This window comes from Perognathus longimembris, chromosome 13 (assembly GCF_023159225.1).
Source record: "Perognathus longimembris pacificus isolate PPM17 chromosome 13, ASM2315922v1, whole genome shotgun sequence".
NCBI lineage: Eukaryota > Metazoa > Chordata > Mammalia > Rodentia > Heteromyidae > Perognathus > Perognathus longimembris.
Window position 1 is genome coordinate 44,252,888 of NC_063173.1, and position 72,089 is coordinate 44,324,976.

The following is a 72,089-nucleotide window of genomic DNA, read 5'->3' on the forward strand; positions in this document are numbered from 1 at the left end:
AGTGGGAAATATGGACAATAGGAAATTCCATCAGTGATGGACAAAAGCTACAATGGGCAACATTAGTTCAGTGTTCAGAATGCTGAGAGGAAATATGTATTCCACTAAGTGAGGTGACCTGAACTAAGAACTACAAGGAATTAAACAAGTAAAATGTGTAAGCACACAAGTGCAAAGGCAGTAGACGGATAGAAGCCTGTGAACAGATCCAGCCATAAATCAACATTAAGGAAAGTAAACACATCTCAACAATTTAGTGTAATGACAGAGTAAGTCTGAAATTTTAGTCTCTGAAGATCTACTCCAAATAATGTGGGAAGCAAAGTCATGCAATGTTAAGATTAGAGGTCACTAAAATGAACATTCAGAAACATTCTTCCTTCTTTGTCCCCCTTGGATGCAGTAAGAATAGACATCTTAAGTTGAAACTTCTTGAAACCATTTCATTATCAATGTGCAACATTCCTATATACCCTAATGGTTCTTCTGTGTTACTAACTTTTATTATTTTTTAAATTACCCTTAAGTAGTTATACCAGGACGTTTTATTTTAAATAAAATCTTTGAGTTTGTGACTACAAAGCATTTTGATCAATGTCACTCCTTTCATCCTTCTCCCCCATCTCTCCCAATCCCATACATCCATCCCCTTAATTTACCTGATTCCATTTTCACAGACATAGCTTGAATGTTACATCTGTATTTGCCATCCTTCCTCTCTCCATTCATCTACTTCCCCCTTGTCACCACCACCCAAATAACAAGCGTTACAGCTTTCTGGTTATTCCCATTCTTGAACTGTTAAGTTAGCTGTTCAAAGACACTACACCACCGGACTCCTCCCATGCATAAACCAGATCTTAGTTAACATGTTTGTGTATATATACATATGACCCTGTATATTTTTGCATGTGTAGTTAGAATATGACTCTAACTTTCATCCATGACAGGAAACATGCCCTTTGTCTCTCTGGGCATGACTTTCTTCACTTGACAAATTTTTTTCCAGGTCTATCTATTTTCCTGGAAATGACATAACTAACTTTTAAGATAGATTTCCCTCTCATTCTCCAGTTTTCTCTAAAGCATCTCAGTAGAACAGTGATTAAGTACACACATGGACATCATGTAGAATGCTCTGCACATTCAGGTATATAGATTAGTTTCATCATTTAAGAGTTCTGAGTTTGCTTGCATCCCAGCTTCTTCATTTATAAACAGGCGATAATAATGTTTGCAAAGAAATCACTTGTGAGAATATGGGATTTTTCTTTGATTGCATGAGCTCTATACCCCAGAGCCATCATAACAACCCACTCCACAGTTGGAAAGAGATAGTAAGTCTCCTCAGAGAGAAAAACCTTCTGATCCAAACTTGGCTTAACAAGGAAGACTCCTTGGGTCTGAACAGTGCCAGTTTTCCCATTGTTGATTCCTTTTGTGTCAGTGCCTGAGAAACTTAGTGACTTGTGTTTATATTTATGTTGGCACTTGGAGTCTCCAGAGGTGTGACTGAGATATGAAAAAAGACAAGAGAAAACAGAACTTTTAAAAGCCAGAGAAAATGCTGGAGTTTGTCTCTTCACTTTGGGTTGACTTCTAATAAGTTTTTGAGCCCTTTTTTCTGTACCATATCACTAAGGCTGAGGGTCATGTAAAAAAAAAAAAAAACAACACACTTTGGGGGAGGTGAGAGGAAATAGAAAGGGCCTAAAGTTGATAGCAATTAAATTTTAACTAACAAACATTTGCCAAATATCTATTTGCAAAAGGTTACTATCTTAAAATAGTATTTAATTCCTTATTTTCCCTAAACATAACAGTACAGAAATAGAATCTGTCATAGAAAAGATTAGTGGGTAGAAAATTTAGACTTATGATAAAAGTTTACTTCGGTGACAACCTAACCTAATTCCCTGCACAATGCATATTCTCAGAGATGGGCTAAGAACCTGAGGGTAGCTCAGAAAGATTTACAGGATTAGACAAATAAATGCATCACTCTCAGTCTTCACTCAAGACACTAAACATAGCCACCAGTAAAGCCTTTGTATGCTCGAACTCAATCACAAGTACGCACATGCTTGCTGACACAATCTCTGTCTTCTTTCAAGGAAAGGAATTTAGCCAATAAATCAGCATAGTGGGCATGTCCAGGGACTCTTCTGTTTTTGACCAATTTGCTGGAGAGGGTGCTTGTGGCTCAGTCAAAGATTTACCTTGTAAAGAAAGCTCTAGCTACAAGAACTATGCTTCCATTAGCTTAGAACAAGCAAAAGAGATGTTACTTCTTTTGTTGGAGTTCTCTTTGTTCCATAAGCTACTTCTTGTTATTATATACTGTAATTATATACCCTACACTGACTTGCAAATTTTTTCTCTCTGCATATCAATGATGAACATGTTCTAATAACCAGTGCTACCTGTGCCCAGAAGTAATAAAAGCACATTTAAAAAAATATTTATTTTTTATTGTCAAAGTAATGTACAGAGGGGTTACAATTTCATATATAAGGCCTTGAGTACATTAAATATCAAACTTGTTGCTTCCTCCCTCATTTTTATCCCACCTTCCCCCCTCCCTAATTCACCCCACCTCGAGTTGTACACTTTCTTTACAGCATATTGCCTTATAAGTATTGCTGTTGCATTGGTTTGACTTTTACCCCATATCTTTCCATTTTGATGTTCCCTTTCACTTCCCTAGTTTCAATAAATGTACATACAATACCAAGGGTACCAGAATCAGTTACAATGACATCAAGGGTAGAACTATGGGGAAGAAAGACAAAAGAAAAAGGCATAATTTCACATGGTACACTGAAAATATCAACACCAAAGATAAATACCTTGTTTCCAAAACTTGGAGTTCATTTCACTTAGCATCATCTTATGTGTTCATATATACATAGCGCTATTGTGGTCTTCTGCTAGGACTATCCTAGACATGTACGTATTACCAATGAAGGAAACCATATAGCCTATGTTTCTTTGGGTCTGGCTCACTTTACTTAGTATGAATTTTTCCAAGTCTTTCCATTTCCTTACAAATAGGGCAATATCATTCTTCCTGATAGAAGCATAGAATTATATTGTGTATATGTACCACATTTTCTTGATCAACTACTTATTAAGGGGCACTTGAGTTGGTTCCATATTTTAGTAATGGATTTTGATTGGTCCTGACTTATAAAGTTGCAAAATGTGCCAACCTTGACCATGACTCTATTTTGGCAAGATATTTATCTGTCTCTCTGTCTATCTCTCTGTCTCTCTTTCCTCCCCACTTAGTGTCTAGATGCTTCCTTAAGTAGATCTTGAAGGAACTCTAATCGAACCTGAACCTCAATACCCCATCTGAAGTTCCATGTTCTTCTCAAAGTTTTCAGTGCCTTCCCCTATGTTTATTTTTCATCCATTGCATTTATAACTGTGGCTTACTGAACATATCAATCAAGATCCTGGACCATAGCAGATGGCAGGCAGAATGTGGTGATTAAGAAAATTTAATGGGGAGATGTGTGCAAGACATTCTCCCGGACATATCTGATTGTCCTCCGGTGAGGGGGGAGCTGGGTGTGGGCAGTCCATCGACCCTTCTACTTTCTTGGCCAGTCCTGGTCAGGGCATGCTTCCCCATCTCTCCTGCAGGTCAGGAGAGCACTGGGGGCTAAAGACCCCAATGTGGGGCAGGAGGAAGCATAGATTTAGAGCTATTGGAGAGCCAAGTCAAGCGAGTTCCGAGAGGTAAGGGTATCCCCAGAAAAGAAGGGGCAATCTCAAACGCAGTATGATGATCTGGTGCTTAGGGTACTGAGGTTCATGCTTCAAAGCATAGGTTTAGACATCTCTGACTCCCAGGCCAAAAGGATCTGGGAGACCTTGACACGCACCGTGCCTTGGCTGGTGGCCACCAATCTTTTCAACTGGGCCACTTGGGACAGTGTAGAACAAATGGTGAGGAAGAGGGAAATTAACTCGGGAGAGGACCCCCCTCTAGGGGTTTACCCAACCCTATTCCCCCTCAAGGCCTGTTTCTCCCCAGGCCCCCCAATGCCTGGGGACAGTAAAGACCCTTTTAAGACTCTCACTCCTCCTGCTTCTGAGGTGACCTTAAAGAGCGACTTGGCCTGGGACGCATTTGCTAAGGAATGTCTTGGATGGCTCCTTCACTGCCCAGGAGGAGAAGGGTTTATTTGCTTAACATCTGCTTTGAAAGATAAAAAAAAAAAAAAAATGGTTTTCTGTTCTTGTTATTGATGTTTGCTAAGTTTGGAGGTTTGGTTGGTTGAATTCTGATTGTTGTTGGCTAAACCCTAAGTTTTCTCTAGCATTGACCATGTGGTGGGCAATAAAATGGGTTTTAGCAAGCGCCTCCCACCCACACCCCAGGTAATGGGCTTGCCAAATTCCTGGAGGCTGGGCAGGGATGTGGAGACTCCAGCTCCCAGTAACCCTACCCCCCCCCCACCCTAAAGCCTGCAACTGTGACCTTACAATTCAATGTATCCTGCAATTCAAATGTGACTTGCAATTCAAATGCTGGAAGGCGAAGGTGTCTTGCTCTGAGCCTGCTGAGGCTCTGACCAGCTCCGCTGCCATTATGTCTGTGTTCTGTTCGTGTCTTGTCTTCCATCTCCTGGACCTTCTCTGGTCATAGCATCCCACTTCAGCCCCCCATTGGAGCTGAACTGGTTTCTCAAAATGTGGCTTCTTTATTTGCCAGATAATCTGTGAAAATTTTTGTTTCCTAGGAAAAGTTTTTGTTTTCTAACTGACCACGTGGTTCTAAAATATGGGCAAAATAATATCATTTTGCCACTGGAATTCCAGAAAAGTTACATGGCCAATTAAAAAAAAATTCTAAGGGCACCCCAAAGCTGTGCACAACTGTCTGTATGTATGTATGCATGTCTGTTTGTCTGTCTGTTGGTAAAACATGTAAAAACTGGCATCATGGTTTAAAAATTACTTGCCTTTTTAACTACTATTTTAACTTACTTTAAATCTTATGTTAAACTGATCTTTGCAGCCTGTGGGTAGAGTCACAGTGAACATCCTGGAGACAATCCTGACTCTTATCACCAGACTCCAAGCCAAAAAACCAAAAACAACAAAAAACCAATTCTTAAAATTATACTAAGTGAAGTGAACCAGACCCAAAGAAACATGGACTCTATGGTCTCCCTTATTGGGAATAATTACTACAGGTTTAGGCAGTCATAGCAGAGCATCACAAGGCCCAATAGCTATACCCTTATGAACACTTAAGATGATACTAAGTGAAATGAACTCCATGTTATGGAGACAATTGTTATATCACAGTTGTAACTACTTTCAATGTCCCATGTGTATCTGTAGCTTCTATTATTGATAATGTTCTTGTATCACCTTCCTGTGGTTGTACCTACACTATCTCTGTAATCTTATCTGAGTATATTAGAAACCATGTATACTAGTATTGGAACTAGGAAATTGAAAGGGAATACCAAAATTGAGAGACAAAGGGTAAAAAAAGAAAAACAACTACAAAAGCAATACTTGCAAAACTGTTTGGTGTAAGTGAACTGAACATCTCAGGGGGGGAAAGGGTAAGGGGGAGGGGGGAGGGGTATGAGGGACAAGGTAACAAACAGTACAAAAAATGTATCCAATGCCTAACGTATGAAACTGTAACCTCTCTGTACATCAGTTTGATAATAAAATTTTGAAAAATAAAAACAAAAAACAATTCTTTGGTATAGACTAAGATTTTACTTCTCCATTTTTTTTCTTTTCCTGTGCTCTCATAAACTCTTTAAGATCAAGGGACCAGAATCATTTTGAAACAAGTGTGCAAATGTGGCTGCTAACCTAGATTTTTCTGACGCAGCATTAATATTTTGCTTTATAGGATTCCAGTCGACATGTGTGTTAGCTGTGTGGACTGTGGCGTTCCATGGCTACAGGAAGCTGCCTCCACAGTCTGCTCCCAAACTAATATCTTTAACCAGTCTGTATAGAAATTTGCAGGCAACCCAGCAGAAGGTGTCCAACCCATCTCTCCTGCCTGCCTCCATCACACATGACTAACAAGGCCTGCTGATTTGGGATGGAAGAATCTGAACATTGTCCTGACCCTTTGCCCTCTTTATTGATATTCATTTGTGCTCTCTTCCACCTGCCAGTAAGGTTCAATGATATAATATAATTTGATTTGATGGCACCTATACTTTGGTGGAGCTACAAAACTGTTAGGTGAGATTAACTGGTTAAGGCCTTGGCTTCACCTGCCTACAGAAGATCTGCTTCCACTTTATGACTCTTTAAAGGATAAAGCCCCCACTGATGTTATTACAATAACTCCATCACATCAAGTAATATTTCAAAAAATTCAGACAGCCCTAAATATGTTACAATTGGCTCGTTATAGGCCCAAATGTCCCCTTTGTCTTTGGATCCTTCCCAGCTCAGAGTTCTCCTCAGCCGCCATTACTCAGGTGGGCGAGCCTTTCCAATGGGTACATGCATCAGTAGGAGGGGCTCCCGAGGTTTACTCCCAGCTAGACCAGCTAGCTGACCTGGTAATTAAGAGCAGAGATATTTCCCTGAGACATTATGGGTGGGATCCTGATGTACTAGTTATTCCCTACCAGCTGTCAGATTTGAGTGGGTTAAAATAAATCATAATCAGGTGACTAGTGCCTTAGAGGGTTTCATGGGGAAGTTGGACTGCCATTATGGCACTTCAAAATGGGTAACCTCATTTTCGAGATCACAGTGGACTCCCCCCATACTTTTCTCTACCAAACCTCTTATTAAAGCAGTAAATGGTTTTACTGATGGAGGAAAAGTGGGATCTGCTGCGGTGATATACTCCACTACTCCACTACTTTGAGCCAGTTACAGGGTCTGCACAGTTTAAGGAACTGTACGCAGTTGCCCTGGCACTAACCCATGTCCAGCAGCTGATGAACCTGTTTTCTGATTGTTTGTATGTAGTTAATTTGTTACCAACCATAGTGTCCTCATACATTAAACTAGATAAAAATCCAATTACTCCCTTAATGATCCAGGTCCAGTCCTTACTAAAGGAATGGGCTGAGCCCATCTTTTTACAGCATCTCAGATGACACCAGGAGCTGCCTGGAAATTTGGCATGAGGAAACCAAATGGCTGATCAACTGGCTACTAATGGGACTATTATAGCCATAGCCACTGCGCAGCCTCAAAATTTTCAAATGGCTCAAGGACTTCACAAGCTTACGCATTTAAATTGGAGAGGGTTACATCAAAGATTCCTATAAAGGACTTAGAAAAGATCATAAGGACATGCAAATCATGTATGCCATTCCTGCAGGTCCCGCCTCTACAATGTCCTAGAGTTAACCCCAGAGGCCTTAAGCCTAATGTTTTCTGACAAACTGATGTGACCCATTATGCTCCCTTTAAAAAATTAAAATATATATTTATAGACACCCACTCACATTCTTGTTGGGCAACTGCCCATTCAGGTGAAAGGGCCCAGAATGTTGAAAGCCATTTCCTACAATGTTTTGCCATCCTGGGGCTACCCCTACAGGTAAAGACAGACAATGGGTCTTGCTTTATAAGCAAACCATTGCAAAGATTTTTTCAAATATGGAATATTAAACACACCACTGGAATACCGTACAATCCAAGGGGTCAAGCCATAATCGAGAGGCATAATAAGACCCTAAAGGATCAATTAATAAAACAAAAAGGGGGAAGCAACCCCTATGACCAGTTAAGGACAGCCATGCTTACATTAAATATTTTAAATTTTTCCAAAGATCAACCTTTAACGGCCTTTCAGAGGCATTGGTCAAATCAAACACCTTATTTAAAGGTGGAAGTCCAATGGAAGGACCCCCTCACTGGATCATGGCGAGGTCCTGACCCCCTTATTAGTGTGGGAAGGGGCTTTGGATGTGTTTTCCCGATTGGGGAACCAAGCCCAATTTGGATACCTGCTAGAGACCTAAAATACTGTTCACCAGAATAACTACCCAAGAGCACCCCCTCTTGAGGTATGCTTCCTTGCTTTTTCTCTCTAGGAATGAAAAAGACCATGGTGTATTTCTTCCTGCTCCTTCCTGGAAATATGGGAAACCTGCCTGCGTGTATCAGAAATTGTGGACAACAATGGAGGTAGCCAGCCTCCCTTCCTTCCAGTTGCCTGGCCCTACTTCCCTTGTTGGACTCTACCTCGACATCTTTTATGGTGCAATGTTTCTCTGTGGCGATACCGCCTACAGCTTATTGCCAAAGAACTAGAATGGAGTTTGCACTGTTGTTTCCCTTTTTGCCTTTCCCCCATTGCTGAGCTTAGGGTTTCCCATTGGGGGGAAATAGGCATTGAGGGTCTTGGCTCCTTGCTTCATGTTTACTATAAACTGTCTTCTAATGATATGCATTAAGTTGCTAGCACCTTGGCTGCCATGGACTTCCAGAATAGCCAGGGCCTGGACCTGTTTACCGCCAGAGAAGGGGAACTCTGCCTGCTTTGACCTCACCGCCAGAGAAGGGGGACTTTACCTACTTTTTATCCTGAGCGGCACTGAAACAGAATGAACTCCAATTTTCCCTAGACTGAGCTAAATGGATAGCTCCCTTACCTTCTCCCCCCTGTGGGAGAGATCCCCCATGATCCTTGTGTTTACATTTGCCTTGTGTTTACATTTGCCTCTGTGTTTACATTTGCCTCTGTGTTTACATTTGACCCTTGCGTGGTTAATAGGCTTCCCCTATTTCTTAAGCAATGAGCCAGAGCTGTCCAGTTAATGGTGGTCCGACAGCAATATGCTGCCTTTAGCCAATTGGGAACCCTATGAGGTTGGCCATGACCCCTACCAGGGTATACAGGCATGAGGCAAAAATAACAGGGCCTATTCTTAAATGTCAATTCCTCCCCCCGAGTTTTTCTACTGGGCTGGCAGGTAGGATTGCCTGAAGAGCTAGAGTGGTAGTCAGTGATGGTTAAGATCCTCAGAAGGGGGCAACCTAAGACAGGCACACTCTTGAGTAGGGAAGCCACCTGCTGATAAAACAAAAAGGGGGAGATGTGGGACATGCCTGGGCATATCACATCAGAAAGAGGCAATTAGCTGGCCCCGCCTGTTTCCCAGCCCTGGGACGGCATGGCTGTCTTCTGGCCCCAGGGTCATGTGTAGATATTGCATGGAACCTGGAAAGGCAGTTCTAGCTGGCCCTGCCTCCCAGCCTTGGGACCACGTGTGACCAAGATGGCGCCTGGTGGTGAACCCGGAGGTGGTCCTGTGGGCTGTGACGTAGAATTAGGCCACCTCTTAGGATTGGTCCCTCGCCCCTCCACCCTTGACGGACAGCTCAGGCCTCCCTTCACAGTCCCTAGATAGGTGCACGTACACCCCTCCCCTTCCTGCCACTCTCTGACCTATTTAAGAGCAGAATTTATTTCAATAAAGCGAGACGTGCACAAAAAAAAAGAAAAAGAAAATTTAATGGAAGGGCCATATACAAAGGTGTGAGTAGCAGTAGTACAGCAAACTAAACAAAACCTAAACCTCATCTCAGTGTGAGTAACAGTGCCAAAACCAATATTACACCTGGGATAAAGGTATAATAGAAGAAAGCTGATAACAGAAGCAGAAAAGAAAAGCTGTAACTATAGATGCTGAACAACAGCTGAGCCCTAAATCAGCCCATAGACCAACAGGTATAAATACCCTTATCTCTCTTTCCCTGCACATTTCACCATGCCTCATATTCTTTAAACCCAATCAGAAGTGGGAGGATAACCAGGATTGGTGGCTCATGCCTGTAATCTCAGCTACTTGGGAGGCATAACAGGAGGATCATGGTTTCAAGTCATTTCAGGCAGAAATGTTAGTAAAGATTCTACCTCAGAAGAGCAAATGGGCATGGTAATTTCCATAACCTCTTAGGTATAAAAAGGAGGATTGTAGTCTGAGGTCCAAGAAAAAAAAAAGTGTAAGGTTCTATGTGAAAAATAACAAAAGCAATAAATGCCAGGGGCATGGATCAAATGACAGAGCCCTTGCCCCACTAATACAGGTCCCAACTTCAAGCCCCAGTACCACAACAAAAGGAAACACAGGAGAAAGAAGTACATCCATGAAAAAATATCCAAGTGGCTAGTATCCAACAACTTCAAACTTTACTTGTTTGTTTATTGACTCACTGCCCCTAAACTTAATCTCCAAAATAATAGAGATGTTTTTTTCTGTTTGGACCACTAATGCATTTCCATCATCTGGGGAAATTCTTGTGTACTGTAGGTAATCAGTAAATATTTGATAAATGAATGAATATTGAATGATGGTTACAAAATGTTTGCACTGGGGTAATGAGTTTATGGACAACTTTAATTTCTTTCTGTGATTTGCATTTTCCTCACATATACATAATATATTCTATGTGTAATCCTATGCATAATCTTTATATAAAATACATGCAATATATATGTAGCCTGAACTCCAACTCCAAGTTATCAGAAAAAGGTGTCATTTTCTTTCTTGGAATTCACCAAGTATGTAATAAAACTTTGGGACAATGTAGATGCAGTCATGTCTAGGAAGGTCTGATCAATATTACCTTTCCAGTCTTAGCAAATAACCCATACCAATTGCCAATATATTATTTATGCTGTCAAGATAATATTTAGGCAATACATAATTAAACAACAGCTAACTCTGGAAACACAAGTAGAACATTGTTCATGAAGGATTCCAGCCTTATTCTGACAGAGGGAAAGACAAATGTCCTTCAGGGTTTGACAACTACTTTTTAATAAAAGCAGACAAGAACCTTGGAGCTTGCTTTTCCTGTCAGAGGCCCCTCACCTTTTTAAGGTACACCCTCAAGTGGATAATAGTACTTACCCCTTTATCTAGTTTCCTATAACTTATGGTCCACCTGTATGACTTGCTAATTCAATCATTAATCCCTAAATGCAATGGCAGCAGTGATTTCTAGCAATGTGTTTCCCAAGGCAGAGGTTAGACTGTCAGCAGCAGAAGTGATGATTAGTTGATATGAAATTGTATTTTATGACTTGACTCAGAAATATATACAGTAAAAATTCTGTTGAGAGTGCTTTACTGCACACTTAGATATTAGGTACTTGGTAATACAGCTGTAATAATAATATCAAAATCTCATAGCAAAAGGTGTTACCTGCAACATTCAGGCTAACCTGCCAAAAGAGACTGCCAGCACTTTGAATGGAGAGGTATAGGTACTGATTTGCACACCCAGGTGTGAATGTTGTACTTTCCTTTGACCATCTTCCAGCTTGGAAACAAATGAGCTTCTATTTCTGTTCACTGTTGCTCTTTTCCTCACTCCAGAAGTTGTGCTCTGCTTTCAGTGTGGTAATTGCATATCTAAAATCTGAATACTCCTTGAATGCTCAGAAAAAAATATACACCCATGAGGATAAAATTCTGTCAATCAGCAGAAAAAAATATTTTACACACAATTCATAAATGCCATTAAATCGGTAAAGGTTTTAGTTAACTTTTCATCTGTTGTGTATTTGTTCAAACATATGCTGTGTACTTGTAAACTACATGCATAGCTGACAGGGCTTTCTTTTCCTGCCATCAATAAGAAATTTCATGAAGAAGAACATATTCTGTTCTAAGAACAATTCCAACTCAGGTGAACAGCAATGAAAACAAAGTATTACAGGGTCAAGGTGTATTAGCGTCATAAATTGAGAGGGTGAATTGAAATCTTTTTGTATGATGACTTAAGATAATTTAAAAATAAAAGCATTATATGAATAGGGGAGATAATATGTAATGGAGACTTTCTTTTGAGTGTTTCCTGGGACTCTACCACTGAAGATCTCTGGAGAATAGTTTTGTTCACAAATGTTCCATAACTCCATGGACTTCTTGCTAGAATGTTTCTGATTTATCAGGAGTGATAGCAAGGGTGATGGGATTAGCACTTTTGATTGGAGTAATGAATTACTAACTAATGATACCAAGTTCTTACAGTGTGATGATGAACAGTTTCATATCCCTTCATCCTCAAGGAAAGGGAAGGGTTGGTATAAGAAGGAAATAAAGCAGCTAAAATGACAGCATAGGGAAAAGAAGAAAGGTAAAATTGGTCAGTTCCTCGCTTCATGATTCAACATCTCAACATCACTAGATAATAAATTCTATCCATTTTTCAGTTATATGTTTATCAGATTCCCTTTATGCAACTTGAAAAAATCATTAAATGATCAAGATAGCCACAAAATTACAAAAAAAATATATTACTCATGTAGATAACATATATGTATAGATTGTAGATGTTACTGCCAATAATAGTGTTAATGCCACAAATAGTGAAGACAGTCCATATGAAATGATGAATTTGGCTATGTGTTGCTAATACATGTGCCAGGAATTGTGCTATACATGCTTTGGAAATTTAGCAAAAAAGATGGAGCCTATCAAGTCTTCCCTCTTTGTGGAGCTCAGAATGTCAGTGGGAACCCAAAAGAAATCTGTACCATTAGAGTGTAGTGTAGAAATATGTAGGAGCCAATAGAATGTAAAACCTAAATCATGGGCAAGGGAAAGGAATATAAGGAGAGGTGATGTTTGGATGACAGTTTGATAGCTGATAAAAGTCACTTCTTACAAGTCAGAAGGCAAGCAGAGAAAGAAGAACATGAGATACAAAGAAGTATATTAGCAGACCAAGATCATTGCCATGGCTGGGAGCAAAGGCGGAGAAAGTAACTTTCATTGTTCAATGCTCAAAAGAGTCTAGAAAACAGGATTGAAGGTAGATATTGGCCCAAATTCTCAATTGATCACCTCAATTGTAGCCCAAATGTAGCTCAAAGGCAGCCCAAATATAGTTCAAACAGCCTAACATGCAGAAGCTTAGTGTTCTGTTTTGTTTTGCTCTTAATATGGAGGAAGCAGATCAGAGTAGCCCCCTTCTTATACTATGTTGGCATATAGTGGAATTAAATTTGAATATTAAGTGCTACTCAACATACTTACTATTATCAGGGCTCGTTGATGCATGGTTCTTGGTTCATCCTAAGAAAGCTTTCTCTTAATCTATTCTCTCTGCTCATGTCTAGACTGAAAAAATGCCACCACCTCTTAAGGGACAGTTATGCTTCCTACAGACTTGGGCAGAGACAGTAGAATGAACATTTGTGTCACATAGTCCTGAGAAAAAAGATGGTCAAGGAATTATAGTTGCCTACTGCCTCCAGGTAAGCCCTGGACCTGAAGTATCTAAGGGTCCAATTATCCTAGGACTTTCACAATGTCAATGCTCTGATTCAGCAGTCTACAGACAGTTTCACATTTGTTCCATCATGCCATGATGAGTATAAGTGCCCCAAACTACACTGAAAAGCAAGCAAAGACAAAGAGAACCTTTGTTTTGTTAAGCATATGGACTCTTTCTTCCCACAGTGCTGCAATATGAATTGATGATTGAAAACTAATAAAGCTTCTATTGACTCAGAGTATAAAAGGACTTGTTATACCCCTGAATATAGCAGAAAAGTATAATAAAAGTACAGATATGTCTTTTGTCAAAAAATAATGCAGATTTACTCTGAAATTTTCATAACTTCAGTGATGCTGGAAACAAACTGACTCAGTTTGACAAGCAGAAGAGTAGACTGGCAATCAACTGCCTATAGAGGTGACATTTTCTAACATCTGTTTTATTTTGAAGTTTAAACTTGCTATTTTCCATCACCTTTGCTGACATTTCTACAAACCTCTCCTTAGTGCTTTTGCTTTTTTAATCCAAACATCACAGGTAGGTTGTCAGCATTCTTAGGGCTAAGTAAAGAATAATTTATGATGCCCTATTTCTTGTGCCTCTTTAAGGCACAGCCAATGGTTATCCCTATTGTAGGAAAGTGAATTCTCACAGAGTCAAACTTTGCTTTATAATTTCTTGTTGTGAGTGGTGCCAAGCCAGCATCTTACTTAATCCTAAACAGGAACAAACTGAGTCCATCTGCATATGCAAATATGGCTTGAGATCTAGTTAGTTCAAGATCAGAAAGTAATTAGAAGTATTGTTTTGTTTATTGTTGTGATCTTGAGCCAAAGGACATAAAAACTGTATTATTAAAAGTCACAGGTTTTTCTTCAAAGGATTGAATAGCTACTCTTTTATAATATTATTGAATATGAAATGAAAATTTCAAAAAATGAGAGCATTTGTAGTATCAGGAAATGAAAGCTGACTCAGTAGAAACATCAAAGTCCATGAGTATGAAGACAAAGGATAAAGGTCATCACTGATACAAAGAGACATTGACTATAGAACTCTTCTGGAAACAAAACACAGCAAGGAGACTGCAGAGCAAAATGGTGATTAACAATATTAGAAGAAATAATTTAGACATTGCACAGCAAGTCAAATTTAAAATGATTTCAGTGAAAGGAAAATCATACACCTGAAATCTGGAACAGAAACAAAGCAAAATAAAAATTGGTATATGTTTATTTATATACATTATACAAATGACATGCTTTCAAAAATCCACAGACAAGCAATGTTATCCACACTTTCTAATCATTGGACAGAAAAGAAGCTACATGATTTGATCACTGTGTGACAGCCAGTGCATGGCTGAGACATAGTTTAGAGCCATTCATTGAAGCACCAGTCTTTCCCTGTTGGGCATGTTTTATTTTGTTTTGTTCTTCCAAATGTTTTCACATCATTTACTGCAATAAGTAGATGCATACAGGTATAGCCTCTGAGATGGCAAATCATACAACAACACTGGGTGTCTTTTTGAAATTCTCTGACTCCCTCAGTGTGTGATGTCTGGGTAAAGCTTTTCAGCATCCTTACTCTTAGGTTCCTGGAAGTGGGAAAAGATGGATCATCTACTGCCAGTGAAAAGTAGGAGTAAAAAGGTAACTGCTACCTTCTTCTTTGAAACAGAAAACCCAAATTTAATGGGATGAAGTCCCAGTTGGCCTGAGTAGGTATGCGCATATCAATCTGCCTTGAGCTAGCACATTCTCTTTCCGTGCCTTAACATTCACAATTCTATTCCTTGCAATCATGTCTGAAAAATCATTTACCTGTATTCTTGCCCTTTTCTCCTGCTTTATTTCTACAGAAAATCTCATTTAAGGCATCATCTAATCTGCATCACAATTTATAGGGTATCTATTAACACTTGGTGAGAAATCTAAAATTCTAGAAAGTTTAGTGATTTACCCAAGGTCTCACATGACACAGGGAAAGGTTCTTGGGTTGAATTCCTACTTGTATCTCTAAAAACCCATTCTATTAGCTAAACCAAGGAGGTTTCCCTTGAGGCTCAATTTAAGAGTCTGGGCTATATCTCTGGGTTTCTTCTTTAGGAAAAAGATAACAAGAGAAAGGTCTTGAAATTATTAAAGGTTTTCAATGTAATAAACAAAATTATAAAAAATTAAAATAAGATTGTAGGAGCTATAAGGGAAAAAGGACATGTAAGAAGGAATCAAGTATCTTTCATTGATGGATCCTAGATAATTTCAGAGCACCTTTATGAAGTCCTACAATAGACAACTTGGACAGATATAGAAAAAAACCTAAAAAGCCAAATTCACTTGCCTTTTCTAGTAACCTAAAATAGATCAGTTTGATGGTTATTTGATGTGAGAACATAAATGGGCTTGTCCCCTAATTTCTTCATCAAACATCTGTGGAAGTTTTGCGGTGAAGATGTTTGGAAACTTAAGTCTATAACCAGATGACCTGAAGTAAGAAAAGATAAACTGAATTGACCTCATTAAGTCAATGGAAAATCAAAGGTAATGGGGCTGAATTACCTAATGAAGAAAATCCACCTACAGACAGAAGCATCAGCCCATGCTGAGAGTTCCAGTCTGCCCGCTTAAAGCCTGCTCTGGCTTGCTGCCTACCCTGTGATTTCACACTTTCCTAGCTAGCCCCCACAACCACATAAGCCCCTTTCTAGCCATTAAACAGTTAATATCTATCTCCTGTTGGTTCACTTTTGCTGTGTAGAACCCTGACTGATATTCTTAGAGGTCCATAATTGAATGTGCTTCAATCTGGTATAGGGACATTTTGCAAATAAGAACAGTGCAAAGTTTATTGGACATGAATAAGTTATTTTAAAAATTACTACTACTACTACTACTACTATTAGGTGACTACCGTGTAATTTACTAATACTTTTTCTTAGCATTTTATACTTCCTTGCATTTTTTATTTTAATATAACTGTGAATATATCATGAATATAGACCATTATTAAAATCTTGTATGGTTTTGTGAAGTTTAATCTATTTCACTCTTTTCTAGTCAAATGTAAAATGGGACACCAGAAATATAAATGCTGTTTTTCAAATTTTAGAATTGCTTAGGAGAGAATCTGCAGCATATATTGGTGAGAACATTGCAAATGGGTGGCTCTTCTTGTTGAAGGCAATTGTTCAGCTTGCCATGTTTTGGTTTGGAGGAGAAGCTCTATGACAAGCCTACTTTCTCTGCTTCAGATCCATACTTTTCCTGCATAAAGGTAGCAGAAAGTAGAAAATTTCTGAAGATTCATTCTGTTTTCAAGGCAAGCATTACTTCTAGCCCAATAAAGAGGAACTTCTTCCTTTCCCCTGTATTCCAGAGCACTATGTTTTAAGATTCTCTCTTTTTCTTAAAATTCTGAACTCCAGAATACCAAGGTTTCAGCTCATAGCTCATCATTTTCTGTTGCTCTCCAGTAGGTTTCATGATGGCCCTCTTTTCACCATGCAGGCCATGCATCTGTGGTTTTGCTTCAGTTTCCTGAAGACTCTGGGTGTCTTTGACCTGCCATCTTCCTACCCTTCTTCAGTGTTGCAAGCATCCATTATTTTTGTCACTTTTCACAAAATGATAACTAACATCATCATCTCAAAGCACACTGGCATCAAATACAGCCATGATATTGGAGCCAAAAGGCAGACCCAGGCTGTCCCCCAAGTAAAGCAGGTGGGAGCCTTACATGATTTCCATGAAAATCACCAGCAATGTGAGCAGCCCAGCTAAGAAAGGCTATTGGATTTTGGATAATTGGATATTGGATGGATATTTCAGAACCCTATTAACTCCTCAAATCTAGAGGTATTGCTTAGCTGAACATTGAGGGCTACCCAGGAGGTTGAGATGTGGAGAATCATAGTTCAGAATGAGTCTGGGGAGAAGTCTGTGAAATTTTTGTTTCCAAAGAATAAACAGCAAAGAAGCAGATCTGGAGTTGTGGTTCAAGTGGCAAAGGGCCAGCTGAGTACCAACCTAGCTGAGCAGGAGTGAAGCCTATGCTGGAACCCCAGTACTGTAAAATTAAAAGTAAGGAGAAAGGAGCATGAGGAGATCATAAAGGGATCATATCAGCTTGAACAACAATGGCTCCTCTATAATCTATAATCACCAAATCCATCACATGTTCTAGATTTAATAGAAATGTGCTGCTCTCTGACACCAATCATATTTTAGCTATTTACCAAGTGATTAAATTGTAGTAATTTGTTCTACTTTTATGACTGCATTTTCCTCTCAGGGTCCTAAAAAGATCATTACTCTTGCCATAAAATATTTTCACTCTAAATAATCAATATTGATTTAACTATACCATGATCTTTGTTAGGTTTATTGTCTTATGCTGCATGAAATTCTAACCTCTGTACAGTTGATGAAAAGATAAAATAGCTTCCTCTCTCTCTCTCAAACCCCCTTCAAACTGGTATCATCTGTATTCTTTTCCCTGTCTTACAGTACTTGGGGAATTTATATTTGACAGCACTTATAACTGTGAATTTATTATGTTGCTCCTTATGGACATTTTAAAAGAGGCACAGGATGAAATTAAGGCATTATATTAAAATTGTAAAATTCCCTGGTCTCTGAGTAAGTATTTAAGGCAATTGAGGTAACTAGCCAGAATGTCTGAGAAGACAGGTTGACTCATCAAGAATTCCTTACACTTCTGAGAAATTGTGGATACAAAGCTAGGGAAGACTCATCATGTATACAAAAAAAAATAAATAAAGCACTAGATATAAAGTTAATGTAGTGTCGTGAAAAATCATTTTTTTTCTATTTGGAGATTAAATTTATGTGATATAAGAAACACATTATTCTCCATAGCAAGGTGGCCTATACAAAAGCAACAAATCATGTCAAATATTTAAATTATAAACTGCCATATATGCTATAGGAATGTTAGTCTTAACTTGTGATGTGAATTTGTAAGAAGAATTTCAATACATTTTAAAAATCAGGCTTTGAATACACTTTCAGCTATCAGGACTATCTTGCATCATTCAAGTTAGAAATATATGTTCACTCTCCTTTTTGCATAAGGGTACCCTGATGAAAAAATTTGCGCGGTATTATGCTAGGGTACTCGGCTCCTGGTAAAAGGCATTTCATTGTATGATCCAGATAGAGAGTGGTTTCTAATGATAATCCAGGGAAGATCTCAGCAGGAAAGACTTGAGGAGGAGCTATCATTCTCCATATGAAGGATAAACAAAGGTTCCCAGGCTATTTGAGGAAGCAGTGGATGAGACCAAAGCCTCAAACATCCTTGAATTCAGGCACCAGCTAGTTCAGGGCCACAATGATTGTTATTACAACGTTTCTGATAACATTTAGAATAAAAATCCCACGCAGAAATGGGAAAAGCCCTTGAAAGCCTTCTAGTGTTCTTTAATCACCACCTTCCTGGTTGGTTCCAATTCTTTGGGTTGAACTAACTTCAAGCCAAACACAAAGAAAACCCCAACTGTGCCTGTACTGAATATGTACATGCAGAAAATATAAAGGCTTTCTCATTTTACTATTCTGTAACATAATATAATGACTAGTTACATAGTACTTATGGTGTAGTATTGTAAACTACCCAGAAATGATTTAAAATATATTTGCAGATGCTTATATCTTCCATGCAAATGCCTTACCATTCAATGTGAGCAACTTGAAACATTCTCTGAATTTGGTATCTGGGGTATCCTAGAAACAACTGCACCTTTCCATCAGAATCTAGCCAAGACAGAGTTACCCTAGAATAAACTACAAAGACTATGGAAAATTAGAAGGGAGTGTCTCGACCTTTTGTGTATAAGCAACAAAGTTTAGAGACAGGACAAAGACACTGGTCAAAGACAATCTGAAGTGAAATTATTCCACTCTTCACTTCGTATTTTCTGAAAAATATTAAGGACAGAGACAATTATTGTGCTATCCATGCTGCTTTACAGTACCACTGAGGAAGAAAGGCTGCTCATCTATGTGGGGGAAAGGGCAGTAAGCTCAGGGATTCTAACTCTCATTTGCTCTAAAATATTTGCTTCCACTCTTTCTTGAATCCAATTTTCTCTCCCACTTTCTAAAATGGAGGCCATGACCTACCAAAACTGCACTGAGAGAAAATACCTGGTGCCTTTCAATAGACGGCTTTTAAATAACATATATATATATATTTTATAGACATTTAGATATCTTTTTCTTCAAAATCAATAAAGTTATATACAAAATAAATAAGGCCATTTAGCACAGTCACCGGATAAGGTAAATAACTTCATTATATGAGTTAAAATTCTGCTAGCTGAGTTAATGACTTTATAATACTTACAAAAAGGAAATATTTCAAGACTATTGACTGAAGCCAAATTCCTATGGTGTAAAGCAAGATGTATACTTTAAGAATACTTTCAGATAATAATGTATTAAGCTTATTTTGTTTATTGAATTTTGCTCTTATGTACCTACTATTGAAAGAAAGACATCTTAGTCTATATAGGCAAATGATTAAAATTGATTTTACAAAAGATCCTTTACCTCTGATTGCCGTCCTCTTCCCCAGACTGATGCTCATAAGATAGAGCCTAAATCCATACACATGTTCACAGCTCATAATATATGCGTGAGCTTTCTTTGATAAAATAATTGCATACTTCAGATTGGGACTTTCTTACCATTTTTGTATAGATAGCCTTATCACAGTAAGTCATCAGTTTTGATGCATACTTGTTTCTTAGTTGCATATATCTTTCTAAAGCTTCAAGCTAAGAAATAAGACACTAACCTAATAACAAAATGAAATGAGGAGTTAAATTATCGAGCAGCCAAACACTAGGATTTTCCAGCATATTACAGAAAAAACTACCGGATTTTCTAGTATTTGCAATAAGGAATGATATGCATAAACACACACACACATATCCTTCAGAAGTGGCTATATGTTCATGCACATGCTTCTTTTTTTATTTTCTTACCCACATATAGTAATCTTATTTTATGACTTAGACAAAAAGCAAAAGAAATTCAAGGCTTGGGCTCTTATCTAATCCATACTTGCTTCAGGTAGAGAAGATGAGAGAAAATAAGATCTAGAAAGAATTTGGGCTTGTGTCTAGAGTGTTTATTTTTGAATCCTAGAAATATAAATGTAATGATACTGGCACATAATTATCTGGCTGCCTTTTTCAATAAACAAAAAGACTTTTGCAAGACTGTTAGCCAGCCATTTTTTAGTCCTATCTTAACAGGGAGAAAGAGAGAGAGAGAGAGAGAGAGAGAGAGAGAGAGAGAGAGAGAGAGAGAGAGAGAGAGAGAGGGCATTAAAGCAAGAGCAATTATCTTAGAGCTGTGTGGCATCTTTCCTGTGAGATTCTTAAAACATTCTGGAAATTATGATTGAAATACTCTTCACAGCACGAAGCTATTCTCCCTAATTGTTTCTCTCAATGAAAAATAAAACAACATAACTGAGTAAAAATGATCCTTACTTTCATCAGTGTCCAGTGAGTTCCACTGTTGCACTTTTCATCCTTTTTCCTTCAAGGGAACAGATAACACTGTCTGAAAGAAAACGCAATCGTGACTTGACTCATGGAATCGTAATTCATCTGTAATTCACCTCTACAATAACAATGAGGTAAATTAATTTAATAAAAACAAATATAAAAAATGACCTACCAAATAAGTACAGCTTGTTGTTTGTTCGTGACATATAACTTTTTAGACAAGCACGTATAATTCAGAAAACTGACAGTGACTGAAGGCCAAGAATTTCTTTCCATTTTCTGCAGCTTGTGTCCCCACTCAGATTAAATACAAATTATTTGGGGGGCAGGATGCTAGCTTGATCTGCATGTGCATGAAAATATTAAAAAATTTGCATGTTCTCAAATGTGAAAAATGTATATTCCTGACAACCAAAAGCCAACATCCCACACAGCAGCAACTGACAACATCCAGGTAGCAGCCCTCTCCTCTCACACTCAAACAGTGACCTGTTGTCCTAGGTTTGCTTTGCCATTCTTGGTAACTTTAGCTTCTGGGTCATGGAAGTAATCAAGTTGAAATACTCATTTTACTCTGTACAGATACACTGCCTTTCTTAAATAGGTTGCTGCTCTCCAGATTATCCATAATCACACTTTAAAACATGGTTATTGAGATTACCCTCAGATGACAATTCAAATTGCAACCTAGATTAAGTTCGTTGACTCGGCAGATATCTTGTGACAGGTGGTGCAAGGCCCAAAAGACTAGGAAATAGAGAATATGTGGAAATAGATCAAATGGGAATCTTATTTTTGAAAAGTCACTGGTATCATAAGAAAACCAAACTATGCAGAGATTTCAAGGCAGAAACATCCCAACTCTGCTAGAGATATACTCTGAAAGAAGGATAAGATTTCAGAAAAAAAACAAAAAACAAAAAAACAAAACAACACCTCATTCCCGGCTGAGGGCTGACTTTGTGAAGGTTTCCTATGTTCTCTTCTTTGTGAAGTAACTTAGAATGGAAAACTCAGCTGTCCTTTTGTAGGGGGAGTCAGTCTAAATGTTAAAGGAACTCTGGAAGAGCACTACACAGTGACAACAGCTGCATGATATCTGTTGTTTCACTCTGGTCCAATGCAAGACTTAAAGGCAGTGAAGTGCAGCTTTGCTTCCTGCTCATCCATATTGCCCACAAACTCCCACCCTTCATCCAATCAAGTCTATCTAGAAGAGCCATTCCATTGAAGTCAAACCACTTACATGTGGGCCATCAGTATACCTGCAAAATCCCCTTACTTTTGCCATGGAATTACACTTACACATGGAAGAAATATCACAGGCCCCGTCCACATTCAATAGGGGGAGATTATAACAACAATCTACATGAGAAAACAGCAGGAAACTCACCAGCTGCTTTGCAATTCTGCTCCCACCTCTCTCAGTGTATGTGACATATGTCACTTCCTCTGCAAAATATTCCACATGCACAACCATGCTATACCATGATTTACATAACTTGATTTCAGAATAATTTGCATAACTAGGGCAAGAATAGAAATTATGCAATATTTTTAGATAGGCATTACAGAAGACAGTCTGGCATCATTCAAGACAGATATTTTACTGAGTTGATTTATGAAATTAACCAGAATTTCAAGCTTTCAAAGCCTTAAGTATCTTATTTTTACATTTGGAGATACAGGCATTCTATCTTTTTAGAAATTAATTTAATTTTATTGTCAAGCTGATGTACAGAGGAGTTACAGTAACATATGTGAGGTAGTGATTGTATTTTCTGTCAAACTTGTGACCTCTGCCCTCATTTTTCTCCCATCTTCCCTCCTCCTAAAACCCCCTCCTAAGTTGTAAAATTAGTTTACAACATATTGTCTTGTAGGTATCACTGTGGCATTGGTTCACCCTTTGTGTCTCATCATTTTGATGTTACCCTTCCCTTCCCTAATTCAGATAAACTTTTCTATCTTAAGGTAAGGCATTGGGAATAGTAGTTAAGAATTCGGACTCTAGAACCAGATTGTCTTTGTTTCATTGCTGCATTACTGATTACCATTGGACTGAATCAGTAGGGGTGGAGAAACTGAGGATGCAGTTGCAAATCTCTTACATAAACAAATGTATCCCTTTGTGATTTAAAACAATAAAAGTTTCTGTCTCATTCTTGCTACTTACTCTACACAGATTGTTCAGGAGCTCTACTTCCACGATCCTAGCATAGGATTCAGGTAGATGATGATATTCAAGAAACAATTAATGCTTGATTCTTTTTATTTGCTATGTCTTGAGATAAATTTGTGATTTACAAGGGAAAAAAAGAAAATGAAAAAGCTGATAGATCTGAGATCAGCAATTAAATGTTCTGGTTGTCTACATGTCACACTACAATTCCATACAACCACTCTATGTAAAGTTATTCACCCTGTGCCTAGCAGAAACTAAATACTTATTAATATTAGACTGTGTCATACATAGGTAATGCCATGGACATTAACTTTACTGTCCTTATTAGTTCTTCTATACATGACCAAGCATGGAGTTGTTAGATTTTGTATTTTGTTCTCAAGCATTTACTAAGTGACTACTAACATAAGTCTCTGACTTTCTGACTTACTGATGCTTAATTTCAGAAGCCAATGGCTTAGCAGCAAAGCACAAGCTAAGTACCTGTACCTGCCCCCAAGTGAAGTGGAAGATTTCTGTCACTAGGGACAGAGACCCCTGCCTCACTATAAAGATTCCAGTCTTCTCCAGGAAAATGATCTTTATTACCTGTCAAGAGAGGATTCAGCTGTGTCAATAAGTTCTGTAAAAGAGAAAGGGGAAATTCAAGGCCTTGCTTGCACCAAGTCTCTAGGAATCTTTAGATTAGAACCCACAATAGGTCCTGCAAAAATAATTCAAACACATACAATAAAAGTCTCTGCTAGAAACAAAAGAAGAACTAGGGGAAATAGGTCTTCACATGTAAGGGCCTCGGAAAGGTGATTTTTAAGGAAATGGAAAGACTTGGAAAAAAGTATATTAAGTGAAGTAAGCTAGAACCAGAGAAGCATAGGTTACATAGTTGCCTTCATTTGTGGTAGCTAGAATGTGCCTGTAAATCTACAAATAAATACACCAGATTGTTGAAAAATTACACTGGGGCATAATTATACAGGTCTCTAGGCTTTCACACACAGTGAGCCCAAAGGAAGCTATTCTTAGGAGATAAATACATTGGCACAAATACCTATGTGCATCTGATCATACAAAATAATACTTATTGAAGTGAATTCCAGGAAATGGAATCAAGGGATTTTTTTGATACTGTTTTCATTTTCCTTTTCTTTTGTCTTATTGGTATATCTGTATTTGGAAGGGTAAGGGAAGTATCAGAAATGATGGGGCAAAGGGTGAACAAATGCAGCAATGGCACTCAATAGACATTATGCTGTAAGTGAACTATACAAATTGTGAGTACGGAAGGGAGGGAAAAACTGGGAAAGAGCAAGCAAAGGGGTGACATTGTTTAGATAGAAATGTACTCTTTATCTGACATAACTGTAACCTTTCTGTACATCACCTTTACAATAACAATAAAAAGGCATAAAAAAAAAATCACTCCAAGGTGCTTGAGATCCAAGAGAATAGAAAATTTAGTCATGATTTTAGGGTTTTACCACAAGCAATCCAAATGTAGAAATCATAATAAAGAGACGATTGATAATACACTGTGTAAAAAAGCCAGACATGAAAGGCATATGGTCCATGATTTCATTTCTATTATGTGTCCACAAGTAAATCTATAGAGAAAGAATATAGAATGGTAATTACTTCAAGTTTATGCAGAGGATCAGGAAGAATTTCTGCTATTAATATAGCATTATTAAGGTATTCTTGTGGTAAGAAAAACAAAATCTCTGTAGAAAATAATAAATATATAAATAATAGTAAAAGACTAACCTAAGAATTTACCCAAAGCCATCAATTAAAATCTAGGTTTGAAGCTCATTCAGTGCACATTTTGTCTAATTTGAATTGATTTCCCTATTTCAAGTCTCTAGTTAAAGTTCCTTAAGAAGAGAATCTGAAATCAGCACAGGAAATCAATACCACAGTTGGCCAAGGCCAGGTTCAATAACACTGCCTGTATCTGAGTATAGTGAGGGAAAACAGCATTCATTAGTCATATAATAAATACAAGGCCTCCCGTTTATTTCAGAAATTCCTCCAAGGAACACAACCATTTCCTGCCTATTATTGCCTATTGATTTCCACCCTTTGTCAAGAGGCAGAGCCAGAAGAGCCAAAGAAGCTGAGATCAGAGAAAGCAAGGAAAGGGGAACCCTGCACAGATCTGTAACTGGAAGGCAGAAGCGTATACAAAGACTGCAACTTGGCCTAGCACAGTTCCTTGGGTGTTCTAGTCTCTGATGCTGGGAAGATTAGAAGAGACAGAGTTATATTTTCTGAACCTGTGACCAATGAATTTGGAAGATTATTATATTGAGAATTTTACCTTGGTCATCACCATCTTATTATTGTCATTATCATATACACAAGTATCACTGCATGCTCAGCTCAGTCTTCTGTACCCTGAGTGATATACTACCTTGTTATATTTCTGTTATGAGGAAATCTCTCTCCTAAGAAGTAAAGGTTTGCAGAAGAGCCTTAGATATTTGGAACAGACAATGAATATTCCTTTTAATTATTTGAAAATACTTGAAACAGCATTTCTTATGTCCTAAGTTCTGTTATCAGTGTTTAACATATTTCAACTCGATAGGATGTTCCAAGCAGATCCATTGAGATACTTTCACTGGTCTCCTCACTTACAAATTATAAAGGTAAAAAATGAAGAAGACAAAAAAAATCTAGAAGCTATGAAATAGAATCACTATGAAATGGTAAAACATATGAACCAAAGCAGTCTTTCTTGTGCTGAATGCAAACTGCCAAGTAAAATGTGCTTTGAGGAGAAGAATGCTTTTCAAAGTCCAACACATTGACCTGAATTTATATTGTTCACAGACACTCCTTATATCCCAAGGGCAGTGGGAAAAGTGATTCTGGTTATCATTATTTCCTACACATAAAATATGTCTTACTTCAAAAAATAGTTTAATACTTGTTATTTGATTAGTGCAACTAACTACATAGGTATTTGCCATTTTAATTGTCATAGATATTGTAATTCTCAGAACCTTCAGATAAAATTAAAACATATTTTTAATTTTTTTTTTTTTTTTTTTGGCCAGTCCTGGGCCTTGGACTCAGGGCCTGAGCACTGTCCCTGGCTTCTTCCCGCTCAAGGCTAGCACTCTGCCACTTGAGCCACAGCGCCACTTCTGGCCGTTTTCTGTATATGTGGTGCTGGGGAATCGAACCTAGGGCCTCGTGTATCCGAGGCAGGCACTCTTGCCACTAGGCTATATCCCCAGCCCCATATTTTTAATTTTTAAAGTTTAGTTATTTTATGAAAAGCATATACACAACGTTTTATATATGTAGGTAAAATATGTATATTACTAAATTATTATTTGAACCCTGTGTGGTGAGATATGTGTGTGTATTTATTTATTTGTATGTGTATACACAATTTTTCAGGATCTTCCTGGCAATTATGTATATATGTGTCTATATTTCTTTATTCCCATCCCATAGACACACACCTATATGACCACACACAAACATAGTCTACATTTTAAGTTGCATGGTTTATTGTTCTTAACTATTCTGTACAGATAGACCTTTGGATCATCTAGCAATTGGCTAAGCACCTGATGCTAAATAAGAGGTAGGGAAACTTCTAATGCACTGAGACAGAGTATTGGTTTGTTTTATTTTCTTATTTACTGTCAAAGTGATGTACAGAGAGCTTAGGCCTTGTACTGTTTGCTACCTCCTCCCTCATTCCCCCCTCGCCTCTTCCCCTTCCCTCTCCCCCCATGTGTTGTTCAGTTCGTTTACACCAAACAGTTTTGCAAGTATTGCTTTTGGAGTCATTTGTCTTTTTATCCTTTGTCTCTCGATTTTGATATTCACTTTCACTATTCTAGTTCTAATACCAGTATGCACAGTATCTAGTGTACTCAGATAAGATACAGTGATAGTGCGGATACAACCACAGAAAGGGGATACAAGAGGATCATAAACAATAGAAGCTACGGTTTCATATGGTATGCTGAAAATAATTACAACAGTGATATATCACTCGTTTCCATAACATGGAGTTCATTTCACTTAGCATTATCTTATGCATTCATAGGGGCATAGCTATTAGGATCTTGTGATCCTCTGCTGTGACTAGCCTAAACCTGTGCTAATTATTCCCTATGAGGGAGACCATAGAGTCCATGTTTCTTTGGGTCTGGCTCACTTCACTTAGTATAATTTTTTCCAAGTCCTTTCATTTCCTTATGAATGGGGCAATGTCATTCTTTCTGATAGAGGCATAAAATTCCCTTGTGTATATGTACCACATTTTCCTGATCCATTCCTCTACTGAGGGGCATCTGGGTTGGTTCCATATTCTAGCTATGACAAATTGTGCTGCGATGAACATTGTTGTGCTGGTGGCTAGTGTGTTCTTGTTTGTGGTCTTTTGGGTAGATGCCCAAAAGTGGGGCTGCTGGGTCATAGGGGAGCTCTATGTTTAGTCTTCTGAGGAATCTCCATACTGCTTTCCAGAGTGACTGAACCAGTTTACATTCCCACCAACAATGAAGTAGGGTTCACTTTTGACCACATCCCCTCCAACATTTGTTATTGTTAGTTTTCTTGATAAAGGACATTCTTACTGGGGTGAGGTGGAATCTCAATGTAGTTTTTTACTTTTCCTATTCTCTGTCAATCAAATTGGAGGATACACCACCCAGCCAATCAACAGAAGGAATGCTGATGCTATTGTGATTGTTTCAAACTTAGTAGACAAGTGGTGGGCTTCCATCCAATCAGAGTGCATTCCTGGAGGAGTGTAGGTGTTCCCTCCTTTGGGTTACATCTGAAGCTGCCAAGTGGAGACTGAAAACGCAACCAGCAAGGAGCCAATTTGTTGAGAGTTTGAGGACACCACCAACAGTTGATGGTAATTTTTGAGATTGTATATCTGCATATGTCCAAATATGAACTCCCCAGTTTTATAAGTAAATAAATGCTTACTCTTACTTTATCTGATTGAGCAAAGTTTCCCTTATGCAGAATTGAATTAATGTTAACTGCAACAAGTACAAACGATAGAAACCAAGCCGGGGGTTTCTGCCCCGAGTCGTTTTCACAAGAAAATAAATGCTTTTTCAGTATAAACCAATGAGCCTAGAGAGTAGGCATACTCAGGCCTAGGCCACAGGAACACATGGCACATTAAAACAAATCATGCCATCTGCCTCCTGTTGGAGAAGGCTTTCCAAATACCCTTTGCTCTCAGGGTCTTTCATTGCCAAGTGTCTCAACTCCTTAAGCTCAACAAGCAAAGGGAAACTATAAAATTTTCATGAACGTCAACCAGGATAGGAAATCTTACAAGCAGATTATAAAATTTCCCTCCTACAATGATTGCATTTGGAAGAAAGATTTGTGTTTCAATATACCACTAAGTTATTTGTCCACCTGCTCACATCATGCTTAATGCATACCTTACCCAGAGAAAATTTTCTTTTGTTAATACTCTCCATGGCCTAGCAGAGCCCCGACTGCCCCAGGATAGTAAAATGGTACCTTCCAGGAAAATTGTAATAATAATCTCTGGTTACCATGAGTCAACCTGGGGCAGGTGTTCCCAAATGAAGAACTCACTTTATATATAAAAACATCACTGGGAATCTAAGAAAAATAGAACAAAGGAAACAATACAATAGTCAGATATATGCAAGAGACATACTCAAGAAATACACCATACACACATACGTACACATACACACACACACACACTTTCACAGTGTTTATATTCTGGGTTTTGTTGTGGGTTTTTTTTTTGTTGTTGTTTTTGTTGTTGTTTTTTTTTTTTTTGCCAGCCCTGGGCTTTGGACTCAGGGCCTGAGCACTGTCCCTGCCTTCTTTTTTGCTCAAGGCTAGCACTCTGCCACTTGAACCACAGCGCCACTTCTGGTCACTTTCTATATATGTGGTGCTGAGGAATCGAACCCAGGGTTTCAATGTATACGAGGCGAGCACTTTACCACTAGGCCATATCCCCAACCCCAGTGTTTTCATTCTGAAGGGAACAATTTATATCTCTTTTAAAACCTTGTCATGTTTTGTAATCTCCCAGATTTTCATGCCCATGACAATTTATCTGCTATTTTCTTGCAAAATTTATCATTTTCTACTTTTATTTTGTTACTTGTGTGAGTCTTATCTTCTCTACAAGAATCTAGACACTGTGAGGGGAGGGATTTTGTTTAGCCTTGTAGCTAAGGCGTGACATATAGTAGTTTGTAGTTATTGGGTATTCCATAAATATTAGATGAATAGAAAAAAATGTTTGGGTGTTTTTTTATATTCAAGGTAAACATGAATGGAAATAGGAAGCTTTTTTAACTTGGGAAAAGAGATTGAATTAGAAGAAAGTTGTAAAAGTTAATACCATTCCTTCTCAAACTTCAAAGAAGAACTTTGTTCTTCATGTAAACTCAATTATTCATTCCTACATGTAAATGAGTTCATTAACTGAATTAATATCTCTTAAATGTACTGATACAATTAATAATACAAAGAAAATTAGAGAAATGTAGTTGTGTGGAGAGAAGGAAACTTTCTTCTATTTGTCTTTATTTCAGTATTTTATGTACCCAGCAACACCATGAGATTTTTTTGTTTTGCTATTATTCATCTTATTCGGGATACAAAAGAAAGGGAAAATAAGACTGGAAGATTTTAAAATTTAAAGTTGATTTTGCCTTATAAAATTAGAGGGCTTGTTTTTAGATTTCCTTTTGTAATTAGAGATTCTAGCAAGAGGAGAGAACCAGACATACAAATATACAGAGAAGGGCAGAGGCAGAGACAGACAAGAACTTGGAAAGACTTCTGAGCTAAGAAGAAAAGACTATCCTCTGGGAAAAATTCTTCTCAAACACAAGAACTGATCTTAAATATAAGAAAGTCAGGATTAAAAATAGCTTTATATAAAAGAATAGCAAGTTTTACACTGTTCCTGGTTTCATTTAAGCCTAAAATAAGTAAATGGTTTAACACATCAGTGTCTTCTAAACCTATAGTTTTCTATTTTAAAATGTGATGGTATGTACTTATTATTTTACCTTCTTCCCATTTAGGAGAAAAATACTAGATACATGGATATGCAATTACTGAAATAAAGTAGAAAATAAAAGGCCAATGATATAGTGAACCTAGAAATTCTAAGCCTCGATGGTCAGTAACTACCTCAGTCATCAAAACTTCTTGCCTTTGGATTTATTCCCATTCATGAAAAGAAACTGCATCACCTTCATTGAAGGATATGGAGTAAAAAGGAGATATTACTATCCATTTAGAATCTTTAATTCTCTAAGTGTCATGTAAATACAATTGTGTTCCATAAAATAACTGAGTTCATTTTAACTAAAACCGAAGGACAAAAATACAATTCCTTCCACTTTCCTGTGAATGAAGTGCATACAAAGGAACACTTTTTTTTACTTATATATAAAAGCATAATTTATCTTTCAAGGCTTATATGATTGAAATCTCAACCTTCTCCCCTGGGAAGCTTTCAAGCAATGGGTAGAGTTTGCCCAGACTACAAGAGACATGGTGGCAAGTCCAGTGTCCTGTGTAGGTTTGGTCACTATCCCACACTAGTAACTGTACAGAACATGCTTCATTCACCTTCACATAAATATGACCGGTGTACAGTTTCTGCTGTTTTTTTGAGATGCTTAGTTAAAGGAATCTTTCTAGTCTCCCTGTGTTCTGGGCCTCTGAGTTTTTTGAGCGAACATATTCATTCAGCAGACAGCCTTTTCTAGTGTTCTTGCTGCTTCCTAGAGTTCAGATTGGGTAAAATCTGTTAAGGAAAATATAGTCGTAGCAATAGAAGGGGTAGGTTTGCAGAATGTGCTTGAGAAATAAGAGTACTTTTCATTGGTCTCATCCTATTTTCCCAAACATTATTATCTGTGCTGAGCTCTCTCAACCACTGTCAGTGCTGTAATCTTTAATTCTAGGAAGAGATTGGCAGGCTGTTTTTTATTTCTTCTTTCTGGTTTGCCACATCCCTTCCTCAAGGCTATCGCCCCGGATGCCCTCACTGTTTGAATAAAAAGAAGCTCAAAAGAATAGAATTATCTGGAGAAGTGGAAACACATGTTTAATATTTTAAAACTTTACCAAGAAATAAGAGGGAAAGTGTCTGTGAGGTTATATGGGAGAAAATTAGCATGAAGTTGAGGTTAGGTAGTAGAAAGTAGCATAAATTAGAATAATGCTCTCTGATTTAGCTAATCTCTTTGCCTCCCATCAATCCTATAGAAGTGAAGTTAAAAATCTCTTTTAAATAGTGAGATTGCAACAAAGGAATTTTTTTCCCACTGCATATTCTTCTGTGGGCATCATAATATACCCTGAAATATGCTGAGGGATAAATCTTTGTTGTCTTCAGTAGACTTCACTGTTAAAAAAATTGAACTTTTCCTTTTATGAAAGCAAAGTTATATTAATCACTGGTCATTCTGACCTTGCCCTGGGATAGCTGGCTAAGTTGTGAAGCTGAAGTTTTTATTTAAAACTCCTTTCTAACTCCATCTTTCAAACCAAAGAAATCTCAGTACTTTTTCTTTCTATTAGAGTTTATAAATTCCTCATCAGGAAGCTACCATGAAAGTTAAGACCACATCTATGTTTCCTACATCATGTAATCCAGAAATGTCTATTGACAAAATCATTTTGTTCTGCCTTTATTTCAATAAAAATCCAAATTTTCACTCATTTGGGAGGAGCACAGATAACTTGATGAGTTGTAATTCATCAATCAGTAATTTTTTCATTTTATTTTTTTAATATGTCAAGCATGTCAAGTCCATAAGCTTCCAATGTGGTGAACAAATGATCTACTTGGATATTCATCAATAAGCCCCCAGCATTGCTTATATGTTGGTGCTCTTCTGCCTATAAGTAGCCCACTGTTGCAAAAATAAGACCAAGATACTTGCATCAGCAGGTGCATCTGCTACTAGGGTACAGAAACCCAATATTTATTTATTTTTTTAAATTTTATTTTTATTAATTAAATTTTGTTGACAAGGTGTTGTGCAAAAGGGGTACAGTTACATAATAGGGCAGTGAGTACATTTCTTGTGATATCTTACACCCTCTTTTTTCTTTCCCTTCCCTAGAAACCCAATATTGGTGCTAGGCCTTGAATGCACATGTGCACACAGGAGCTGGAGATGATACTGAACACACGAGTTTAAGAATGCGGTCAATGATAGTCAGCAGTTGGTTTTGAGGAGACATCCTATGCCTTGCAAGGAGCAGTGGCAGAATTTTAGACATCCAGACCAATACAGTTAGAGTCACTATGTTCTCTGCAGGACAGTGACTAATAATTGTTGCTGGGGGGCTTATGAAAGATTGTTTCTCTTCTTACTCTCCTGAAGATCCATAATTTACAAGTAACCTTTAAAAAATCCCTTTGTTGGTTAAGTTAAATGTTCGCAGTGCAGAACACTCAACGGTTACTGAAAGACTGAACAATCACACAGTCTTCCATTTGTATGCAATATAAACTAGTTTCATTCATGTTGACATGCTAACACTGCTTCAGAGACTCAAGACACTTTTGTTCACTAAGCATTTGTTACTTGTTACAGGGACATGGTGGCTCAATCTTAATGTGATCATAGATTTTTCAGGTCTTTTTTTGAATGTTCATACATTCAGTGAATGTAGTTTTTAGTTGTTAAAAGAAAGACAAGGTTCATATGTATAGTTTTTATTAAAGTGTTTCATTTTAAGAAAATGCTGGGGAAATGTATACAGCGGCCTTATATCATTACTTTAAACAAATTGTTCAAAGTAAGCAATTATTAAGTAGCTATTAAGTACTATCTGGATCCAATGAGTATCAGGAAGAAATGCACAAAATAACATTAAGTTAGTGTTTTGGTTTTCCTGGTGGTTTTTGCTATCAGTTTCCTTGGAATAAGAATAGTATACAAACTACAAAACTTACAATTATACCTCCATTATTTCTATGCATTTTTCTATTTGTTTTTTTATAAAAATTAATTATTACTAAGGCTATCCAAAGGAAATAACTTATTCTCTTCCCGTATACCTCATTGGTAATATTGAGAACTTCTGAATAAAATTATTATACATCTCCAATGGACCAAATTAGCCAAACAAATGTCCTTTGAGTAAACAACTAGATAAATTACTTATGTATCTCCATCCATGACCGTTTGTCTTATAAGAATCCAAGAGTTAGCCACTCATCCTACTCTCATTTGAACAGAACCTTGAATTATGGTATCAATAACTAATTACATTACAGTTCTGCCTCAGTAACATAGATTGATCATTTCATTATAGCATTTAATTAGATTTTTTTTTAATTTATCAGGAAGAAATGGTGCAATTGGTGAAAGAACAGCTGTTGCAGGTCACAGGAAAAGAATACAATTGAATAACAGAAAAAGGCTAACTTTGCTAAGGAAGTCAACTTGCACAGGGAATGTGCTAGATGGAGGAACAGAAGTCAGCCAGCTAGCACATTTAATCAAATCAACACCTCAGGACTTCAGCCTTAGCAGTCCCTGGGAACGGGGCACAGACATGAATACCAGAGCAGATGTCTAGATTTCTCCAGCATATATACCTGATTGTATACACAAATCCATTCAAGAGCTGAAAAGAAATTCTCAGGAAATACCACGTCCAACTTCATAATACAATCGGGAATCGAGAATTTCTCTCTCCCACAAGTAGGAACACCAAGTTCCTAGAGGTTAAGTACTGAAAGATACTTAGACAGGAAGTACCATGGAAGAGAACTCCCAGAAATTAGTGTCTGGGCATTTTCTGACCTTTATTTCTAAGCACCCCAAACAGAGCATCACAGAGCAGTGTGAAGAGAGGAGATAGTTGCTCCTTTATTCCCTGCCTCTGCTCAATTCACTTCTGTAACTTCAATATGTAAGGCCTACTCAGCCAAATAGCATTGATTTTTATTGCATATGCATTATAATTAATCTTCTTTTATAAAAAAAAAAAAGAAAGGGAGGAAAACAGTCTTGACTCTCCAGAGAAGAAAGGAGCTAAGCTTGTGCTTAGTAAATTACACCCAGTGGCTGCCACTAGCCTGAAAATGTGCTGCTGCATTATTTAACTTTCAGAAAGATTAATATAGTTCTTGATTATTAATATGATTTTAATATCCAATAGTGCAAAAGGGTAATAATGTGGTAGAGCTAAGTCAGGAGGAAAAGGTAAAATTATCAGCACTATTGGTGACTCACTGCTGGTGTGTGATGCTAAACATCTGTTTTATTACTTTGTTTTAGTTTATGAATTCCAAAAAGATGTAACCATTCAGAAAAGGATGGGGCTCTTTTTTATTTTCCTGTGTGTGTGTGTGTGTGTGTGTGTGTGTGTGTGTGTGTGTGTGTGTGATAACTCATTTAAATTGAAAACTGAATATGTTTCAGCCATCCAAAGAAAAAAAACAGTGTTTTTCACTAAATATTTTCCAAGAACCTACTAAGTGCAATTCTTTGGACTAGGCCTCCAAGCTCTTAAAACTCTCAGTGTGACTAGGAGACAGATGAGAAAAGAATGAATAATGCCATGCTAATATATGAAGAGACAACTACTCTCTTTTGGAGGCCACCCAGGAAAGTTCACAGCCAGGGTGAATGCAGGTGAAGGATAACTGGTGCTTCACCTAAACACAGAAGGAAAGAGGAAAAATAAAGTAAGTGTGCATGTGTCTGGATGCCAACTGTAAGTTACAGGTAGACAGGGACTTCCACCACTGTTGCTTCTCCTGTCTTTTGTGTGGCTGTCACTCAGTAAACTTCTATAAACTTATTAGGCAGATAGATGAACTTGAGGAACAAGGGGAACAGAATGTGAGAAGTATTTGTTCTCTTGACTTGTAGCAGGTCCTGGATTTTACATTTATTTGCTGTCAAACTCAGGCTCACAGACCATTATTAGCCATACAAAAGTATAATAAAAAAAAGTTCTGAAAGCCAAAAGTATTTTCTTAACTCATGTGATGTCAAAAATATAACCCAGCTTGATCTCATTTAGTGGGGAAAAAACTCTGACCTAGACTGACTTACATAAAGCTATTTTTAATCTTTATGTACTTTCTTTAGTGTGAATATTAATCCACTTTGCTGACAAAATGCTTGATAATGGGGTCCTGCCCTAGACCTCTATGAGGGTGTTATACAAAGTGCAGTTGCAAGATAAGTACTTTAACACCTTCCTAATATCTGAAGGATGGTGAGCTCCAAAATGCATTTGCCCCAAGGGTTTTAGATACAGGATTGTAGATTTATTGAAACCCTACAGTTCCCCTGATGAGATACACAGATCCTATCACCTGTTACTTCCTTTTCTCCTCTGGTTTACTGATCAGTTTTTGCTTATAAACAATTTGGTTCATAGTGGTGCATCTTTTCTCTCAGATTATCACTGCCTCCACTTATCTTTTCCAGTCTGGTCTGTACACAACTGTAACTGAGCACCCCAGCCACCCCTTATTAGCTCTACGTGGCCAACGGCATCTCTTACACCTAACTCTGATATACTTTCACCATTTCAGTGATCATAAAATATACATTACCTCTTTAATAGTAATGAAAACAGGTTTTACCTAATCAAAAGAGACAGCCAAGTAAGAAATGTGATAAAGTTAATAGGAAGGGATTATTCGGAGGTGCTTCAAGGAGTCAAAAATTCAATATACCTAAGGGGGAAAATGGAAAAAATTAAAGAAATCAAATAAAAGATGATAAACATTGTCAACTTCAATTTTTCCTGAGGACAAACCTTGAATAGAAAGAGAAGCTACTTATGCTGAACATAAAGCATGGATATGTTACATGCTTTTTGGTGTTTAATGGCTACAATTACTCAGATTCATTTAGAACCCTTTGTATTACAGAGGATTTAAAATCTTCTCTCTAATAATAAGAACTAGTCAAGAAAGACCTGGGATTAAGGAAGAGATAGGTTTGTCCCTTATGATATGTAGCCCATTGCACGTAGCAGGGTTTAAAGCCACATGAAGAAAGATTCCAGGCCTTGAGACAAAGGAGTGATCTTTACTTCCTTTAACTAGAAGGGAAAAGAATGCTCACCTTACCTCCACAGATAGTAGTACACAGTCTATAGTGAATAGTTAATAGGGCACATTCTAAGCTCACTTGGAAAGGACTTATGCTGACCACATCATTTATGGGAAATCATCTTCTCCTATACCCTGCAAGGCAAGAATTTTCACCCCTGAGATTCAGAGAACCTGACATATTCACCTTGAGTTCTTTCTGCTGGCAAACAAAAAGGAAAAAAAAAAAAAAGATTTTTTATTTGTTTTTTGCCAGTCCTAGGGCTTGAACTCAGGGCCTGAGCAATGTCCCTGGCTTCCTTTTGCTCAAGGCTAGCACTCTACCACTTGAGCCACAGTGCCACCTCCAGCTTTTTCTATATATGTGGTGCTGAAGAATCGAACCCAGGGCTTCACGTATGTGAGGCGAGCACTTTACCACTAGGCCATTTTCCCAGCCCAGGAAAAAAGATGTTTAAGTCCACAATGATCATGCTCTAAAACACAAGCTCTTCTGGCATATCAAGCTGCAACACTTCCAAATAGAGAATTATTAGTGATTTTGCTTGCTAAGAGCAAGTCTACCTCTTGGCACTCACCCTTGAGCCATTGAGAAGGAATAGAAGCTTGTCTCACTCACCATTACATTTTCCCTCTCCTCATAAAGGAGAGAGTGAGAGACAAGCATTGGAAAAGCTGGGTACTGGTGGCTCATACCTGTAATCCTAGCTAAGCAGGAGGCTGAGATCTGAGGTATACAGTTCCATACAAGCCCAGACAGGAAAGGTGATGAGATTCTCATCTCCAGTTAACCACTGGAAAACTGGAAGTGACACTGTGGCTTAAGGTGTAGAGTGCTAACCTTGAGCAAACAACCTCAGGGATAATGCCCAGGCTCTGAATTCAACCCCCACTCTCAACAACAACAATCACAAAGCTTGGGAATTGGGAATACTCCAGAATGGCCACATGTGACTCACATAATCCCAATTTAAAAATTAGAGATCCAAACTGTGCATCATCATATTGTTATCAAGCCACTCTCAGAAACACGAACTGCTTGATCCAGACATTTCTCCCATTTGTCTATCATGGGGGCAATCTATACTAATTAGGGCGCAAAACACTAGTACTATATGTCAAGACAAGAAGAAAATGTCCCTACACTTTGGCTAGGTAAAAATTTCAGCAAGAATGTTATCTTCTGATGCTAAGTGAAATGAACTCCATGTTATGGAAATGACTGTTATATCACTGTTGTAATTAGTTTCAATATGCCATGTGGAACGGGAGCTTTTTTTGTTGTTGTTGACGATCCTTTTGTATCCCCTTCCTGTGGTTGTCGCCTAGCTATCACTGTATCTCATCTGAGTGCCCTGGATATTGTATATACTGGTATTAGAACTAGGGAAGGGAAAGGGAATATCAAAATTGAGAGACAAAGGATAAAAAGATAAATGACTCCAGAAGCAATACTTACAAAACCATTTGGATACTTAAAAAAACAACTGAACAACTCATGGAGGGAGAGTGGAAAGGGGAGGGGGAAGGGTGAAAATGAGGGAGGAGGTAACAAATTGCACAAGAAATGTACACACTGCCTTACGTATGAAACTGTAACCCCTCTGTACATCACTTTGACAATAAATAAGTAATTATTCAGAAAAAAAAAGAATGTTATCTTCTGATTGTCATCTAGGGTGAAATGAAAGAAGAGGAACTTCATTGGCACTGAGCTTTGTGGCCTACCTTTAGGAAACCTCCCTGGAGTCAATCACAATGATTAGGAAAGTCTTTCATATTGCAGCTCCAGACTGGTTGTTAGGTCCAGCCACATACTGCAGTGAATCTCAAGCCTGGGAGATATTAACCATCACTGGGTAGGGCTGTTAGAGCAGGCTTTAGAGATTTAAATGGGATGTAAGAAATATTGTTATTGTCACATGGAATGAAGAACTGATCTGAGCTTTAGTTGAATGAAACCAAGAACCTAAAGGAGTGGCAGGAGCCTGTGTGAAAAACAATGTTAAGATATTCCTCTACTGGAAAATAAGGGCATTTCTTCACATTTCTGATTTCTGATGCCAAACTACCATGCCTGTCCCCCAGTTCTTCTGACTACCACAATGCTTTCCCAACAAGATGTGTTGTGAAAACTACATTTCCTCAACGTCGAAATTAGTCAGAGTTTCATATTTTCTAAAACTTTTGCCAAAAAAGGTAAGAGAGAGTTGGGTACCAGTGGCTCACGCTTATTACCCTAGGTACTCTGGAGGCTGAGATGTGAGGATCATGGTTAAGAGCCAGCTTAGTAAAGAAAGTCGGTAAGATTCTTATCTCAATAAACCACCAGAAAACTGGAATTGGTGTGGTGGCTCGAAGTGGTAGAGCACTAGCCTTGAGAAAAAAAGAGCTCAGAGACAGTGCCTAGGCCCTGAATTCAAACCCCACAACCAACCAATAAAAGGAGGCTGTGAGGAAGAAGAAGAAGAAGAAGCAGAAGAAGAAGAAGAAGCAGAAGAAGAAGAAGAAGAAGAAGAAGAAGAAGAAGAAGAAGAAGAAGAAGAAGAAGAAGAAGAAGAAGAAGAAGAACAAGAACAAGAACAAGAAGAAGAACAAGAACAAGAACAAGAAGAAGAAGAAGAACAAGAACAAGAAGAAGAAGAAGAACAAGAACAAGAAGAAGAAGAAGAAGAAGAACAAGAACAAGAAGAACAAGAACAAGAACAAGAACAAGAACAAGAAGAACAAGAAGAAGTAGTGGTGGAGGAGGAAGTGGAGGAGGAAAAGGAAGAGGGAGAGGAGGAGGACAAAGAGAAAGATTTGACCATGTCATATGTATCAGAACAAAACCAAGCATATCACTTTATGACAAACATTTCTGACCTGTGTTGACCATTTGCAGTTCAATTAGTTCACAGCCCACATAATAAACACTTGCCTTAGGCAACAATGATTAGTGATATCACGATTCCTGGAGGCCCCAAAGCTAAGTTATATTTTTACTAATAAAGATATAGAAAGATAGTTTCCACCTTGTCACATCTTCTTGTGCTGTAGAAGCAGATATCTGACCTGAAATCCTATGTACCCTGGCACAAGATCAAGTACGGCTGCATGTTGAAATGAATGCCTTCCTTTTGGTTTAGCGTTTTTACCAATAGCCCCCTTTTCGTTCAGGTCTTTCCCCTCTGTTTGAGAAGTTCCAGTGCCTAACAGTTGTTCTTATCTCTTTCTATTACTCCTACCTCAGTTTTTTATTAATCCTTTGTCACTGAGTAGCTATAAATTAAGCAAATATTTCCATAGAGGGGATTATGAAGCTCATAATTAACAAAGGAGACATTTAGAGGATTTACAATGAAGGCTGATCCCAGTCTAGTTTCACTGGGAGAATGCATTGTCTTGCTCTCATTTCCAGTAATTAGCTCTTCCTTTATTGCATTGTAAATACTGCTTTAATTAATGCACTCCCTAGTTCAGAAGATGGAACTCAGTGTCCTTAGTGGATTTCATGTTCTGGCAATCCCTCTCCTGTCACTCTTGGAGCCTTTTGTGCAAGATAGATGGATGCGTGCAAATGCAATCGGCAGTGGCAGTGTGAAATGATGATAAGGCATAGAAATGAACAGTGTGGAATAGGCACAGTTCTCAAGAAGTAGCCACCTGTCTCTTTCATTCCTATCCTGAAACCTCTTACTATAGAGTCTAGGGAGGAATACTAGTGGGATAAATTATTTCTTTTTTACTTTAAATGTATGTATGTGAATACATATGCATATATTATATATACATATATATATGAGATAACTTTTGAAAAGGCTCAGTAAAGCCATTAGAGATACCCATCTTTGAAGTGGTCATTAATTAGTCATTAATGGTATCAACTAGTAAAAGAACGACACAATGTACCAAGGCTACATCCAGAGGACCTGACTCCACTTGAGGTTTTCTAACTCATCAAGAAGCTTAAGTAAATCAGTTCTCTTTTCAGACTTCAGCTTCCACACTAAAAAAATGGTAAAGGTACTTATATACTATATATTGAAGGATTAAAAAAGAGAGAAGATACCACCCTACACGTTAGCTACAACTAGTATAGACAGTTCTGAATGTTCAAGCTCCCTTTGCATTGTCCAGAATCTGTTTCCTGAACAGTAAAGATGCTCTTGAGTGTAACTCCCAACAAACAGTGCCAGGAGTAGAGGGTATAAGCAACCCAGAATGGCGTATTTCCATTTTGAGAAGGATTTGGCAGACTGTTTGGCACTCCAAGAGGATGCCACCAAGACCAATTACCTTCATAATGTACCCTGGCCCTTGATCTTCCCTCCATTCTCCTCCACATCTTCTCCCTTAGTTTACCTCCAAGATACCCTTTACACCCAAGTACTTTCCACAAGCTTTGCTTTCAGGGAAGGCAAATCCATATACTCTTTTTATTTAAAAATAAATAAATGAATTGAGAAGAACACAACATAAGTGAACAAAGGTCAGTGTTGAATCCAATGTTCTTTTCCCACTCTACTGACGGAGAGTTCACATGTTTGCAAAATATACCCAGAAGAGATTCTCTGTGCTCATTTTGAACATCTTATAAAGAAAAAAAAAAGGAAAAAGAAAGTGCAGCCAAGCAATAGAGAAATATTAACAAACACTATTATATAAAGAGGATCATAAACATGGAAAATATCAGCACAAAAGAAAAGTAAGAACACATTCAGTGATAGAAAATAAATCTAGATTTGGCCATTTTGTAACTGTGTGACCTTGTGTTACAGGCTTTCTACATTTTACTTTGCTAACTCATCAGATGTCAACAACAATAATAATAATATACCATTAATAGAGCAATCTCTCAATAATAAGCATCACTAGCTTAGCATTATCATAATTATTTCCATTCAAACAAATCAGAGAGCTATGGACATCACAAATGGTAACGTTTCTCAAACTGTGAGGTATTAGCTCTTCCGTGCCCTTTTAAAATAACACCAGGTTAAGTTTCTTTCTTCTTTCTGATTACTATCAAACAAAGACACAGGAAACACAAGTGGAAAGGATTCTGAAAAAATTGCATTCTCTTCCAAATTTCTTGTAGAACTTTGACAAGACCCCAGTGATAACTCTTGGCCTAAGGGGCTTCCTCTCCATGTGACACAGACTGGCACTCCCAGAGTTTATCAAGAGAGAGATGGAGAGCCTCCCTTCCTGGCTCTCCTCATTCCTAAGCCACCAGTGCCAACTGCTTGGGAACTCATCCTAGACAGTCAGAACCAGCAGGCATGAATCCAGGGTTGCATGTGGGAATGCCAAGCCCTGTCAGAGAATCATCCAGTTTCAAGGACCTTAAATGTCATCAGATCCGGGCAATATCAACCCTGCCAAGGGGTCACCCCATTTCTACTGAATATTCTCACATTCTGAGACAGCCCAATCTATATTTAGACAGCTGAGACTTTTAGAAATCTTTCCTTTGTATGCATCCAAAATATTTTTCCCTGTGGCTTACATTCATCATGTGTCATAATTCTAATCTAGTAAGTCATTTAGAACAAAGGCTAATCCTATCTCCATATGGTAAATCTTGAAAAAATTTAGAAATCTCAGTCATATCTTCTATTGGTTGCTATATTCCTTCTGGCTGGATGGCCCCGTGTCCTTTCTTATTCTCATATTCTCTACCAAAATAGTGTGAGAAAAAATGAGTTTGAAAAAGAACCATTAGCCCAAAAAGTTTGTAAACAAGTATTTGAGAGTTGACACTATTTTGGTAGAGAATATGTTCTTCTTTTTCTCATACTCTCTACTGAAATAGTGTGAGAGAAAATTAGTTTGAAAAAGAACTATTAGCCCGAAAAGTTTGTAAACAAGTAATTGAGAGTTGACAGTATGACTGAACAGTGAGTCAACAACTGCATTTTACTTGAAAGTCCCAAGCTCCAATAGGAAGAACTTAGACTCCAAGGACAAGGCAACTTTAATTTGAACTTCTGCTGAGCAACATATTAGGTATATGGTATTTAATGGATCACGTAACCTCTCCGAGTCCCAGTTTCTTTTTTTTTTTTTTTTTGGCCAGTCCTGGGCCTTGGACTCAGGGCCTGAGCACTGTCCCTGGCTTCTTCTTGCTCAAGGCTAGCACTCTGCCACTTGAGCCACAGTGCCACTTCTGGCCGTTTTCTGTATATGTGGTGCTGGGGAATCGAACCTAGGGCCTCGTGTATCCGAGGCAGGCACTCTTGCCACTAGGCTATATCCCCAGCCCCCAGTTTCTTAATCTACAAAATGGACTTGGACCACCTTCCTGAGATAACTATTCTGAAGACTAAATGAAATGAGGTACAACAACGTGCAGTGTGATGTGTGCAGATATGCTATGTTATCATAACGTCAGGTGCAGCCCAGAGACTTGGAGTAGAAAAATGCACAGCTCAGAGATTTGGAGTGGAAAAATGTGTCAGAAACAAGATGGGAGAAAGGGGATCTTCACTCTCCTATTACTCACCTATGAAAACTTGCACATGAACTTTACATATACTGAACTTCATTTTCCTCATTTGCCAGATGGATAATATATGAAATCTGAGGTTTTGTTTCAAAGTCTAGAAATGTGGCTTGCCAAATGAAAATCCACAATCTGTCTCTTGAATTATCCAGAATTTTTCCAAATTAAGAAATTGTATTGTTTTGTTTTACCTCAAGAGAATTTTACTAGAGAAAGAAAACAAAAACAGAATCTCCTAATTCTAAATTTCTACTAAGACGATGATAGGAGAAATCGATACTATAAGATGACACTGAGTATAAATTTATGAACTATAAAGTTCAGAAATTTTCCTCTAGGAAATGAATAAATGACAAAATAGAAGGGATAGTCGAGGGCTTGCTTAGCAAGTACAAAGTCATGAGTTCAAACCTCACAATCACCTAGGAAAATAAAGAAAAGACAAATGACCAAGCATAATGAAAAATAATGAGTATCCATTCTGACTTCTTTCCATGCTAATGTTGCTAAGAAGGAGATATAAGATTGTGACAAGTACAATGGTACAAGACAAGTGTGGTTCCATGATTGCTGGTTTAAATGTTAGCAAAAGCAATTCATGAGATAACAGGTCCTAGGAGCATTAGGAAGAAGTCAAGTGTTCTAGACAGTGCAGGGCAGCGTTGAAAGAACACCATGGAGCACATAGTGGGTAGCACCTATTCCAGGTTACATGATCGTCTCAGCAGCACTAATAAAAAGAGACCTGTAGATGGCCCAGGCCCAGTCCATCATGAGGATAAGTTTAAGATTGTCACACAAAAACCATCATCACCATTGTCCGGAAAGAAACATACTCTTTACCTGACTTATATAACTGTAAGCCCTCTTTAATCACCTTTAGAATAACCATAAAAATTAATAATAAACCACATAATCAACATTCCCCATGAAAAAGTGACTAAGACACAGTTGTACATCTTTCTGAGGACTGAGTACAAGTCAGCCATGTCAGGAAGTGACAGACTATGGGTTAAAAATACATAATTTTCAAGCCAACATTTCAAAGTAACTCTGAAAACAGTGTTCTCTCCTGTCCTGTCCTCCTTTCTGCTTTGTACCTGGAGCAAATCACTTCTCTGCTTCAGCTTTCCTATCTGTAAAGGAGAGGAAGGTTGAACTGTGGGAATTTTTTTGACATCCACTTAGCGTCACTTGATGCAGGGTTTCTTTTCTGTAGAAGATGTTCAAGATCGATTTACATCAAGAAGTTGGCGAATTACAAGGCAAGCACCTTAGCGTGAAACCTGGAACATTAGAAGTTGATTAAGAAAATATGCCAGAAAAATGTACCTGTTCCTAGTGAAGTTTGATAGATAAATGCCTAGTTAACGCTCAAAGTGTTCAGTTTATATGCAGATTATTTTGAAGAAAATGACTTGCATGACATGGGAACTAATGCAGATGGAAACCCAGATTTACAAACTCTAATGTTAAAATGTAATTTGAGGCTCTCTTGTGACTCTTAAAAGAGGCCTTGTTCAAGCCTTCACATGGTAGCATGAGTTTCTGTCTTTGACCCCATGAAGCAGCCATCATGTGTGCCCTTTCTCACACTTTCTCCCTAGCCCTTCCTACAGCCCTCTCCCTAGCCCTTCCTACAGCCCAACCGGCACTTCCTTCTCACAGGGCAGAGAGGAAACATGTGCCATTCACATCCTTGTGTAGTCAGCAAAGATAAGTCTTTAAGGGAGAAGATTCAGGCTGGTGGACCCTCAGGCCATGGAGTCAAAGGGCCTCCATGCCCATTTGCTATCTAGATTTATGGAAAAAAATGAGAGAAAAAATGGACCCCTACAAAGCATATTCTTGGGAATATTTCTCTCTTGCAGTTACAGCCTACATGCTTGGTACTAATGACATGATGACATAATTATTACCTGCAGTGTTAGTTGTGTTATAATGATCATGGTCACCCTATAGGAATATCAGCATACCACCTATGCACAAACATACGTCCAGATGTCATTATGGAACTTATAAATTGCTTCCTCAGGGGTATTATTTCCTTGCAGAAATGAGGGTGCTCTGATGCTTGGCTCTTAGGCCATCTGGAAGAAAGCTGGTTGTCCTGATGAGCTACAAAGAAATGCAATCTTCTAGTCCCTTGTCATACCAAAGAGGAAGGAGTGTATCTTGAGCCACCCACTCTTTCCTTCACTCTTTATCCCTTTCATTAAGTGTCTTTTCTATTCCTTTCCAGTAACAGAAGGCTGGGGTGGGCCAGCTGGATGGCATGAGGTTGAAATTGATCCCCATAAAAACGTGTCTGCAGTGTTACAACAACTTTGATGCTGTTGTAATGTACCCATAAAATCAAGGAACATATGTAGAGGCATCTGCTGGTGGCAGTGAAGGAATGTAAAAAATATGGGCCTGTTGAAAAACTTTGATAGATTTTCACTGCTAGCCAAGTATATGTTTTTTTTTTAATGGTGTGCTATATGAACCTACAAAACAAAAAGCCATGCTTTGTTTTAGTGTGTTTATTCATTGAGTTGTTTACAACCAATTCCTGAGACAAACTAGGAGAGCTGATGATTTGTCTTCAACAGTTGTCTCCCTTTAGTCTTGCTCGGGAAGACTAAATACAGAAGGCTTTTAGTAACTGGTCCTTGGAAGGCTATGCATGAAGGAAGAGGTAACCGTAACTCCATAGAAACCATCTTCCTACATCACACCCTCTGCATTTATCAGGATCTTTATCTCAGACACATTGAGATGGCATGAGCTTGGCAGCAACTAAGTGATAGTGAGGCCAGGAAATACATGTGTCTGTGTGTGTACATATCTAATATGTATACAGATACATATATACATATATAAAATGTGTGTATATATAAATATAAGTGTGTATATATTAAAAAATGTCAGTGGCAGATAAAATCAAATCACTTAATCCTAATGATATTGTTATGGAAATAATGTCAAGGAACATAAAGTAAGTCAGCAGTATGTGATAATAATATTAGAATTAGTACAATATTTCTTTATATGTGAAACAACAGGGAAGAAAAGTGTATTTTGCTAAAATTTAATAATATTTAATGGGGGTTCTATCACTGACAAAGAAATGCAGACTATGAGTTAATAAAATAGTATATCCATATATTAGAATAAATTCCCAAAATTTCATGCTATTGATGTGTGATCAAAAGCTTTAGAGATTTCTGTTGTACAAAACTCTTCACTATTCTAAGAAAAAGTTGGACTATTCAAGGAATAAATCATTTTTAATAGTATAATACATTTTAGAGCACAAAAATATGCAAATTTCTAACTCATTTTATTTGGTAAGAGCATATGTTCTGTGTTTACATTCATCTTTTTTTTTAATGCCGTGGTTTTTGTTTGTTTGTTGTTACATTCACCATAAACCTTCTGCAACTTGTAAGTTGGTACTTTTTTTTTTCTTTTGGTTTTTATTCCACTGACATTTAATTTGAGTGCTGTTCTTTTCTCTTTGCTTCAAGGCAAACCTGGGTTCAAAAGATTCATAAAATATCAAGAGGAAGTGCATGGCTAGAGCAACAGCCATTGCTGTAGATTTTAATAACAGACAATGTAGCAAAGTTAGAAAACAGTGTACTAGTTTAGATTTGATCATGGGATAGCACCGACAGTCTGGATATGCTCTGTGTAGGTTTGGGACAGGTGTCAACGTGTTGCTTAAATCTGAGTTTCATTTTGGAAAATGCATCAATATACAACTTTGTGATTGGGGGAATATCAAGTTTAGATGCTATAATTTATCACTGCACACTGCTTCAAGAGCCAGGAGGAACAAAGAGAAGATTAAATCAAGTATAAGAAAAGATGATGCAAACAAGAGATGTGAATGGACAAGGGTACTCTGTTATCCCAGCTAATGGGAGGCAAAAGGCAGAAGGATCACAAATTTTATGCCAGACTAAACAAAGTTAGAAAATGCCTATTTCAAAAACAAAATACAAAGACAGTGACTCAGCCATGGCTCAAATGGGGGCTGGGAATATGGCCTAGTGGTAGAGCGCTTGTCTAGCATTCATGAAGCCCTGGGTTTGATTCCTCAGCACCACTTATACAGAAAAAGTTGGAAATGGTGCTGTGGCTTAAGTGGTAGCCTTGAGCGAAAGGAAGACAGGGACAGGGACAGAGCTCAAGAGCTCAAGACAAGGACTAGCAAAAAGAAAAAAAATCCATGGCTCAAATGACAGAGCATTTGGCTAGCATGATAGAGTCCCCAGGTTTAATCATCAATATGATTTTTATAAGAAAAAGTCAATAAACACAATGTGTTTGATTTCTGCTGTAAAACGGCATACCATTATACTATTGCACAGTAACCAATTTATAAGTAGGACTTCTCTAAAATATCTGTAAAAGTACAGCTTAGTAATATTCATGCTAGAAACATAATCATTTGTGATCATTATCAAGTATTAGGTAATATACATACTTGCAATGTATACTTGTGATTGGCAATACAGGAGTGTGAGTACACCAGCATCACCAAACACATGAGTGAAGTGTTATACTACAATGTAACAACACTACAGTGTCACATGAAGACAGTTGTAATACTTCATTATAACCTGAAAGGACTACTACTCTATATAAAGTCTATCACTAAAGGCAGTGTCATTACACAAACACATGACTGTGTTAAGTGACTAAGTCACTTACTCTCAGACACAACAGAGTTATCTGTAAAAAGAGAGATACTTACAGGCATTGTTATAGGTTCCATGGTATTTGAAAACACCAGTCTTGTTTCCTGTAACCTTTGTCCACCCTAAACCAAATACAAATACCACCCAGTTTGTGGAGGAAACACATTCTGATATCAATAAGTTCATTGTAGCCTAAAAAGACCATACATTGAAAATACATCTAGCATTCTGAACACCACAGGATAATCACTCAGTACACTGTAAAGTGTCATTTTTTTTTACCTTGGTGATCACCTGCTAGATTGAGACCTGTAGCTCACTGGTGTTGCTCAGGATCAAAGGAACACATCACACTGCATATTCTAACATAGAATAATATCAAATTTCAAAGTAGGACTTATGTTTCACATGGCATGTTGAAGTAATTACAACAGTGATATAACACTTGCTTCCATAACATTGAGTTCCTGCACTATCACTGTATCTCATCTGAGTACTCTGGATATTGTATATACTGGTATTAGAACTAGGGAAGGGAAAGGGAATATCAAAATCAAAAGACAAAGGATAAAAAAAAAATAACTCCAAAAGCAAAACTTACAAAAGCAGTTGGTGTAAACCAACTGAACAACTCATAGGGGGAGTGGGGAAGGGGGAGGGGGGAAAATGAAGGGGGAGGTAACAAATTGTCCAAGAAATGTACCCACTGCCTTACATATGAAACTGTAACCCCTCTGTACATCAATTTGACAATAAATAAGTAATTATTCAGAAAAAAACAAAGTAGGACTTCTGAATGTATATCATGCCTCATCATAAAGCAAAAAAAAAATAATAATAATCATGGGTCAAACCTGCCTTACATATGAAACTGTAACCCCTCTGTACTTCATTTTGACAATAAAGAAAAACAACAACATCCTAAGTCAAGAACCATCTGTAATTGAAAAGCTTTAGCATATGATGTGGAAAATAAGGCTTAAAAAGGTAGAAAGTAAGAGAAGCTGGAATGAGGAATAAAAATGAAGGAATCTAAAACATGTGCTAATAAATCTTCTTCAGATTCATGGTAAGCACTATAAAACAAGGATACTAGCCTAATCCTAAGCAGCCAGGAAAAGCTATCTTTGGGAAAAGACACTGTGTTGTTTTGTCAATGATTCATTTCTTGGCAATCCAGGCAACCCATGAAACAATTACATTTCCATTCCTGACTTCAAGGGCTCAGGTGAAAAACTATCAACATGCACAAAATGCCAGATGCATGGTCCAATGCTTGGAGCACACAAAGTCTACTTTTAGAAGAACCATCTGGGGCTTGTTCTTATGCGTTAGTGAAGAAGCCAATCAGAGCCCAGAACACAGCACACCCAATTAGGAAAATAATTACCGGAGTCCTTCCAGCTCTTCTGGCCTTTCACTGCTATAGAGAGATGCTGCTTTGAGAAGACAAAACAAGAAAAAAAGAAGAAGAAAAACAGCTGTGTTTTCTTTCTTTTTAATTCCTAAAAACATCCTGATACACATTGGTAGTTTAGAATGGAGGCAGAGGAATGAAGACATTTCTCAGTTTCACAGAAGTTTCTGAAACACTATGTCAGGAAAATAGCAAAGACCTTGTTTCAGTGGGCACCCACTGATATAAAGTCAAACTATCCAACAGAATTAACCAAATATCTTCACAATTTGGTTCCAGTCTATGTTATCTATTTAGCCAAACAATTCTTAGGTCTGATAAGTAATCAAGGCAAGGTAGAAAGCATAAAATCCAAAAACAAAATTTTGTGGCTTATCTGTATTCCAATGGTGAGAAGGCTGATAAATACACAAGTGAAACAATCCCATCCAATATAGTCACGAAAAATACCTAGAAATAAAATTGAGATGACAGGCTTGTTATAATTAAATTATATATGTGTGTTTATGTATGTACTATACATATATATGCATAGATAAAACAATGAAGAAGGAGATTCTTGAAGAAAGACCATTTATGTTAGTAAGGCAACAAAATTAGTATGGTGAAAATGACTATTACATAGGTACTTGGTATTCATTGTATTTGGTTCCAAGAACATTTCCACAGAGGAAAAACCATGGGTGCTCAGAATGCATAGTTCAGTGTTATACTGGGATATGTGATTTGTTTTTTCCCCCAAAATATTGCCTAACTTCTGTTAAAGATATGCTTCCCTTTCAACAAATCTGAAAATTTTCACCTTATCACTTAAATTATGCACATAAGCCATTACCTTGATTTACAAGTACCAATGATTTTTACGGAGGCATATTTTCACAAATATGAGAGCAGGGAAGCTCTCAGAAGATCACACACACAGACACACAGTCACACAGACACACAGTCACACAGACACACACACACACACACACAAATGAGACGAAAGACAGACTGAGCTTTGCTGCATTAACTGAGCTGCATAATACCTGTCCGTGAGGAAACGGAAGATTTTTGGATTTTAAATTTCTCTTGAGTGTTTAAATTTATCCTTTTATTGACAGGCTTGGTTAAAACTGTGTATAGTAGCCAGGTACCAGTGGCTCACATCTGTAATCAATACTAGCTAAATGAAGACTGAGATCTGAAGATAATAGTTCAAAGACAGGTGGGCATGAGAGTCCATGAGACTCAAATCACCAATTTATCAGCAAAAAGCCAAAAATGGACCTGTGACTAAAGTATTAGAGCACTAGCTTTAAGGAAGTAAGCTCAGGGACAGTGTCCAAGCCCTGGGTTCAAGCTCCAGTACTAGCACACCACATACATACATACATACACACACACACACACACACACACACACACACACACACACACAAACCTGTGTAATGGGGCAGGCTTACTGTACTACTGACAGTAATCTATGGATAAAAGAAGTCTATGAATAAAATTTCCACTGACATTCTTTGCAGAAAGATGAAAATCAACCTTAAGGTTTTTATGAAGGTACTCTGGCATGAAAGGCACCACAAGCCACAATGTCCTACTGTTTTCATCATGCCCCCTATGGAGATAGGGTCTCACAATACCCCCCTCCCCAGGCTGGCCTGTAATCATGATCCTCATATCTGGAATAACACACTGTGAATAGTTCAAATAATCTTGAGTAAAAAGAACAATGCTGGACATATTATACTACCAGACTTCAAATTATACCACAAAGCCATAAGTAACAAAATCATGATACTGGCACAAAAACAGATACATGAACCAATGATATACAATAGAAGACCCAGAAATAAACCCACACACGTACAGACATCTGATTCTTAACAAGCATGCCAAAAAACATGTTGAAAAGAGCTTCTTCTAAAAATGGTGTTGGGAAAACTGGATTTCCACATGAAGAGTATTAAAATTAGAGCCCTAGCTCTTGTCTTATAAAAAAAAAAAGCAATTCAAAATGTATCAAAGATCTTAAAGTAAGAACCAAAACTCTGAAACTATTAGAGGAAAATATGGGACCAACAGTTGAAGATATAGGAATAGGCAGCAATTATCTGGATAGGATCCCAATAACTCAGAAAATAAGAGCTAGGATTAGCAAAGGGAAAATCATAAAGTTAAAGACTTTCTACATATCAGGGCAAACAATTATTCAAGTAAAAGACACAGCCAACCAACTGGGATAGGATATTTGTCAAATATTCATGTGACAAGAGACTAATATCCACAGTATACAAAGGGCTTAAAAATTTAATGTGAAAAAGAACAAATACTACAATTCACAAGTGGACAAGCCACACATGAATGGTTCACCTCTCTAATCCTTGCTACTCAGGAGGCTGAAAATCAGAGGATCACAGTTTGAGGCAAAAAACAAGTTTATGAGACCCCCTCCCCAACCAATAGCTAGGAATGGCAGCACATAGTCTGTCATTCCAGATATGAGGATCATGATTACAGGCCAGCCTAAGACGGGGGTGGGGTGGAGATCAGAGGGTTGTGAGACCCTGTCTCCATAGGAGGCATGATGAATACATTGGGGCATTGGGGCTTGTGATGCCTTTCATCCCAGGTACAGCAGGCAGTATAAGAAGAAGGCACATGAACTAGGCCAGTGTGAGAATTATGGCAACACCTGATCTAAAAATGAAAATAAAAAGGGCTGGCTCAAGCAGTAGAGTACCTGCCTAGCAAGCTTGAAGCCCTGATTTCAAATCCACTACTTCCAAGAGATATAAATGAATGAATGAATGAATGAATGAATAGCAAATGAACAGCTTTCCAAACTATATAAGGTCAAATAAGCATGAGGAGATGGTCATCGTAAGCCATAAAGAAAACTCAGATTAAGACATGGAGATTCCATCTCACTTCTGTCAGAATGGCTATTATCAAGACTAAAATCAAACAAAACAAAAACATGAAATACTATTGAGGCTATGAAGAGAATGGAATTCTCATGTGCTCTTAACTATTATTTGATCTACCTATACCATTCCTGGGCACATATAAAAGGACTGTATGCCCATCACCTGGCGAATGGGTTAAAAATAAATGTGGTTCAAATACATAACATTATTCAGCTATAAAAAATAAAATAAAATTATGGCACTTGTAGGAAAGTGGATGATGACACATCATGTGAAGCAAAATAAACCAGACTCCCAAAAGAACATATCATATGTTTTCCTTTATACATAGACTCTGACCCTTCCAAAATACTGTACATATAAATGGGGATACTGTTCAGCCTGGCAAAACCAGTGAGAAGTGAGTGGGTAATAGGAAATGATGAGAGGGACAATGTATATGAAAACTCAATAATGAAATGTATGAAAAGGGTATGAAAAGGGGAAGGAGGATAAAAAGAACAGGGTAAATTTGATCAAAGCACTTTCTGATATGTATGCATACATCACCATTAGACAAATCCTTTTCTAACAAATATTTGCTAATAAAATAATTCAGATAAAAATAAAGCTAATATACATATATACTGAGATGAGGAATGATTGAGTAAAGGAAGGAATGATACTTGAATCAAGTACTGTGAGTCCTGTGCCTGAAAGCTTGAGCTCTGTTCATTCTACTGTGCATAACACAGTTTCAGGAATCCTACCAGGTGGGAGTCTGATGATTTGATCATCAAACTTGATTATCATCTTAATGAAAAGTTTTGAAATATTTGAAAGAGATAGAGAGAGAGAGAGTGAAGGAAAGCTAATCCACAAAGAACAGGAATTTAGAGAATATGTTTTGATCTCTTAGTTCATCTTGATCTTGGATGACTTAATTCTTATACCTTTACTGTCTCAATATATAAAGTTGATAATGTATCATAATTATCAGGGGTTATGATGTAATTTAAATGCCATTGTAATGTAAAAATTAGGGTGCTTACTTCCTAGGAAATATGTTTGTTACTTTTAGCATTGTTTTATTCTTGTGTAAAAACAGTCAGTAAATAGTGATTGAACCTAAATCTGAACTAAATGACTGCTTTTGTAACTTTAGCTCCCTGATGTCAAGAAGCTCAGATAATCAATTCCCCATAATCTCAGTTACAGCTAACAGGGGAACAATGCATTATCATACTAATAGCTCCTTTAACAACTGTAATCCCACTAACATAGTTCAGGCAATATGTAAAAAAAAATTCGTAAAATACCACTGACCCTGAAATCCACCACTTACCAAGCACTATTGAGTATATTCTTATCGATCTTTCTGATGACTTTCCAAGGAATTTAGATCCAAGTCACTGGTGTGAAGGATTCACTACCATTCGCTATGCCATTGAGTCCCTAGATCACAAGAAACCCAGGATTGTGGCAACAACTCTCTCTTCCTTGCCTTTAAGAGTCAAGGTAGAACACTGGAGATGTTACTTCCTCAAATCAATTCATCCCATACTGTTCTGATATGTCTGCCACACCTCACATCCAGATTTGCAAAGGAGAAAAACAACATTGGAATGATCAACTGTTAAAAAAAAAAAAAAGTTAGAAAATTACTAACCTTAAATATCTTCTCCGAAACAATTAGCACATCATTAAATATCTGAAGCTCAATTAGCATGTGATGTCAGGGGACCACCTGTTGTACAAAGAAAGATAGGCCACCAGTGTCAGCCGAGGAACTGTTTGTTAATTTGTCAAAACCTCAGGGGCTTGTTTTTAATTAGTTTATTTCCTAATATGGTTTAATTTCCTGGGTGTGAGCCCAACCCTTGAGAAGAGTAACCTCACTTTCCTGAAAAAGATTCCAGGAATTTCTTCTTCCAAAACAGTGTAAAGAGCATATGACATGAGAGCATTCAAATTCTGAAAATTATTTATCCCTAAGTGCCATAGCAGACCAGGGGTTATAGACACTGGAAAAAAGAAGTATGAGGAAAGATAAAATGGAAAGAAGCAAGATGGCATGCCAGAAGTTGTAAAATTAACCAACTAGGGGACCCAGGCTCTCCTAGTCAAAGATAACATTCTGTGCTAGAGCATAATTTATATCAGAGTCAATATTCTTTCCAAGAGAAGTGTTCAAAGTCAGTTCTGTCTTGAGTTCTGGAGTATGAAGGGAGACTGCTTCCCAAAGACAATTGATTGGAACAATTTGAATTGTTATCCTTGAAAAGAAGAGAGAATGGCTTGGTTTATAGACGACTCAGGTCTGCAAGCTTGGTTTAAAAGGTTGTTTCAACCATTCTAATTCATGGATTGAAAATAGCTTCATCATGTGATTCAGTTATAGCATAGTGATAATCTACATAGTAAACTTCATAACTTTTAAGGTGGCTAGTGCTTGTTTCTGTGATACAGAGGGAATTGATGAGCACTCCACCTTAACCCCTGGAAATTTGAGATGTGTTGATGACAAGTGTGAGTTTTGATGTACTTTCAGCTTGTCAAAGAAGAGGCCTCATCACTCTCTACATGTTTTCTATGCTTTGGGTCTTATAAATGGACAAGTCTTATAGATAGAAGTAGGAATCATTTCAGATTATTAATACTGCCCTGCACTAGTGGCTCATGCCTACAATACTAGCTACTCAGAAACCAAAGCTTTGAGGATCACAGCTCAAAGCCAGCCAAGGCAAAAAAGTTCATGAGTCTCTTATATCCTTTTAACTACACCCTCCAGCCTCCCCCCCCCCAGCAAAAAAAAAAAAAACAAAACAAAACAAAATGCCATAAGTGAAGCTGTGGATCAAAGCTAGCCTTGAGCAAAAAATCAGGGACTGTGCCCAGGAATTATGTGTGTGCACACACGTGCACTCACACATACAAACACATATATACATACATACACATACAGACACAGATTATTTCCCCAGATATTTCACTATATACTTGTTTTGAAATGTTACTTAGGAATTAATTCAGCATATGCAACCTTCTCTACCAAGTTCTAGTTCCTTGACTGCTTATTTCTTCCATGGTTGATGATTTGAGCTCAGTCATGATGTGAGCTTAAGTACTTCTTGGCAGGAAATAGTGCTATTGTGAGAGAAAAAAATGAAATGAGACACAGTGAGTTTGGCAATAAGGAAATTTCTAGAGTAAAGGGATAAAGAGCATTCACATGGGAAGCTGGGAGAGATTCAAGATGTGGGTAGGAAACAGGAAGTCCTAGGAGGCCAGAGCTAGAAAAGTGACCCAAAAACTCACAGCAGAACCTTATACCTATGCCCTCATGAATGCAAAAGATGATGCTAAGTGAAATGAACCATGTGTTATGGAAAGGACTGTTATATCACTGTTGTAATTACTTTCAACATGACATGTGAAACCGTAGTTTCTATTGTGGATGATCATCTTGTATCCCCTTCCTGTGCTTGTACCCACACTATCACTGTGTCTCATCTGAGTACACTGAGTACTGTATATACTGGTATTAGAACTAGGGAAGTGGAAATGAATATCAAAATCAAGAGATAAAGGATAAAAAGACAAATCCAAAAACAATACTTGCAAAACCATTTGATGTAAACCAACTGAACAACTAATGGGGGGAGAGGGAAAAGAGAGGGGGGGAAGGGGGAATGAAGGAGGAAGTAACAAACAGTACAAGAAATGTACTGAAGGCATAACATATGAAACTGTAACCCCTCTGTACATCACTTTGACAATAAATAAGGAAAAAAAAAAAAAAGAAAAGTGCCCTGAAAAAAAAAATCTATTTATTGTCCCTGGTGGCCAAATGAAAGACCTTTACCTGTGTCTAGGTATCACAAAGCTAAGAATATCCCTTTCTTCACACTGTAGAAATGAGGAGCAAGAGAAATATTCGAATTGCATTAGGAGATAACACTGCCAATTATCATGATACAGTTTAAAGAGGTTTCTGTACAGAATCCTAAGGACAATCATAAGACCAAAGGTTTTCTGAGAAGAGAGAAAGAACAATGTGGGGATGGTTCTAGGATCAGTGGAAAGCTTCCATGCATGTAAAGTAAGGATTAGTTCCAATAATCTTATCCTCAAAGTAGATCCTATGTTACATAAATAAACTCAATGCTAGAAGCCCAAATGTTCCTAGCATGTGGTATTCTAAAGGACTGTAGATAAGACAAATATTTTAAAGAGGATTTGTACTTTGGAGAAATATTGATTGCTATTTTATATTCAAGTCTGCTAGTTGCAGTGGGATTGAGAACAAATGCAATATTTTAGGAAGGAGTTCCACCATTTGTGAAAATGCCTAAGGTACTTGGGGTGCCCCCTATGGGAGGCACAAGCCATTTTCATTTTATAAGTGAGCTGAGTCTCTGAAAGAGGCAACATCCAACTCAGGGTCACATAATAGCAGAGAAAAATCTCACAGCTACAATTTTAAATGTATGAGAGTGGGCTCACAAAACATACTGTGTGATTACTTTTCCAGATATTGTTCCTGAAGTGGTGACTGGGTAGTAAAAGCATCACTAGGAAGAACACAGAGTGTTACCTTTATAGGGAACAAAGCAGTATCATTTAGAATAAGTGCAAAGGATGGATTGACTAAAGGAAGTGAAAGAGCTGTTTGCTAACATTGTCATCCACCTGAATATTGCAATCAGAAGCCTTTTGCAGCTCCATGAACATCTTGGAATCCCCATCCCCTTGCTAATAATATAATTATATCCTTCTGCCTTTGTGTTCCATCCAGCAACCCCTCCACAAGTAATCCCATTGCAGAGAATAATCCTGGTGAAATTCCATCACCAGTCTCACTAATCGTGAAAACTATATATTATAAGAACAAATTGTCAGGGTCCTTGAAGTAGGTTGGGAATTTGGAAGAATTTATCTTAAGGGTCTCTTCTAAATTCCCCCAAAATTTGCCATACCAGGAAATGGAAGAAAGCATATCTCAGGTATAATTCAGACTGTAGGCAAACTGACTTTTCTTTCCTATAGAAATCTCCCAGTAAGTTAGACAGTGCCATAGGAAGTATTAGGACACCCAATCAGCTTTGCTGAATAAATCCCAAGTTACCTCAGTCAATGAAACTCAATATACTGAACAAATGGAAGGCTCATATTATCTCAGGAAAAACAAATGACCACATTCTTTTCTACCCAATAATTCATTTAATAAACAAAATTACCAAGGCAGCAGCTTGATGATATGAGTACTAAAAAGGAACTGCTTTGGGAAGAAATAAGGGAGATATATTCAAAGGACTGAAAAGCAAACTATCTTGCATTACAGATATACATTATACCTTTAAATAAAAGAATACAAATAGTTATTTTTTTTTATAAATAGTCTACAGGATTAGCCAGCCAAGACAAGTGTATTTTTTACTGTCATTAACTTTCTGGGATATGATGCAAAATGTGAGTGTGAGTGCTGGAACTATCTTAGCTCGCATTCATCACTGAGTTCTCCTGGAATAATTTCTCCTTTCTTTATCAATATGGCTGGATAGGTCTAATTCCATAACCTATTTCTGCCTCTGATTTAGGACTTAGTTCAATGTGCCCAATTGCCATTCTATTACAGAATGAAATAAAGTCAGAATACTGCCCTTCCCCACCCTAAGAAATCAGCTTCCAATACCTTTAGTGTTCTAAAGACCAACAATGACCTTCAAATCTCATAAACTCAAAAGGTAGTTTCTGTTCCTTAAAATATATTTTTCACTTGACTCCCAAAGTCCCACAGACCTGAACTTTTCCTCCTACTTCTATGAGTTTCAGAATTCCCTATTGACTCCTCCTCACCAACTTGGCCTCCAAATACTGAAGGGCCCTAAATCTCATCTCTTGCATGTCTTGTCTTTTTCATCTGCCTCTCTGTTTTTGTACTCTCATTGAATCTTACAGTTTTAAATGCCATGAAACGTTGATGACATAAAAATGTATTTCTCCAGCCCTTGTGTATTTCCTAAAGTCCATACTGTCACCCTGCCACTCATTCAACACCACGACCATGGTATTTTAAATTTGTGTGTAATCATATTTAAAGTTTTTAACAATATTTAATGAAGGTTGTTGGTTTTTTAATTCTGGGAATACATCTGTGTTCTCCCAGAACTCCCTATCAGTTTTTATGCATTCTCATTTTTCTCCCTAACACATGACTATCTATCTATCATACCACATATTTGTTTTCCCATATGCATGTGAAGACGTCAGGTTGTAGAGTTTTGTCTTACTAATCAAGGAATCTGCCACAGTTACGTATATTACATATTTTAGACTCATTATAGCACCACATAAATATATTTTGAATATGCGAAAGTATTCTTTCCATTGTGTAAGAAGGCTAAGTTCTGGAAAAGATTCATGTCTTCTGTTATTCAGACTGGGTGTTTTCTATGAATGGGTCTAAATGGTGTGCTACAGAGCTGTTTCATCATCTACAAGGATCATTTGGAGCTAAGGGACCTCACTCTTTCTTCATGATAGTTTTTCCGATATTATGTGACAATAATGGCAATGATAGAAATGTTGACAATGACAGTGGTGATATGATAGCTGTAGCTATCACATTTATTATTCACCACTCATTGAAGTAAGGAATTTTTATGTTGTCTTATAGAATTTCAACAACAATTTTACAAGGCAGCTAGCATTAGCAATTTCTTAATAGATGAACAAACAGCTTAGCAAATTAAGCAGTACGAATTCAGTTATAGACCAAATTAGTATATTTGTTATGACCTGAGGTCTCCCTGACTCCAAAACCCCAGCCTCTAGTCTATATGCTGCTACCAAGATGTCTCGACTTCTATCAAGCTATGGCAGCTTGGAAGCTCCTTGGATGGCCTGAGAAAGGCTAAAATGAAGAAAAAGAGGCCTCATTGGAGGTCCCAGATGAATGACATTTCAAGCATCCCATGAGTTCTTAGATCAAACAAGACAAGCAACAATATCCATAATTCTTCATTCAATTCCTTCCTGGCTCTAAGTAAAACATAATGAAATGTTATGAAATTTTTGATTTCTGCTTTTGTGTTTGTTCTTAATACTGGCCAAGACATTATAAGAAAAATTGGATTTGAGAAGAGCCCTAGCTGAGCTCCCTCCAACATCACAGTTTTCCCATCCCAGAGAAACTTTTACTCCTAGAAAGACAGCCAAAGTAAGTTATAACATTACAGGGATTCTGGCCAGGAAGGAAAAATCGACTTTGCTGGTCAGAAAACACAGATTTGAGCTCTGGGCGGCATCCCACCACCACACCAGTGCCGACACCAGCACAGCGCCCCACACTCCCCGCAGCTAAAGCACTCCACCGAGACCAGGGAGAAATCCTCCAGACGGCGGCGTACAGACACGGATCGCAGGCTGAGCACGGAGAGGCTGAAATTGAAGAGAAAGCATGAGTACCCCACGAACAACATTCTCACTCTTGCCCATAGAGCAACTTTTGGGAGGTAGCCCTTCCCCCACTGCCAGAGCAAAGCACCATCTTTGACACTGGCATAGGGTCAGACCAGACTGGACCTAAAGCCAGCCTGGGGAAAGCAAGGACAAACTGGCCATCTTTGAGAAGGGCAAGAGGGACTGACCAGTGAGAGCCATCTCCGCCCAGGAGAACAATACCTGCCCAGGCGGGGGGCTTGTCCTTGGACTTGGCTCAGCTAGAGGTGCCCCAACCTGCCCAACTGAATTCCTAAATTAAAAGCGAAAGCGGTGAGCAGCTATCAGCGGCACGAAACAGCCAGATGGGAGAATAAACAGTCCCCGAGACAGATAAACGGTCTCATCACAGAGGAAGCACAATTCTCAGCGCGAAACGGAGCTGAATTCCATACCCAGCTCTGCCCAGGAGGCTGTCCTGCTCAGGAAGGAGGAACCTCCTCCAGGCAAGCAACTCTCAGTCAGGTAAACCAGGCCAGAGACACCTCACCCTGCTGAGTCCACAGGCTATTCAAAGCCAGGCTTTAAAGGCAGTGGCCCCACAGCTGAGAGGAGGAGCCATGGTTCCCGAGACTGTTCACATCCCCCATCTACAGTGGATGCCCAAGTCTTACCTGCAAGCTGTGGGAATCACAGAGACCCAAGATTTCACTAACAGTGGAAGAGGGTCAGAGCAGATCCACCCCCTGAGAACTGAAAGCAAGTCAAACCAGCCAAGCGGCAAAATAGACTGCAGACCATCGCAAGGAAACCAGAGACTGTAGAAAGACCACTCAAACAAGAAGACTCCATTTTTTCCTCAAAGATTTTTAAAGCTATCTTTTTATAATTTTTTTTTTATATTTTCATTTCTGAAACGTAGTTGGTTCTTTTTGTTTTCCATTTTTACCTGTTTGTTCTATCAAGTTTTTTTTGTTGTTGTTGTTTTTTTTTTTTTGTGTGTGTGTGTGTGTGTGTGTGTGTGTGTGTGTTGTTGTTGGTTTTTCTGGGTTTTTTCCTTTTTATTTTTTTAAAATATTTTTTCTCTGTTTTGTGCATCTGTCTTCCAGTATTTTTTCTTTATTTTTCTCTTTGCATTCTCTTTCTTTCAAAATTATTTTCCTATGAATAACACCTCCACTCTTTACTGCTAACACTCCATTGTTTATCATTTTAACCTTGTTCTTTCTACTGATTCTACTATCTTCCACATTTCCATGTCACTCAAACTAAACCCAAATCATCACCCCCCCATACATTTTACTCTGTTCTTTTTACTACCTCTAATTTACCCTCCTGACTTACTTACAAGACCTCCAGATTACATTGACTCCTGGTTATTGGATAGAAGATATTCCTGCTTAATCTGAGTGAATCAAAGGGGTTCATAGAGAAAGCCAGTCCAAAAAGAACTTAATATAAGAACTAGAATTGCTCATAGGAGTATAATAGTAAATAAGTAACTACTGAATACAGGGCTCAGGATTGGTTGTTATATTGAAATTGTATTCTTTAGGAACACTAAATCTAATTTTATATGCAGGTATACAAGGTATCTGTATATAAGGGTGAACTTCTAAGATTTACTCAACAGTGCTTGGTAAGGTCTGCTTTGGGTCTTAAACGGTGCTCACGAGTGCTTGTAGATTGGCATTCCCAATCCAAATGGGCAGAAGAAACCCAAGAAAGATGGCAAACAATGGAGTTTTATCTCTCACTCAAAACAAACATGAAGCAGAGCAGTCAATCAAAGACATAGAAGAGAACCCTTAAAATGGTCTACAAAGTCTACTGATAAACATGTTAAATGAAAAGCTTGAATAAATACAGCAATCCTTCTATAAAGTAATAGATGATTTGATGGCCTCAACAAATAGAAAGATGAATGAAATTCAAGAGTCAAATGAAAAGATAGCTAAACAGGTAAAAGATTTCAGAGACAGCACTCAAAACCAAATTAATGAAGTAAAGAACTCCATGCAAGACCTAAGATAAAATTATGGCAAAGACATGGAAATCATCAGGAAAGACCAGTCAGAAGGAAAAGAGATTCAAAATCAATTAGCTAGCCTACAGTCCCAAGTAGCTGAAGCACAGGATCGAATCTCAGAAGCTGAAGATTCCCTAAATCTATGGAGAAAGATAAAAAAATAAATTCAAAACCAATCCAATCAACAAAACAGATCACTCCAGGAGTTCCAAAACACAATCAGGAAGCCCAATTTAAGGATAATAGGGATTGAGGAAAGCCTGGAGAAAGAAGTATATGGAATAGGCAACCTATTTAATAGAATATTAGCTGAGAACTTCCCAAATATCCAGAAGGATAGGCCTATACAGATACAAGAAGCATTTAGAACCCCAAACCGACCAGACCAGAACAGGACATCCCACAAACAAACTGTGATCAAAACAGAATCAATAGAGTCCAAGGAAAGAATCCTTAAAGTTGTTATGGAAAAGAAAGCAATCACATATAAAGGAAAAGCAATCAGAATTACCCCAGACTTCTCAGCAGAGACCATGAAAGCAAGGAGAGCCTGGAATGAAGTATACCAAACCCTAAATAAAAATAACTACCAACCAAGAATACTGTACCCAGCTAAACTCTCATTCATAGCCGAAGGTCAAATAAAAGTCTTCCACAGTAAGGAAAAACTGAAACAATAAATCTCCACCAAACCAGCTTTACAGAAAATCCTTAAAGATGTACTATACACGGAAAATAATCAAGATCCCAATGCAGGCAGAGAAATGAACCCTAAATAGTAAACCAGAAGAACAGATCAACAAATGGGAAGACTCAGCCTTTAACAAGATAGGGATAATAAAAGGAACAAATGATCAGCTCACAATCCAAACTCTCAACATTAATGGACTTAATTCTCCAATCAAACGACACAGGCTCATAAGTTGGATCAAAAATCAAGATCCATCTTTCTGCTGTCTCCAAGAGACACATCTATACACCAACAGAAAACATCTTCTAAAAGTGAAAGGCTGGAATAAAATCTACCAAGAAAACGGCCTCCATAAGCAGGCTGGCGTTGCAATCCTAGTATCAGATAAAATTGACTTCAAATTAAAAATGATAAGAAGAGACAAAAAAGGTTACTAAATACTAATAAAGGGGTCTCCCCTACAGGAGGATATAACCATCCTAAATATCTATACACCAAATACAGGAGCACCCAACTTCATCAAACACTACTGACTCTAAAAACACTCATAGACCCAAAGTTCGAGAATTTAAACCTCCACTGTCACCTCTGGACAGATCAACACACCAAAAACTGAACAAATAAACCACAGAAGTAAACAACTACATAGGCCAACTAGACTTAACCGACATCTACAGAATCTTCCACCCTGCAACAACAGAATACACATTCTTTTCAGCAGCACATGGAACATTCTCCAAAATAGATCACAACTTAGGACACAAAGAAAATCTCTGAAAATTCAGAAGTATCAAAATCATTCCCTGCATTCTATTACACCACAATAGAATAAAATTAGAGCTCAACTCAAACAGCCACCACAGAAAATCCTACAATTCATTGAGACTAAACAACACACTGCTGAACCATCAGTGGGTCATTGAAGAAATTAGAATGGAAATTCAAAAGTTTATGGAATTCAACCAAGATGAGTACACAAAGTACCACCTCCTTTGGGACACAGCAAAGGCAGTACTCAGAGGAAAATTTATATCTTTGAGTGCCTACACCAACAAACTGAAGAAACAGCAACTCAACAACTTAAGGAAGCACCTTAATCTCCTTGAAAGAGAATGACAAGCCAAAACCCAAGTCAGTAGATGGAAGGAAATAATTAAAATCAAATCAGAATTAAATGAATTAGAGAAAAAAATCATCGAAAGAATCAACAAAACAAAGTGTTGGTTTTTTGAATAAATGAACAAGATAGATAGACCCCTAGCAAACTTGACCAAAAAATGAAGGCAGCACACCCAAATAAATAAGATCAGAGATGAAACAGGTAACATCCTCACAGAAACAACCAAAATTCAGAACACAAGAAGAGACTATTTTGCAAACCTTTTTGCCAGCACATTTGAGATCCTGGAAGAAATGGACGATTTCCTAGCAAAAATTGATATCCCCAAACTCAACCATGAAGATGTAAACTGTCTAAACAGATCCATATCCAGCATTGAAGTAGAAGTGGCAACAAGTGATCTCCCATCCAAGAAAAGCCAAGGTCCAGATGGATTCACAGCAGAATTCTTCAAGGCATTGAAAACAGAACTCACAACAATATTTCTCAAACTCTTCAATGAAATTGAAAGAGAAAGTTCACTACCAGACACATTCTATGAAGCCAGTATAACTCTCATCCCAAAACCAGGCAGGGACTCATCACGGAAAGAGAACTATACACCAATTTCCCTGAAGAACACTGATGCAAAAATTCTCAACAAAATTCTGGCCAATCGACTTCAAAGGGTCATCAAAAAAACCATACACCACAATCAAACTGTATTCATCCCAGGGATGCAAAGTTGGTTCAATGTACACAAGTCAATTAATGTAGTCCACCACATCAACCGCTGCAAGGTAAAGACTCACATGGTTATATCTCTGGATGCAGAAAAAGTGTTAGATAAAATCCAGCACCCATTTATTCTAAAGGCTCTGGAAAATCTGGGATTCCAGGGAACATTCCTGAATATAATAAAGGCGGTCAATGAAAAACCAACAGCAAGCATAATTCTAAACAGTGTAAAGCTAAAGCCATTCCCTTTAAAATCAGGAGCAAGATAGGGATGTCTGCTTTCTCCCCTCCTCTTAAACATAGTACTAGAACAGAGCAAGTAGGCAAGAAGAAAATATAAAGGGGATCCAAGTAGGAAAAGATAAAGTTAAACTTTCTCTCTTCACAGATGACATGATCCTATACCTAAAGAACCCCATAGACTGTACTCCCAAGCTACTAGAGCTGATCCAAAACTTTGGCAAAGTTGCAGGCTGTAAAATAAACCCTCAAAAGTCAGTGGCCTTTGTATATGCTAATGACCCGAAGACTGAGGCTGAAATCAGGAAAGCAACTCCTTTGGCAATAGCCTCACAAAACATAAAATGCCTACAAATAACCTTAACCAAAGAAGCGAAAGACCTCTCTTATGAGAACTTTAAAAACATGAAAAACAAAAATAAGGCAGAATTAAGGAAATGGAAAAGCCTCCCATGCTCCTGGATTGGGAGGATTAATATAGTCAAAATGGCAATATTGCCAAAGGCTATCTACAGATTCAATGCAATACTCATTAATATCCCAACACCATTTTTTAAGGATATAGACGAAGCAATCCAGAAATTCACATGGTACAATAAAAGACCCCAAATAGCAAAAACCATCCTAAACAGAAAGAACAGTGCTGGAGGGATTATAATGCCAATCTTCAAGCTGTATTATAAAGCTATAGTAATAAAAACAGCTTGATATTGGCACGGGAACAGGCCTGAAGACCAAGGGAACAGAATTGAATGCCCAGAAATGAACCCGCAGAACTATGCCTATTTAATCTAAAAGAGCTAAAAAAATAAGATTGAAGAAAGATAGCCTCTTTAACAAATGGTGCTGGAAAAACTGGTTCAACACATGCAACAAACTAAAACTAGATCCTTATATATCACCCGGCACCAAAATCAATTCCAACTGGATCAAAGACCTCAAAATTAAACCACATATCCTGAAATCACTAAAAGAAGGAGTAGGAGAACCACTTGGGCCCCTTGGCACAGGACAGAACTTCCTTAACAAAGACCCAGAAATGCTACAAATCAAAGAACGGATGGACAAATGGGACTACATCAAACTGCAGAGCTTCTGTAGGGCAAAGGACATAGCTCACAAGATAAACAGAAAGCCCACGGATTTGGAAAAGATCTTTACCAGCCATACAATGGACAAAGGCCTCATATCTAAAAAATATGCAGAACTAAAAAAATTAAATTCCTCCAATACAAAACCTCAAATAACCAACAGCCCCCTCAACAAGTGGGCTAAAGACTTAAAAAGAGACTTCTCTGATGAAGAAATGAGAATGGCCAAGAAACATATGAAAAAGTGCTCTACATTACTGGATATAAAAGAAATGCAAATCAAAACAACATTGAGATACCATCTCACCCCAGTAAGAATGTCCTATATTAAGAAAACTAACAATAATAAATGTTGGAGGGGATGTGGCCAAAAGGGAACTCTACTTCATTGTTGTTGGGAATGTAAACTGGTTCAGTTACCCTGGCAAGTGGTATGGAGAATCCTCAGAAAGCTAAACATAGAGCTCCCCTATGACCAAGTAACCCAACTTTGGGGCATCTACCCAAAGACCACAGACAAGAATACACTAAAAGCCACCAGCACAACATTGTTCATTGCAGCACAATTTGTCATAGCTAAAATATGGAACCAACTCAGATGCCCCTCAGTAGAAGAATGGATCAGGAAAATGTGGTACATGTACACAATGGAATTTTATGCCTCTATCAGAAAGAATGACATTGCCCCATTCGTAAGGAAATGGAAGGACTTGGAAAAAAATTATTCTAAGTGAAGTGAGCCAGACCCAACGAAACATGGATTCTATGGTCTCCCTCATAGGGAATAATTAGCACAGGTTTAGGCTAGTCACAGCAGAGGATCACACGAGCCTCATAGCTATGCCCCTATGAATGCATAAGACAATGCTAAGTGAAATGAACTTCATATTATGGAAACGAGTGATATATCACTGTTGTAATTACTTCCAACATGCCATGTGAAACCGTAGCTTCTATTGTTGATGATCCTTTTGTATCCCTTTTCTGTGGTGTACCCGCACTATCACTGTATCTTATCTGAGTACATTGGAAACTGTATATACTGGTATTAGAACTAGGGAAGTGAAAGGCATACCAAAATCGAGAGACAAAGGATAAAATGACAAATGACTCAAAAAGCAATACTTGCAAATCCATTTGGTGTAAACCAACTGAACAGCTCATGGGGGCAGAGGGAAAGGGGTAGGGGGACTGGGGAATGAGGCAGGAGATAACAAACAGTACAAGAAATGTATCCATTGCCTAACATATGCACCTGTAACCTGTCTGTACATCACTTTGTCAATAAATAAGAAAAATAATTTAAAAATTGTCAAAAAAAAGAAATCAAAATCGATAGTGTTGGAAATTAACTTTACAATTTGCTCTGGCGGGCGGGGTTGAGGGAGGGGTAACAACAATCAGCAAGAAATGTACTCATTACCTTACATATGCAACTTTTACCCCTCTGTACATCACCTTGATAATAAAATTAAATTTTAACAAAAGTAGAAAGAAAAAAGAAAGCTTTGCAGTTGTTCCTGACCTACTGACCATTGACTCTGTTTCAATTAATTAAGCTGTTACTTTCATTCCTTGATTCATAATTGGCAAGCCTATTCTTTGTCCCAAGCGAAGTTTCAAAAAGTACAGTACCCTAAGATTAATCGTATTATAAACTGATCCTATGAATATTCCCAAGGCCATCTGTTGATAAGCTCAGTGATGATAGAAAACGTAGCTTTGATATATTTTCAATGGAATTTAAAAAATAAACATATTTATCCTAAAGCCAATGCACTGGATGACAACCTGCAAATTTGCTTTCAATTACTTCCATCCCCATTCATGTCACATTTACCTTTGAATCTAATTATTACAGAATTCTCTTGACAGTACATTAATTTCCCATAGGTAAATAATTGTTGTCAGCCGTAAATAATAAGAAAAGGCTAACGTATGCCAGTTTTATACTTACAGTTGAGTAAGCATGGTTTGTACTAATTTGAAAGAAATAAGGAAGAAAGGTCCAAATAATCACAAGAGTTTTAAGTGTTCAAATACAATACTCTTCTGCTAACCTGGGGAAAAATATGAGTTATCACAGATATTTTAGAACACTGACAGCTTTTGTTTGGGAAGTAATGCATGTTGTAAAATGTATTTATTAAAATAGTTGTGTCTTTAAAGCTGGCTAAAGGGATAAAGCAGGAAAAGCAGGAATTATGTTTACAAAACTATACAGACCTTTGAAGGACTGAGGTAAGACCATGTATTGCTTTTTAGCAATGCGGTATGTCTTTGAGTTTCTGTAACTCTTTAGTTCAAAGAGTGTATACAAAACCAGTCCCCTAGTACCTACATGCAGTTGTTGGTTATGAATCAGTATCCACTTCATTTTCTAAGATATTTGTTGAATACTGGGTGCTGGTGGCTCACGCCTGTAATCCTAGCTTCTGAGATCTGAGGATCATGGTTAAAAGCCAACCCAGGCAGAAAAGTTCCAGTGAAACTCTTAACTCCAATTAACCATGTAATGTGTTTCATAGTGGTAGAGCACTATCCTTGAGTAAAGGAGCTCAGAGACAGCCTCCAAGCCCTGAGTTCAAGCCCCACAACCAACTATATATATTCTTAAAAGGTAAAATAAAACAATCATTCTTCGTTTTTAATAGCAGCAGTATAAAATTATAAGTTTAGCACCTGAGTGAACCCTCTTTGCTCTGAAGTGACAAAAAAAAAACTCATCAAAGTTGGAAACCAATGAAGAAAAGGCAGAGCTGAGAAAGAATGAATGAGAGAGAAAGATAGAGTAAAAGAGACAAGGGAAAAGATGGAAGAAAAGAAGGAGAGAAAGGAAGAAAGAAAGGAGAAGAAGAAAGGAAGGAAGGAAAGAAAGAAAGAAGGGAGGGAGGGAGGGAGGGAGGGAGGGAGGGAGGGAGGGAGGGAGGGAGGGAAACAAAAGAGAAACAAAGGAAGGAATGAAAAAAGGAAGAAAAGAAAGAAAGAAAGAGAGAAAGAAAGGAAGGAAGGAAGGAAGGAAGGAAGGAAGTGATCATGTCAAATGAGGAATGAATATAGATGGTATCTCTAGAGAATCAACTAATAGTTCAGAACTTCACTGAATATCATTTAAAGCTGTGCATACATTTTGTCTCAGAGTGTGAGTATAGTAAAATATTATGCTTCAAAGCCCGAGTGTTGAGACCAGAATATTTAGTCCTTTCATTTGCTCATTCTTCTTACCTTGAGAATAACATGCAAAGCCTGGATTTACTTCTAAGTGAGATGGTAGCCCAATAAATTCTACCTTAGAGAGTAATGAAAATTAAATGGTTTATTTCTTTTGTTTTTTCAAATGTCTTAATTTCTTGATAGCTCAGTTACAGCTTATGCAGTGATTGTTAGATCAGCTGTAATTTTTTTAAATTATTATTAAATTTTATTGATAAGGTGATGTGCAAAGAGGGTATAGTTACATAATAAGGTAGCGAGTACATTTCTTGTCATATTTGTTATACCCTCCTTCATTTTTCTTTCCCTTCCCCAGTTCAGATAAGCATATATCCAGTGTACCAGAATCATATACAGTGAACACAGGGGGTACGCCAAAGGAAATTCACCTAGCACATTAAGCATTGATAATAGTAAAATCCCCCTGTTTCCATCTCTTGCAGTTCATTTTGCTTAGCCTCATCTTATAAAATCATATGTGTGTAGCTGTTGAGACCTTTTTATGCTTATTTAGTAATTGTTTGGTTTTAGAGAGATGATGTAAAGTCGCTGACCAAAATATGTAGAAATACCATTTGAAAAGAAGTTTGTTGCTTTACAGACATGATCTCTACTGTTCTCCCGTCCCCCTCCAACAACCACATATCAGGGAGACCATGCAACTTTGTCCTCTGTGCTCTAGGCTTGTCTCACTCAATATTATTCATTCAAGATCTGACCATTTCCCTGTGAATGCCATTATTTTATCATTTATTTATTTATTTATTTTTGCCAGTCCTGGGCTTTGGACTCAGGGTCTGAGTGCTGTCCCTGGCTTCTTTTTGCTCAAGGCTATCATTCTGCCACTTGAGCCACAGCGCCACTTCCAGCCATTTTCTGTATATGTGGTGCTGGGGAATCAAACCCAGTGGCTCTTGCCACTAGGCCATATCCCCAGCCCCTCATTTCTTTTTTTTTTTTTTTTTTTTTTTTTGCCATTAAGATTACCTTTATTTTAAGTACACATTAAACAAGAGATTGATTATCTACAATCAAATGTAACACTTTTGAAAGAGACATATTCTAAAATAACTGATTTCAATGACAAATTAAAAATTTACTGAGTAGTCTGATTGGTAAGTTTATCTTGCTGTTAATTTCATTAAACATATTGACTATTTTTCCAGTAGGCAGACAATTATGTTTACTTTAGAGAAAATATTTTTTGTTGATTATTCAGTAGAATTCATTAGGTTACCTAATATGCACAGAATGGACTTTTCTATGAAATTATGTAGGATGTCATGTTATCTTCTCCATATTAATCACCTAATTGTATTTTCATATGTGCAAGTAAACTTTATGAGCAATATTCTTTGTTAGCTCTCTCTACTCTAGTTGCTGCTCACCACACAATTTGAGCCTGTTTTAAGAGTTCTTTTTTAAAAAATGGATTTACATTCACAAGGCTTTTATCCTGTTTGGGTTTTCCAATGCAAACTGAATTTTCTTCCAGGTGAAAGACATTCCACATCTATTACATTCCTAACATTTCTCACGTGTGTGAATTCTCTCAGGCCTGCTAAAGTGAGTTTTGGTTGAAAGACTTTCTATGTTTACAAGGTTTCTCATCTGTGTGAATTCTATTATCCATGCCAAGGTCTGTCCACATTTGTTGTATTCATAAGGTTTCTCTCCTGTGTGTTCTCTGATGAACATAAAGGTCTGTTCCCCACCACCACCCCCCCCCCCCCGCCCCTTCTAGGTGAAAGAATTTCCTCATTTTTTACATTCGAATTTGCCGCTTGTGGCCCATCATTCCTCCTCCAGGCTGGGAATCGGCTGAAATGATCCCAGGGTATCGCAGACACCCGCAATCTAGGCCATACCGGTAATGATAATATTCTCCCATGAGCTCCCCGTGCACCTTGGATATGCCATAGAAGGTCCTGGGTCTCTGAATACAGACGTCTGGGTTGGGTTCTGGGGAGACCTCCTCAGATGAGCAGTTGGGCTCCTCAAGTGACCTACAGATGCAGCCGCCAGGGACGTGGAGCCGGGACACGGGAGCCAGGGTGCTGGAGCCGGCACGCAGAGCGGTGGCACGGAGCTGGGGTGTGGGAGCTGGGATGCCGGGCCGCGGGAGCTGGGACGAAGGAGCCGGGACGGGGAGCCAGGACTCGTAGCCGGGCCTTGAGGTTTGTTTTCATGAGTTCCAGTCATAGGTTTGAACTTGAGGTGTTTTTCTAATGGCTACAGCTCAATTACTTTCGCCTTGCTGGTGGTTAATTAGAAATAAGAGTCTCAGGGACTTTCCTGCCCAGGCTGGTTTGCACCAGGATGCTCAGATTTCAAGCTTTTTGTGTAATACTCTCGATTTTCCATGGGACAATTATCTCCTGGATTGAGTAGATAGGCCTTTACAAGGCGGAGGATCTGAACTGGAAAAGAAAGAGCGCGAGAGAGAGACAGAGAGACAGAGAGACAGAGACAGAGAGAGACAGAGGAGAGAGAGGGGGGAGAGTTAGGAAAGAGAGGGGAGAGAGAGAGAGAGGAGAGAGAGAGGCAGTTTATTTCAACCTAAATCAAATACCACAGTAGCAGGTATAATGAGTATATTAACTGTCATCTATTTGTAGTATGCATGCATTGAAATGTTGGCAATTCAAGTAAAGTATTTTCTTGTTTTCATAAAGACTCAATTAAACAATTGCACCCAGGATATTATCATGTTAGAATTGGGTGATCCCAATGGGAGAATTACAGGGTGTATTTAGGTATCACACAGTAGTAGGAAAAGCCAGGTCAGCATCAAGGCAGGCAGAATTTTATCTGAATAAGTGGTATTTATGCCTGGGTGAGCTACACATTGGAGCAGCAGCTGGAGCTAGTCTCTGCACCCAGCAGGCATGTGTGGACCGCAATGACTCCCATTTGTACCACAAGAAAGAAGAGACAAGAGTGGAAATCAATGGAAAAAGAAGGTATCACAAACACCCACTGCTCTTGGCATTGCTAGGCCTACAGAATGGCTAAATTGCTTCCTTATGCAGGACCACAGATGCTCGTCATTCACCTGTGTTTATGCATGAGCAGGTGAAGGAAAACAAAACAAATAAAAGAACATCAAGGGCAAAAGAGAGACTTCTATTTACAAATACACTCATCGAACATTACTGAGAGGTGTAGAAGATAGCCACTGAAAGTATTATACTCCTTATCAAACTTGTCAATTGGATAAAATATCCTGATTATTGTATCTTACACACTAGATGTTCCACAAATATATACTCAACTGAACTAAAAGAATTAACTACTGTAGGGGCTGGGTATGTGGCTTAGTGTTAGAGTACTTGCCTAGCATGCATGAATGTCGGGGTTCAATTCCTCAGTGCCACATAAAGAGAAAAGGCCAGACGTGGCACTGTGGCTCAAGTGGTAGAGTGCTAGCCTTGAACAAAAGAAGCTCAGGGATAGTACCCAGGCTCTGAGTTCAAGCCACAGGACCAGCAAAAAAAAATTAAGTATTGTAGTATAACATACTGAGAGCTCTGTTGATAGAATAATTTATTAATTTGTGGTCTGTTTTCAATGAGCCCAAACGGTTGCGAGCCATACTTGCAGGTAAATTCTTCCTGACCTCTGACTGTGTTTTCAAGGAGGTGCAAGGACATGCCTTAATGGAAAATCAGAAATGCTTTACTATGTCTGCCATGAGTCCATTCTTATGTAAACCAAACTCATGCTGTCTTAGCTACCATCAGGTATTGCTCTGGAGTCCATTCTTATGTTAACCAACCTCACCCTGTCTTAGCTATGTCAGGTACTGCTAACTCCAAGCCTTTTTGTGTTCTGGAATTTTAAGCCTATGATATTTCCTGGTTTTCATACTGCATATAAGCTGGAATTTAAGAATAAACATGGCTGCAGTCTTGAGATACAATCTGAGGCTACAGACCTCCCATACCCATCTTTGCCTCTT